This window comes from Urocitellus parryii, chromosome 1 (assembly GCF_045843805.1).
Source record: "Urocitellus parryii isolate mUroPar1 chromosome 1, mUroPar1.hap1, whole genome shotgun sequence".
Taxonomy (NCBI): Eukaryota; Metazoa; Chordata; class Mammalia; order Rodentia; family Sciuridae; genus Urocitellus; species Urocitellus parryii.
In genome coordinates this window covers 198718590-198790678 of record NC_135531.1, presented here as the reverse complement: position 1 = coordinate 198790678, position 72089 = coordinate 198718590, and positions in this window count along the sequence as shown.

The following is a 72089-nucleotide window of genomic DNA, read 5'->3' as shown; positions in this document are numbered from 1 at the left end:
TTCTGCTCACGAGGGACAAAATATGAACCCTAAAGGCACACCTCCTATGGCCTACTTCTTCCAGTCATACCCCACCTGCCTACGGTTAAACACGATTTATTCATATTAGTGGATTAATGCACTGATTAGGTTGTGGCTGCCCTAGCTCAATCATTTCACCTCTGAGATTCTTTGCATTGTCTCATATGTGAGCTCTTGTGGGATACCTCGTATCTAAATCTTAATCCCTATTTAATTGTCTATCTACCCAACATCTACCATCTATCAATTATGGAATATTTTAACTGTTACATATTAAGATATTGTCAGGATATATAGGCTGCCATATTCTGGAAAATTAAAGTTTTTATTAGCTATTTCATAAGTACATGTTTTTACTCTTTGGTTGATTCTTATTTAGCTGGATGTTTTATGATTTTGCATTCTAACTGATGACTCTTCTTTGCTGTGCTCACGAATCTACTATTATTTGAAAGCAAAGTATCAGTATTTTCACTCACCAGCCTCACTGCTACTTCCTTTAAGACTGTGTCCTGCCTACAACTTTCCCTCATGAAAAGTGATACAGTTAGAAGATTTTCACCAAACTCTACCTTTCAATGTCCCTGTTTCCAGATAAGAACTTTGGAAGGTTTTTACTTCCCCCTTTTACAAAACCCAAAATTCTAGGCTTGCTAAGACATTTTACTAGAATTTCCATTAGAATCTCACTACTGTTTCAAAAGCCTTTACTGAAGATATCTATTATACTTTCCAAGCCTGTCATTGTCCATTAGCATATTCACCGATGTACAGAGATATTAATCTTGCATGGTTTATTATTTTCCATTGTATCTTCTTAATATACTGTTTTAAAGTCTCTCTTTGGATTAATTTTTATTGGAACATTCTTATGGAAGATCCAAAAAACTCCACCAGAAAACTTCAAGAATTAATTAAGGAATTCAGCAAAGCAGCAGGATATAAAATCAATACCCATAAATCAAATGCATTTCTTTACATCAGTGATGAATCCACTGCAAGAGAAATTAGGAAAACTACCCCATTCACAATAGCCTCTAAAGCAAACAAACAAACAAAAAATAACTTGAGAATCAACTTAATAAAATAGGTGAATGACCTCTATGGTGAAAACTACAGAACACTAAAGAAAGAAATTGAAGAAGACCTTAGAAGATGGAAAGATCTCCCATGCTCTTGAATAGGCAGAATTATTATTGTCAAATGGCCATATTACCCAAACTGTTATACAGATTTAATGCAATTCCTAATAAAATCTCAATGACATTCTTCATAGATCTAGAAAAAGCAATCATGAAATTCATTTGGAAAAATAAGAGACTCAGAATAGCCAAAGAAATCGTTAGCAAGAAGAGTGAACCAAGGGGCCTCACAATACCAGACATTAAACTTCCCTACAGAGCAATAGTAACAAAAATGGCATGGTATTGGCACCAAAATAGACACATAGACCAATGGTTCAGAATAGAAGACACAGAGACAAACCTACCTAAATACAGTTATCTCATAATAGACAAAGACACCAAAAACATACTCTGGAGAAAAGATAGCATATTCCAGAAATTATGCTGGGAGAACTGGAAATCCATATGTTACAAAATGAAATTAAACCTCTATCTCTCACCTGCACAAAAATCAACTCAAAGTGGATCAAAGACTTAGGCACTAGAACAGAGATCCTGCATCTAACAGAAGAAAAAGTAGGACCAAATCTCCAGCATTTCAGCTTAGGATGGAGCATTCTTAATTATTTTTGTAGGGATTAGAGGTATGACTCAATAATAGAGCACATGTGTAGTGTGCTTGAGGCTCTGAACTCTATTTTAACAGCAAAGTGTACAAACATACATGTTTTTCACAAATTGTATACATGCCAGATTAGTTGTATTTTTATGTATTTTGGAATACTTTTTATTGTTGTTGTCCAAATTATAAAATACTATCTTAGCTAGTGATAGCATATTGAGACAATACTTTTTCTCTCTTTAATCCACTTTCTCTTAGGGCCATGTTAGAAATGAGATGTCAAATGTTAACTTATTTCTTTTATATGTAAGTTTATAATGTTCAAATGTCTCCTTATGGTCAGGAACATAAAATAGCATAATATTTGCATAATACCTAGGCAATCCTCCTCTGTACTTTAAATCATCTTTCAAGACTTGTAATAACTAATACAATGTAAATATTAGTAAATAGTTATAATTTGTGTTGTTTAGAAAATAATGACATGAAAAAAGTCTCTATTTTCAGTAGAGATAAAATCCTGTGAATATTTCAAGATATAATTGGTAGAATCCACAGATGTGGAACCCAAAGATACGGAGAACCAACTTGTACTTATCTTTTCTGTCACAATGGTCTTCTTTTTGTGAATCTGCTTAACATAAATCATGTCTTTCTAAGCACAAGTCTCTCTAGCACTCCCCCACCCCCTACAGGCTTGCTTGTTATCCAATTTATTCAAGGCTCTATATAGTTAATTAATTAGATCTATTTAATTTATTCATGTATGATGACACATAAAATATGTTAATTTTTACTTAATTAGAAGCTTATTAATTCATCATAATTTTTGATTTTTAAATTTTTATTTTGAAATAATTTCATTCTTATGGAAAATTTGCAAGAATGATGCAAAAAAATCTGTGCATGGGTCACCAAGATCCAGCAATTTTTAGCATCAATACATTTGCTTTTCTTTCTTATCCTTGTGTCTTATACATATTTAACTCAGGTCACAATTTTTTGTAACATTTCATTAGTAACATTGTGGCTTTCTCAATTTACTGCATTAAGAGGCATGTGAGGTCAATTTGTACTATATTGGTGGTTATAATTTTGATACCCAAAGCTTTCTGCATTATGCCAAAGGGATCTTCTTTAAGCTGGCTAGTATTACATTTTAGTCCTTAATTTTTACTACAACTTTAGTAAACTCAAAATGCAATATCAAAATTTTTGATAATCTTGCTTTTTAGTTTTGTAAATTTCTTTCCAGTGCTAAACAAAAATTTTATATTACATAAGTGAAGACAAAAGTCAAATAATAAAAATAATTGGAATATGTAATATACATTTGGGTTGATGTACCTTAAATTATAAAAACTATTAACATTCATGTTCACATAATACAACAAAATAATCCCATTTTATCATGTGTATTTGTTACTATGAAATTAACTTTTATATTAAGGTGTGTAGTCATGCTTTTTTGTTCACATTTTCCTTGTATATATATTCTTTTTCAACCATTTTTTTGTCATTTTCTTTTGGGTGCCTTTTAAAAGTCATACAGCTAGATAAATATCTACATACTACTTTATATTTACAGATAAAACCAATTGATCTACACTGAAATGTCAATCTGCTTTTTGAGAAGAAATTAACCATCTCATATTTAGTCAAATGTGGATGTATTTGGAAGAGAAATTTGAGTCTGGAACTTTGTAGTGACAATATGCAGAAGTGTCAATGATAGAGGTCTGTGTGGTCTGGGTGGCTTATCACAGAGATGTAGACATCAGAGGAACATTGGTGTATACCAGTGTGATCAGTGAGTGCCATATTCTGGACTCTAAAGGGGCATCCTAAAAATGTGGTAGTAGCTACTTCTAGTTGGCTGTCTCTGGGATTCCAAAACACAGTTTTCCATTATAGCTGCTCTTTGGGCACAAGTTTGGTCTGATTGAAACTTTCTCCAGTGCTTTCACATCAGTCCCATCAACACTCTAACTAACTGCTAAGTAAATAGAAAGATTTGTCTCCATATAAACCCAAAGTCTAAATGCTTTCCCTCGTGTTTAATCCCTCTCTCTTTCTCTCTCTTTTCATACAAATGTGTATGTGTGTTTTTATATAACACAAATGTATTTATATGTGTGTATACATGTGCAAATATACAAACACAGGAGCAAGATTACATGTTATTCCCTGAATATGGAGTTATCTATTCAGTTTTTTTAAATCAGAGACCCTAAATGATGCAACTGGGTCCTACCATCCACCATCAGGTGAAGCAGAAAGTTTGTATTTTGTGAATCAAAAACAATTTAATGTCTTCAAGTAATTAAGATAAATTTCTATCCTCCAATCCTAGACCACCTAGGGAAAAAATAAGGTTAAACTAACATCATAAATTTACACTCATACAGATAATTTCAATTGTCAGGACAGATGGAAAGCAAAATTTCTCTTCCATTTGAAAGTGAAAATGGTGTTAAAACTTTCTCAGGAGAAAATGTTAGGTAAGGAGGCAAAAGGAGAGAGACACAGAAAAGCTTGAGGATTGCTCATTTTACTGCCCCTAAACGTAAACCTTTTTCTACATAAAGATCCCATCGATAGTCTGTGTCAATAGTCTATGTAATGCTTGGCAGGAATAACAGAATAGTGTTGACTTTCAATGCAGTGAGATTTGATGGGAAATACAGAAAGTCTTTGGTAGAAGATAGTCTAGAACATTCAGTAAGTTTGTGGAAGTAGGAAATCAGGTTAGAAGGGATCACAAGTATTTTTGCCCTCTCTCTTCAGATATATGTATTATTGGAGCCAGAGAAGGCTCTTGTAGAATAAGAGTGTCAAGTCTGTGTCCCTGATACTTAAAAGAACAAGGTGACATCAGTTGAAACCCAGGTGAATTCTCAGGAACCTTAAAATTTATGTCAGCACATGTGAACTACATTTGGCTCTTAGTGAATTTAGCTTTAGAGCTTCAATTTGACTTTTTACTCTGGCATTAATTGAGGGAATAAAACAGGAACAGGCATGAATTTCACTTTTTTTTTGTTTGCTCTAACTTTAGTTTTATATATGTGGATTCCTTTAGTAACATAATAACCAACTTTAAAGTGAATAATTGTCATCCAAGGACAGAAGTACTTTCTATTCAGATTTACTTTTAAATCTAGGTACAATGCTAATCATTTGAATTTCATAATTCACACGCTTTCTTCATTGGAAAAATATATGAATAAAATCTGTAATCAACAAATTGCTTTTTAATTACCAGGTACAACTCAGCAATTAACTTCACTTTTCTTTAACTGTCATGAAAAAAATCATTAGACTATGTTTTAAAATGTATTTGTTGTTCTACCTGAAAGCAAGATGTGAAAATGTGAAACTAGAAGAGAAATGTATCTTAGATCTTTGTGTTTAGAATGTATGCAGAATATGGTCCTCTTTGCTTAGACTGCGTGGGAAGTAAACGTCAACATTTTGCTCCAACATGAGTGACCTTAGAAGAACTTTGGTTTATATCACTGCGTTTGCACTTCTCTTATGTTTACTATAATTTTTTTTTGCATCAATATTAGTTTTGTTCAGATTATGTGTGGCTTATTTCATTTCAATATGTAAGTTTCTCAACCCTTGTTAATAGTAAGTTATAAATAAATATATTATTGTTGCTCCCATATAAAATTCTCCCATCTCCCACTTTTGCTGGACCCTGGTTGCTTCTTTGTAATCTATTTACCTCTCTCTCTCTCTCTTTGATTCAGCATTGTTTTCTAGAGCATCTGCATAAGATATTTATTCTCAGGATCCTTCATCTGAGAAAGGTTTTAACAAACTCAGGTTTCTATTATGCTCCCTGTGTTGATCCAGAGCATCCTCAGCCTATTCAGCATAGCATGGTGGATTTATGGTTTGGATGCTTGTTGTGGTATAAAAGTGGGGGAGTAGTTCTAGAGTGTCAGCTTCTAGCTACGTTTACTGTGCAGTTTACATAGGACCTACTTCCAATAGAGCAAATGGCATATCCCCTGACTTATAACTTTTCAATTGTGTTTATTTTTTGTTGTATTTGTATTTCTTGGAAATATTCCTCTCATGGGAGATCTCTGGCTCTTCATTGTGCTTACAACAATGAACCTTTGTACTCACTGCTCTGACTCTAGGTAGATGAAAAAATAGGTTAATGTTTTACTAATACCAGTGCATAGACAGGCAGAACACTCTAAAAATCTGAATTAATAAAAGGACACTAATATAGAACACAAATATGGTCAGCAGAAAAAATATATGCGAGAGGAATAGTTTCTTAACTTCTTCTTACCCATAATTAAGATGAAGATCACAGAATTATCATTTTGTGTATTTTCCCAGAAAATATGGAGCCCTCACTCTGACCAAGAACTGCCTGTTCATTGTTTCCATCTCATTACACTCTCACTGCCTGTCCTGGGTTTAACTTTTATCATTTATGACTTCCTTTGGACAATCTACTAATTGCATCCCTGTCTCTGTATTTTTCATACAGTCTACATTCCATTTTATCCAGATTAATTTTCCTAAACCACAGATTAAATCAGGTTTTAAGTGTAAAAAATCTTTTGAAGTAGTATTCTGAAAAAGATGGCGTTTTTAACATGAGACACAGGGCTTCTTAGGATTTGGCCTGTGCCAAGCTGTAGGGTCTGATTTGGGGATCTTTGTCCTTATGGATGAATCCAGCTCTATTAAATTTACTATGAGAATGTGACTGTTCCTACTAGTTGAAATATTCTTTTCTCTCTGGATTGTCTTTTTTTTTTAAATCCATTTTAGTTTTAAATTTAACTCTAAGTTATTTCTTTTTATTCCAGTCAGACTTTTTTGTATCTTTTATAATGATTCTCACAATATTATATTTAACTACCTGTTTTTGTTCTGAGAGAAAAAAAATGTTCTATAACTCAAAAATCATGACCAAAGTATCCAGGAGATACAAGGGGATTTATCTACTCATTATGGACCAATCCTTTTTGCTATTGTTGAAGCAAGAAATCAATATCAAGATTAGCAGGAGGTGTCAAAGCCTTTGATGTGTTTAGTTAACTTGGGTAACTCTGATCATCATAGGTAAAGTAAATTTTACTCTATGACCACATTGGTTAATTTTTTTAAAATTTATTGATTGTCTTACTGGGGTTTGAACCCAGGGCTGCTCTTCTGCTGAGCTACAGCTATTTATTTATTTATTTATCTTTATGAAAGTATTTCACTAAGTTGCCCAGGCTGGCCTTGAATTTGAAATCCTCCTGCCTCAGCCTCCTGAGTCTCTGGGATCATAGGCATGTGCTACTGAGTCCACCTGCAATTTCTCATTGTAAAGGATAATCTATGTACTTCTCTTTATATCTCTTTCCAATATTCATAGAAGAGTGGAATTTAGAATTTGGAGATTGCTTCCCAGCCTATTCAAATGACCATAATTTCCATTCCAAGTAAGATACTCTTCAGTGTGTCACCTAGGCCCATACCACTTGCCATGGCTCACAGGAGTTAAGAGTGCACTGTATACATCCAGCCTCCCTGTGCCTCATCTCAGTTCTATTCACCAGCTATTCTTCATGACTTGTGGTTAGGATTATAGCGATTGCTGGTTTTATTAAAAGATATAATTTTCTTGTGAGTTTTCTAAAAATATTTCTTAGTTTTCTTTTGGTTTCAAGGGAAAAAAAGAAGTGTGGAAATGCTTTTAATGTGCCTATGTAATTTCAAGTTCCCCTTAAATCTTACTTTCACTTCCGCTGTGCTACTGAACCTACCTCCTCTCTGGCAAAGCTCTGACAACTTCCTAATCGACAATCCAAACAGCCTTCTTTGCTGACAGCTTCTGCAATGAAACATCTTGTTCTTATTACTTCTTTTATAGTGCACATCTCAGCTTAATCTCTATTCGCATTCTCTTCTGCTTCTCTTCTCCTCCAGTCTCACTCTTTATTCTCTTCCTTGAGTTGCCAATGAGAAATATATCTTTTCCTTTTTGTACTTCCAGCTCTTATTGTACTGCTCTTAATAGCTCTGGCACAGACCAGGTTCTTCCTTTCTCTATGTACATAATGACTGCTACTGTTTGAATGTCTGTGTCCCTTGAAAATTCCTATGTTGGAATTTAAGCCCCAAGGTGATGGTGTTAAAAGTGTAAGGACCTGGAAGGTAATTAGGACATGGGGACTTTGCTTTTATGAATGAGGCTTTAGCCTCCCTCCTCCTATCCTTTCTGCCCTGTGAGGTGTGAGGACAGATGACTCTTCCCTTTTCTTCAGGAGGATATAGCTAGGCACTGACTTGGATGCAGAGATCAAGCCTTTAACAGACACGGAATCTGTCAGCACCTTGAACTAAACTTCTCAGCTTCCAGACAGTGAGAAACATATTTCTTTCTTTTTTCTTTTTGTAATGAGGAGTGAACCCAGGGGCGCTTTAGCACTGAGTTACATCCTCGATTTCTTTATTATTATTATCATTTAATTTTTGAGACAGGGTATTGCTATGTTGCTGAGGCTGGCCTCAAACTTAAAATCCTCCTGCTTTAGTCTCCCATGTTGCTGAGGTTACAGGCACTGTGACGGAACGAGAAAGATATTTCTATTATTTATAAATTATTCAGTTTATGACAATTTGTCTGAGTAGCCTGAGCTGAGAAACAAATTTGTGCCAAGAAGTGGAGTTTCACCAAATATCCAAAAAGTGTGGCAGCAACTTTTGAATTAGAATATGGATAAAGGCTGAACCATAGAAGTCAATTCTGGTGAGGGCTCAGAAGAAAAGATACAGAGAAAGGCTTCATCTTCTTAAAGAACATGTTGGTGGTTGTAATCAGAATACTAACAGCAACATGGAGAGTGAAGGTCATTCTGATAAGATCTCAGGTGGAAAAGAGGAATATGTTTTTAGAAATGGGAGGGAAAACCATCCTTGTTATAAAGTGGCAAAGAATGTGGCTGAACTGGGTCTGTGTCCTAGAGCTTTGTGAAAGGTGAAATTTATGAGCAATGAAATTGGATATATGTCAGAAGAAATCTCCAAAGTGTTGAAGGTTCTGTGTGGCTTCCACCAACTGCTTATTGTAAATTGTGAAAAGAGAGAAATGAATTAAAGATGGAATTTATAATCAAAAGGGATGCAGAACTTAAAGATTTAGCAAATGTTCAGCTTGGCCAGATGATAAATAATAAAAAGTTGTGTTCATGAGAGAATATCAATGGTGCATTCAAATGAATATTTGATAAGGAGATTATTATGGATATATGGAAGGTGGGTACAATTTATCAAGAATACTAAAACCAAGGCAAATGGTCATCTTTGAGACTGCCATTGCCCACTCAGGCTTAGAGTACGGGGCCTTGAGGGAAGAATTGTTTTAAGGGATGGACTCAGAGTAATCATGAGACTTTGGGGTTCATTTTCTAGCAGTGCCTCAAGTCTCTGTTCCCTGTATTTGGATGTAGTGCTTGCTGGATATTTCAGCTATGGCTTAATTGGAGTGAGGCTCATCCCTTTGGGATGCAAGAGCCAAACATGGATGGCATCCATGTGGTGCTGACTGAGGGCAAGAGCTATGGAGGCATGGCTACCTCCAAGTGGATTTCAAAAGATGGGCCCTAGGTAGGGAAAAGCCACAATGGTAAGGTCACTGAGAGAGCCCCAACTTGGGAGGTATCTGTAGAGCCATGGGGGCAGGGCCACTCTTGAGATCTTATAATTGTAGGACCACCAGTGGGTTATAACAGCCTGAAAGAGCTGCAGATGCTCATCTCCAAACCATGAGAGCTTCTGTGAGGGAGGTGGCCAGCAAAAATGTGGGTGTGAGGCCCCTTAGGACATTAAAAGGCAACCTCTGCCCTAGTCCATGTGAAAGTCTGGAAATGGAGGAGCTAAATAAGATTACTCTCAAGCCCTAAGAGTTAATATTGTTTGCCTTGGTAGGTTTTGGTTTTAGTTAGCAATGGTTACCCATTTCTTCTTGCCTATTTTTCCCTTTTGGAATGTGAATGTCTGTCTTCTTCATGTCCTAAGACTGTATCAGTTAGGAAGCACCTAACTGAATTGACTTCAAAGTCTCACAGCTAGGGGGACATTTGCCTTGAGATGAATCATACTCTGAATCTCTTCTATATCTGATGGCGATGATATTTAGAAGACACTTTGGACATTGACTTTAAAGTTGACACAGGAATGAGTTAAGATTTCTGTAGCTATTGGGATGGGATGAATGTAATTTATGTGAGAAAATCATGAAGTTTGTGGAACCAGGAGCAGAATGTTTGTGCCCTTTTAAAATTCATATGTTGAACTTACCTCCTAAGGTGTTGGTTTTAGGAGGTGCTGTGCTGGAAGATGACTAAACCAAGGTATCATGAATTAATGCCCTAATAAAAGAGGCTCAGAGAACTGCTTTTCCACTTCCATCCTTTCCACTGATTGAGGACTCCTACCTGGTGACAGTCTATGAGGAATTAGTCATTTCCTCATTCATTCCCCTTTGGCCATGTAGGGACACAGTGTTTGTCCCTTTATCTCCAGAGAATACAGCAACAAGATGCCAATTCTGCCAACAAACAGCAGAATTTTCTACTGCATCTGCCAGCACATAGATCTTGGATTTTCCAGACATCAGAACTGTGAGAAGTAAATTTCTACTACTTATAAATTATTCAGCATAATGTATTTTGTTATAGCCACCTGAACTGACTGGACCCTTACCTTCCTCCCTAGAGTATTTGTTCCTTAAGTATGAGGTTTTTATCTTTCTTTACTCCCTTTAATATAGGAGGTAATCAAATATTTTCTGAATTCGTATTAAATTATTTAATCAATTAGTCAGATGTGGTGTCACACATGAGGCAGGAGGATCACAAGTTCAAGGCCATCCTGGGCAACTTAGTGACACCCTGCCTCAAAATAATAAAAAACAGACTGGGATGCAGCTCAGTGGTAGAGTACTCACCTAGCATGTGCATAGGCCCTGGGTGAAGCCCCAGTATCAAAAATTTTTTTAACTAATTATACTGCCTCTCTGACACTTCTATTTGTAAAGATCTTATATTGACCCATTATGTTGATTAATTAACTATAATAATTAACACCAATTGAAATCAGCATTATGACAATGAAAGAGGAAAATTAAGTCAGGCTCCCGATGAGCACCTGTACACCCAGCTACTCAAGAGCCTGACGAGACAGCATGGTTTGAGCTCAGCAGTCTGGGTTCAGCCTGGACAACATGGGGGGGAACTCTGACACAAAAACTAAATAAGTCAATAAGAAGATAAATAAAATTCAAACAAAATACCCAACAAACAAACCAGTTGTGAACTATGAGCCCGAATACCTACCCATTTATTTTTTAGACTTAGCATTTTCAGAAGTAAGCATGAGGTTCTAGAATGAACAGGCATAAATCAAGTAGAAAAAGGAGATATTCCATATAGAATATCTATGTTTATTTCTAAAATACTACTTTGAGTGTTCCCTAATATTCAAGGATTTAATTTTGGTCTTCAACTAGGAAAACATGTCAAAATGCAAACAACATATTTTCAGTCATTTTTCTGAACAGTTTATTTTAGGCTGTATTTTCACTACCACAGAATTTTGTAAGTGAAACATGACAGAGATATTCCATTTTAATTAAAGTCATGGAAAAATTCTCCAAGAAAACACATTTTTTTTTTTTGTGAAGCCATCACATTAATAAAAATGCCCAAGGTATTGAACTCTAGCTGTAGAAGCACTGTGAAAAGGAATGTGCTTCATCAGAGCTTTGTTTTTACACCCCATAGCCTACTCCTTCAAACTGAAGTCGTTCTCACTAGAGCAGTCATAAGGATGGCTAGAAACATACACAAGTACCCACACAGAATTAGCACTGATCTTTTCTACTGCATGCCCACTGTGGATAGGGATAGGGGGGAATCATGTTACAATTTTAGCTAAAAAGATTTTTATAAAAAGCCTTTTTTTCTTTGCAACGCAGCCTCTTAGCCTAACAGTTGACCAAAGTCTTTGCTTATTAAATGAGTCCTACTTATGATTTATTAGCTATGCCTCATATATCTATTACAATTTCTTCATGTTCTCTGTAACTTGATTATAATATGATTACAGTACAAAGCAATAAAAGGGCCATTTTTCATTATGATTGTGAGACCTGTGCCTATTGACATATGTTTAAGGAAGAGAGTGCTATCTAATAAGACTTTAAAAATCCTAATGCTGTATGAGCACATCTTATAATGCTCACCGAATTAAATAAGAATGTTTATTTCAGTTTGGAAAGTTCTAGTATGTGCATGATTTCTAAGTGCATAATACCTGGTAATCTACTTGATTAATATACTGAATTTATTGATGAATGTAATAAAGGTCCAGAGCTAATCTGAAAGTACCTAAGAAAAGTAGTCATTTTAAATTTACATTTGATATATTAGGTCTCCAGAGAAAAAGATTAGGTTTGAGTCATTCAAAGTATTTTGAAAATATATCCCCATTGAATTGCCAAGAGGCAATGACTATTCAGCTTGAGGAAGTGAGAAAAGATTCTAGAAAACAAGGCATTAGGCTGCTGTCTTCTCCCTTGCCTGTCAGTCAACGCTACAGGAGCTCACACAACACTGTTTGCTTTGTGCCTGGACATGGCCTTTTGGCCTTTCCACAGAACATTCCAGACATGGATTCTAAGGTAGGAAATGTTTTTGCCAACTTAGGTTGAGTGTACACAGTCCTGGGACAGTGTACACACATCTCAGACTAAGCTGATTTATATAAGTGAATGTAAAATGCTCTGCAGGACTCCTTGCTAGTAAGGATTTGAGAAATATTGATTGAGAGTGCCCAGAATGGTCGCTGGAGTGGGAATTTACCAAACGCTAGCAATTTACTTTAAGATAATTTCTTGAGAACTTCTGAAACATTTTCAATACCTAGGAAATTTATTTAGCAACTAAAAGGAAAACTCTTTTATAGGACAAAGTACCAGGCACTTAGAACATTTGAATTGACCCATTCTTTTTTCATACCTATCTCTGTTTGCCAATATCTATAATAAACATTTGAGAAAACATGTCTTGCCTCATAAATTTATGACTGATTCTATTTATTATCATGACATTACCAGGGCATTTTTCCCCCTCTAAGTTTGTTTTTCTCCACTTAAAAAAAAATCAGATACAACGTAGACTTTGTATTTCATAATGCCTCTTTTCAAAATAAGTTTGACATTCTGGGTGATAAATCATACAGGAGGTACAAGAGTAACGGTTATGAAGTGCTGCAGTTTTGAAAACATAAATGTATAGATTTAGTGGATACCATTGTGGACCCTTCCATCACCCCAGGTCAGGTGCTTGGTGCAGAAAGCAGGTCAGCTCTAAGGGCAGGTTCTCCATCCATGCAGATAGGAGTGCCAGGCTAATGTGAGTTCAAGAGCAAAGTAATGGTTTCTGGTTTCCCAGCTGCATTCTCCTCCATCTATCAGATAAAACTATAGAGTTTACGTCCCAAACTTCTGATGCCCAGTCTGAGGCTTCGATTGGGACTAAATACAGTATTGAACAAACCATTCAATTTAAATCTGAATATATATATATATATATATATATATATATATATGTAAATATATATATATTTATAATAACAAAATTACTTAGAAATTGAATAAATCACTGATATGAATGAAAACCTAACTTCATGTCATATGTTGTACTACGACTTTGTATTTATTATCTCATGAAATACAGGGGAAAAATAGTGTCAGAAAACTATTATTATTTCTACCTTACAAAGTAGGAAACTACATAAAGATAAAAATAGATTCAGTTAGCAGAAAAGTGACATTTAGGGAAACAATATTAAGACACAATATTTCAAATATTTAAGGAGTTCTTCAGGAAAAAGAAAAGACAAAAGAAAACAGGGCAAGGGATTAGAACTAGGGATTCACAAAGGGAAGCCTGAATAGCTGAAAATTTTTCAAGAAATGGACAAATACTTCAGAAATCAGAGAAGTGCACATTAAAAATAATGACAAGAATCTTCCATATTCAATCATGTTTATAAAGATTAAAAATTCAGGTAACAGCTAAAGCTGAAAGAAGTAGAAAAGGGGAAAATATACTGTGCACTTCAGTATAGGAAAAACATTATGGAGACTTTCTTTTTGCAAATTTATTGGAATAAAATAGGAACATACTCTGTGACCAAGCAACTCCATTACTGGGCATATATCTATATTGTTTTCTCAGATCAGATATTTTAACAGATGAACTAGACTCCACAGTGCATGTCCACTTGGAGCTTTCATTTAGAGAAAGCAGGCAAGCATTAGAGATCTCAAAGATATCTACAATAGGAGCTCCCCATGGACTTTATCTTTGCATGCTAGGACTGGGATGTGTCTCTCAAACTGCAAAGATCTATGCCAAGAATTTATCTATGAGAGGACTCCTCCAAAGCTCTCAATGACTCTCGAGTAGTCAGGCTTATGAAATTGGTTAGACAAATGGCCATCAGTAAAAAAACTAACCTTGGATTTTCAGGGTAGCCTTAAACAGTAAACAGAAATATCATAAATTTCACTGGCCTTGTTTTTGCTAAGAATCAAAAATCAGACATTCTAGGCATCCCCAAAGTTGATGATAGAGCTCTTTTTCCAACAGGAAATCAGCTCTAGCTTCACAAAATCCTGCTGAAACACTTCTACAGTTATACAGACCAATGTGGGCTGAACCCATCTTCAGATGCTTTTCATAGTAAGGATTTGCAACTATAGTCAAAGAAAATAAAGTGATATTTAAAAGGTGTGGTATACATATGATGGACACTATGTAATGGTGAAGATTATGTCTACCAACATAGACTTATGAAAAGTGAAATGTTCAGTAAAAAGCAGAAATCATTACTTTTTATGAAATGTAGTATATAGTAAATTTTATGAGCATAAAATCACACAGAAACATACATAATAAACATTGTTTAAAAACCCACATGGATATAAATATGGATAGTGAATTGTGAGGGATACAGATTATGAACAAAAGAATTGATGCTTATGGTGAGAGGGAATTGGAATTAGGCAAGGGCCAAAGAAAATAAAGTAGTGGTGTGTGTGTGTGTGTGTGAGAGAGAGAGAGAGAGAGAGAGAGAGAGAGAGAGAGAGAGAGAGAGAACAGTGAAGACTTTAGCATAATATGACAACTCTAACTTGCAACAAATAAATAAAGAAAAAAATCATAGTTTCAATAAAAACATAAGACAAACTTCCAAATTTCTGTGAATAAAAAAAATGAAAAAAAAATAGCTCAGCATGGTGGTGTACCACTGGAATCCTAGATACTTAGAAAGCTGAGGCTGGAGGATCATCAATTTGAGGATAGCTTGGCAGCCTAGCAAAACCCTATTTCAAAATAAAAAATTAAAAGGGCTGGGTAAAAGGAGTCTTATTAAGGAAGTTGGGGCCTAATCCCAAATGATGGAGATAAGGGCCTACTTTTTCTTCTATTAAACACAGGGTCTCTAGTTTTATTCCTAGGGCATCAATTATGAATACAAACAACAATAAGTGTTGGCAAGGATGTGGTTAAAAGGTACACTCATACATTGCTGGTGGGACTGCAAATTGCTGCAGCCAATATGGAAAGCAGTATGGAGCTTTCTTGGAAAATTGGGAATGGAACCACCATTTGACTCAGATATCCCTCTTCTTGGTCTATATCCAAAGGACTTAAAAACAGCATACTACAGGGACACAGCCACATCAATGTTTACAGCAACACAATTCACAATAGCTAAACTTTGGAACCAACTTAGATGTCCTTCAATAGATAAATGGATCAAAAAATGTGGCATATATACACAATGGAATGTTACTCAGCAATAAAAGAGAATAAAAAAAAGAAAAAAATTCATGGCATTCGCAGGTAAATGGATGGAGTTAGAGAAGATAATGCTAAGTGAAGTTAGCCAATCCCCCCCAAAAACAAATGCCAAATGTTTTCTCACATATAAGATGTCTCATTCATGGTGGGTTAGGGAGGGGGAGCGTGGAAGGAATAGATAGGGCGGAGGGTGGAAGAGGAAGGGACGGGGCATGGAGTTATTAATGATGATAGAATGTGATAGACATTATTATCCAAAGTACATATATGAGGACATGAATGGTGTGAATATATTTCGTATACAATTGGAGATATGAAAATTGTGCTCTATATGTGGAATAAGAATTGTAATGCATTCTGCTGTCATATATAAATACAAAAATATTTTTTAAAAAAAAGGTCTGTGGATGTAGCTCAGTGGTTGAGAACCCCTGGATTTGATCATTAGTACTATAAAAACAAAAACAAAAATAAACAGCAGCAGCAGTAGCATAGCAGTGAGTGGGGCCCTACAGGGCTCCTGATCTGGGTGAAAAGAACCAAAGTCTTCGTCTGCACTAATTCTCAGTCCAATTTTGCACAGCCTGGAATTACTGAATTTATAGTTCTTTTTCTTAGTGTCTCCATTTTTTATTATCAAGATTTTAGTTCATTTTCCTTGTACATTCATGTATTTTTGTTTTAGTATATATATTTTTTTATTTCTTAAATAATTTAAACATACTTCTATTACCATAATTTTATATGGAATGGAATTATCATCTAGGTGTTTCATCATGTGTTGGTCTTTCTTGGTGCTATGCAACTTAATAGAATTGAAAATTTGCTCTGTAGACATACTTTGAGAAAGAATTTCATGTGATTCTTAATATTCTTCCCCCTCTCCCAACCCTGTAATTGCCTGATTAAATTATACTTTTCCATTCATTGCTCTCTTTCTACAAAGCAGGAATCATAGTGTCAGACTCTGAGGGCCCATCTGATAAAGTATACCTTTTTTTTCCTCCTACAGGAACCAAAGTTTCTTCTTTTAACCTAGATGAAGAGCGTGAAGAGCTCAACAAACAGAATATCTGCTATATTTTACATTTTGACTTCCACAAACTTTGAACATCCTTTACTCCCTATATGGGGAGATAAAACTCACTTTTCTGTATTGGAGGGTCTCTTCTGCCCATAGTCATTTGATAGCTGAGAAATCTGTTCTAATTGCTTTGCTTGTTATTTTCTGGCTTTAAATCCATTCTTTACTATTTCCTTTGATGGGTTCAGAAAAATATGGTTTTGGATATTTGTGTATCAACAGATACTTTCTTTTCTTTGGCAGGTGGATGATTCTGGGCAGGGCATAGATTCTAGAATTGCTGTTCTTTTCTCTTGATTACTGTGTCACAACCTGAAGTTGTGCAGATATTTGTCTTATATAATGAAATCTCTTCAGGTGAATTTTGTCTTCTAAAATTTATTTTATAATTTCAGTGCTATAGATCAAATCTAGGACCTCCGTAGACCAGTCCTGCTGAGCCAAATCTCCAGCTCCAGAGTTCTTTCTTTAATTTAAAATTTTGATTTTTGTCTCAAAACATACTTAAACATATCTATAGATAAAATCACCATAAACCTGCTTTAAATGTTAGAAAGAAATTATATAAATTAAACAAAATCCTCTGAGCCATAGTTTATATGTAGATCTTATTAAATATCCCCCTTTTTTCCCTCTCAGTGTTATAAAGGAAAAGCTCTCTTAAAGTTTAATTAGATTTTATTTGATAAATAAATTGTGGGTTTTTTTTTTCTATTTTTGGAATTCAGACATTTTGCCAAAGCATTCCTGGATGTGTATGTGTACATATGATGAAAACATCTTCTCTATTTCTCCCAACATCTTTTATTTCATTAATATCCAGCTCCCATATTTTTCTTCATGGATATGTTTGTTCATCTCTTTATTTTTCTCATTTTAAGCTTCAGGATGCTGAGGCAGAACATTTGCCTAGCATGTATGTACGAGGTTCTGGTTCAATCCCTAGCACCATTAAAAAAAAAAATTCCTTTAAAGCTTTTAGGATAGTAATTTCTTTCTTAACAGTGACCATCGACTTCTTCAATTCTAGTACTTTTCAAATTTGAAACTTTTGTTGTTAGCACTTGAAAGCCTATTGTACAATTGAATCCATCTCAGTGTTCCTCTTTGTTTCTGTGGACATTGTCATCTTTTTTCCTCCAGATTTAATTTAAAGCTTAGATTCAAAATTCAGATGCAGATTCATATTCACTTACTCACTAGCCTCTGTCTGCCTGCTGGGTTGTTTGGGTGGATCTTCTGGTCTCTTGGTGCTGAGATCCGTTAAACCCACACTTGGCTTTATTTGCCTTTACACTGTCTATCAAACTATTGAGACAAGGAACAGGAGGTGCAGCAGTGTCCACAACTGCACAGTGGTCATATTCCAGCTGGCAGTCTGTCCACCTACCTCTGTTGAGGTTTCTTTACATTCTCTTTTATTTAAAAGATTAGTATTCTTCAAGACTTGAGTTACACTGTGCCAAAGATCTACTTCTCCGACTTGTCTTCCAAGGCCATTGTACTCCTGGGACTATGTACTCGCACAGATGCCAACTTCCTTCTCAACGGGCCATATATTTCTGCACAAGTTTTTTGCAGATTAACTCATAATTTAATTTTCACCCTAGGACTCTAGCTAAAATAAGACAAACTTTCTGCTGTATTTTGTCTTTGTTTCCCGATCCTAGTTTAGGGTTAGCTTTCAGTCTGGGCTGGTGTTCCATTTTTTTTAGTTTCAAGATTTCAAATGAAGAAACTTGAGCCTAAGTCACATTTTTTTTTTTTAGTTATACATGGCAATAGAATATATATTTGACATACACACATGAAGTAAAACTTCCCTTTCTTGTGGTTGTACATGATGTGGAGTTATACTGGTCATTTATTCATATAGGAACATAGGAAAGTTACGTCTTATTCATTCTATTGTCTTTTAAGTCACTTTGTTGTTGTTGTTGTTTATTTGTTTTATTGTGCTGGGTGTCAAACCCAGAGCCTCATATGCATACTAGGCAAGTACTCTACCACTGAGCCACACCTCCAGCCCTGATCACCATTTTGCTCAACTACTTCTGAGTTTTCTGTATGTAGAATGCTAACTTATAGAAAAGTTGCATTTTGTGGCTTACCCCTGCAGGGAGTGTATCAAACAGGTCTCTGTCTTGGAGGAGCAAAGGCCTATACTTTCACTGGGGTTGGTAGATTTGATGCATAGTAGTAGGGTAGGAAGTCCATTGCCAATGTCTAATTGCTCTCCAATTTCCTCAAAACTCAGCAGAGCCTGAGACATTAGCAATATACACAATAGCTTCATTCAAGAGAAGTGTTTGAGAATATGATTAGAACCTGGAGAAATGTATACTGTTCTCAGCAATATACATTCATGCATTACTCTTTTAGAATATTTTAAGTTATCACTTTTTCCTTGATATTTATAGAGTTCCATTCTTTTTTCCCCAACAATAACAATATGATCTGCATATTTTTCATGGAGGGGTACACTGTTGTCATTCAACTACTTCCTTCACTCATAATTGCAGAGAAAGCATTCATATATGAATTTTCAAATCTGTCTTTCTTCACTTGATGCAAAGGGATGTTAGTAAGTTTTCCATTACTGTAACAAATACTTGATATAAATACACTTATGAAGAGAAAAGGTTTATTTCAGTTCACCGTTTTGAAAATTTCAGTCCATGTTGACCAGTTCCATTATTAGAGCCTATGATGAGGGAGTCTCAAGTGGAGCAAGAGACTCACTTCATTGTGGTTGGGAAGTGAAAAGAGAGAAAGGAATCGGTTGGTTCATAAAATTTCCTTAAAGAAAATGCCCTAAAAACCTAACTTCCTCTCACTTAGCTCCACCTCTTAAAGATTCCATGACCTCTAAATAGCAAGCAAGTCTTTAGTACATGAGCCTTTGTGGGACAGTTATAATATAGACTACAACAGGGGTTATGGTTAAGCCACCAATATTCATTATAAAAAGAAATGTTTAAAATATAGCTTCCAAAATATGCTACCAAATATTTGTCAATTATCCTTTTCAGAAATAGTTCCACAAAAACATGAATACCACTCTATAGCACATTTCTGTAATTATGGATGCTTACTGCAGTCCCAATTTATGCCTTAACCTCTGAGACTAAAATAATCTTATTCTAGTATTACTGGCTTTATTCTTTAATCATAAAATTGCTCATGTAAATACGTATGATTTATGGTTATATTGACCATTAATTTTAAAGGAGGTCTTTTTGATGTTTGATAAATATACTATCCATGCCTTTCTGAATGTAATTATAGGCAGTACTATAGAAAACTCTGATTACTGGTTCATAACCTAAAATTGTTCAGCTATTTGCTTTATATGCTGCAGCATTATGAGAAGAATTTTATCTTACATCAAAAAGCATTATTTAAAAACTATTTGTCTTAGTAACTCACTTTGAGTTCTTTGTTCAATTTCAAATTTTGATTTTCCCCCCAGTGTTCAAAACATACTTAAATGCATCTATGGATAAAATCATAAATAAGCCTACCTAAACTGTTACCAGGAATGAAACTGCATATAGATACACAAAAGTCCTAGCTTTAGTTTATACAAATCTGTTACCTTAAAAGCCAGATTTGTTACAAACACTGTGGAATGTTTCATATAAACTCTTATTATTGGTAGAAAATGAGTTTTAAAATGTAGGAAAATAAAGCACAAACATAACCTCTTTGCATTCAATATAATATTTTCTCTTAAAAGAAAACAATTTACATTTAAAATACATAAGCATTGGATGCATATGCAAAGACATAACAGCACCTGCTTTGTACCCTGAAGAAAGGCATTGCATTGCAATTTCTTCTAATCTGTATTACAATCTATTATCTAGCTCCTTTATAAAAACAATTTTAGCAATGTTATTTTTAAAATTAAACTATTATAATACAGCCCAAGAAAATGATAGATCTTAAACTCAGTGTTCTGAGTATGGTCCTCTAGCTCTGAGAGAAACTGAGAAAACTAGAGAAATTAAATTTCCAAAGCAAAACATATTTGGCAGAATGGCAGCAATCTCAGCCTAACTTTTAAGGTGACATTTTTTTTTTTCTCCTAAACAATACTTTGTCAGGCTTCATTTAGAGAGTTATGAGGAATGGAGACAGACTGACCAGTGAGAGACACTTTTAAAGTGGTTTTAATTTTAAAGATCTTTTGTTCTTTGTGTCCTGAAGTGTGGCCGTTTTTCTATGCTAATCTCCACATTTCCAATTGCTGAACAAATGACCTTCTTTTACTTCAGGCTGTGTTGATGAAGGCTTGCCTTAAGTGAAATCTCACTCTTTCCAGAATACACCACAGTCCTTCATCATCCTATTTGCTAGTCAGTTCCAACATTTTACAATACTTTCCATACTTATTCCTGAAATTCCTTTTCTTAAATCTAGTTACAAAGTATTTACTGACACCCAAAAGAGAAAGATCTTTCCCTAAAACTTTTAGCCCTAGATTCCACATAACATTAATATTTAACATTGTTGATGTCACAATTTGCGTTTAGATATTTAATTATGTAATAAATATTGGTATGTTGGAATAAGTATATGAAGTATTGATGACAAAATTTCAATTCAGAGAATCACACCCCCCCCCCCTCAATTGAGATCTTCTAAAGGCAACATCTGTGTCACCTCCTTTGATGCCTGGCAAAACTCTAGTTGAAACACAGTATACCAGTATTGACACAGATTGCTCCTCCTAGTTGTCACACTATCTGTCATTCCCATTTGACAGGCAACCTCTGCATTTGCTCTTGCTATTTGTCTTTTATATGCACCATATTGTGAGTTTGGATGAAGAGCAGATTTGCTCAGCTTTGTAATCAATCACTTAAATTTCTCAAATTGAATATTGTCTCTAGGTATGGATAAGATGGTATAGTCTTAAATATTTGCTAATAAATATGCAAACTTTTGGAATTAAGTAGTTAAGTATTATGTTCCGAGCATCTTTACATGTTTCTAAGATTGGTAGAAAACCAACATGGCATATTAGCTTTCTTTCTTTTTTTTTTTAGATTGACACTATTTGTAATTTCTTTCAAGAGATATTTAAAATCTTCTCTATCATTTCAGAAATCTGAGGCTCAAAGGACAAGACCATATATGGGACATTCAAGTTTAAACAGCAAAACTAAAACTCCAGAAGTGATTAAAGAATTAACGAGAAAACATTAAGAGCTATTTGATGACATATAAGAATCATGCAACAAGAGGAAGAGGCGCAGGCAAAAATCCAGTGTGATTGCTGGAAAAATTCTGGACTGTGGTCCAGAATTTAATGGAGGAATTAAAGTAATAACAAAATCCACCACAGAGTTGTTCTAGTTCATTGAAACGTGGTGCTTGACTCTCATTATCGATATGGTTCAGCTAGTTACTACATGTTCTTTATTTCTCTTTGTATAATTCCTTCAAAACTGGTCTGAAGGTTTTGCTCTATATAGATTCCTGTTCTGGTTCGTTGCTGACTTTCCCTTGGTTTCATATTCTGTTAGTGTGAAAGCCACGGGCTCCCCAGAATTCTACCTTAAAGATAATGAATCCTGCCTCAGTGTGCTACGTGTCTCACTGTGCTAAGACTTCACATGGAGAAACACAAATGCAGTCAGTATGATAGGCAATAACTTCAATGCACTTTTTGTTTTAGAATTATCCCTTTTGCTCAATGACATGAGCCATATCCATGATACTAATCTTTCAATTGCGAAAAATATCCCTCCTCCTCTTTCTTCCCCGACTTGCACCCCACTGCCAACATGGACCCAGATGCCATGCATTCATGCTCTTTTTGTCTTCTCTGTCCCTGCTTTCCTCACATGGTTTCTCCTTACCACTCAGCACATCTGTACCCTGACCATCCTTCAGGAGTTGCTGGTCAGGCGACACTTGATACTGAGGACTTTTATTCTTGTCAATTATATCAGACACAGCCAAGCAGATGAAAATAGGACACACTCAGTCAACTTCATGGTGATTTATTTCTTTGCAGATGGTATCATAAAAGCAGAGACCATGCACATGAGCTAAAAGTATGATGTCTGCTCTACTGAGTCAGTTGGGCACTGCTCCTATCAGAATCCTGTCACTCATTAGGGCACCAAATGATTGGTATGAGGAGATGTCATTGTACTTGATGCAGACCTCAGATGTCAAAAAAAAGAGCTTCAGAACCACCATTGTTTTCCTTGAAAATGTGTCTAAAGCTGTCATTATGCGTCAGTTTAAGATATTTATGATGCTATTTATGTTTATAAATTGTACAATCAATTGATTTATGAGCAAGGTTAAATAAAGGGGATATCATAAAATAGGAAGTGTATTTCTTAGCATTGTCCCTCATTCTTCTCTGCCTCCCAGCTCAATTTACTCAGTGTTCACGTACCACTGGATTTTCTAGTTATGGGTGCATCTTGAGTGGTGGGAAGGAAATGTCTAACATGAATTACCACATTATTAGGATTGGTAGAATTTGAAACTCTCTGGTCACTGGAGAATATATGGAGACTTTTAAGATGTTGTTAAATTTAAAAACATTTCATCTATCCTCTTAGGTTAAGTACCTGTCAGCTTGTGAATTAAATTGCTTAACAGGATTAAAAAAAATGAAATGTAATTAATGTTTTACATGCTAGGAGTTAAAAGAAAGGAAGTGAAAAATAAAAAAAAAATATATATATATATATATATATATATAATCACGCATGCTCAGGATCTATTTTCTTTTTTCTTTTCTTTCCTTTTTTTTTTTTTTTTTTTTTGGTGCCAGGGATTAAACTAAGGGGCACTTGACCTCTGAGCCATATTCCCCAACCCTATTTTGTATTTTATTTAGAGACAGGGTCTCACTGAGTTGCTCAGTGCCTTGCTGTTGCTGAGGCTGGCTTTGAACTCATGATCCTCTTGCCTCAGCCTCCCAAGAGCCATTGGAATTACAGGCTTGTGTCACCACACCTGGCAGGATCAAAGGAAAGGAAGGGGGATTAGGCTTCAAGGGACAAGAAGTCTTGAAAAAATGGCAAGTATATGAGTGAAGATAATGGTTATTTTAGTAAAGACTATTTATGCAAACTCATCTCAATGTCAACTTTCTGTTCCAGTGTTGAGGGCTCTTCTTTTCCAATGCAGGGAAGAGGGAAAATTAAGAGAAGGGCAGAAGATTCTTCATGCATCTGTTGAGTATCACTTGTCTTCAGCTCAAAATAATCTTCCTTCCAGAGTGGCATATTTTAAGATGCCATTTTCTGATGCCATTTAATGGTTTACTATCATGACTCACTTGTTTCTATCATTTTAGGACTATTTATCATTTCCTAATTATTGCATGAAGGGACTGAGTCTTTCATAGGAGGGAATGATGATGCTATGTTATAAATAAGACCAAAATTTCTGAGAGAACAGAATAACAGAATTCATCAGTGGTTCATGAATGCAGTGTATTGTAATGAATAGTTAAGTAAAAATAGTGGAATTTAAAGATTTATGTTCAACTCCCATCTTCTAAACTTAGCATGAGCATTATTTAGGTTTCAAGATCTAAGTTAATTTTTTTTGATCTATGCATGATAGATAATATGCTAATATTATGAAGTTCAAAGATATTAGTGAATATAAAAGTTCCGAGAAATACTAAAACTTGACAAAATATTAGGTTTTACACTTCTGTATTCTTTCCCCTGATCAAATAATTTGACTCTGTGCATGATCTCTCTGTTGATGAATGACAGCACTCTGATCAGCATCCTGCTCTACAGATGTCACCAAGCTGCGCTGAGGTCTGCTCTGGGAGCTAACACGATGTGGAGAATAAAACATGGACTTTAAAGCCGGAACTCATGGAATTATATTAAGAATCTGCCTTTTTCTAGTTTATAGCCTTTGGCAAAAGACAACCTCTTCAAATCTCAGTTTCCTTATTTGTAACGATGCGCCAGGTCTACCTCCCTCACAGACCTGCTGGGAGGATTCCGTCAGATTATATGTGTATAGAGATGTGCCAAGGGAGGCTCAGGACATGAGTGCCTAGACACAGGAGGGTGTATATGCACGTATTCATGGGTTTTCCCTCCTGCCAAATCCCATATATCTCAATACAATTTTCTGTGAATATGGAGGGTGAAATACTTGTTTTGAGTGGAGAAGTATGTACCCAGAAAGGACTCACCTTTGAAATGTGAGCAACTTTAAATAGCTTTATTTTTAATTGATAGATGATAATTTTATATATTTATGGGCCACAATGTGATAGTTTAACATATGTTTACAATGTTGAATGATTTAATCTGACAAATTAGCAAATCTATAACATCACATTTTTAGCACTATTGTGGTAAAAGCATATACTATTTAGTTATTTAGACATATACGATATATTACTATTTATTATAGTCACCATTCTATGCAACAGATCACTAAATCTCATTTCCCTGTGTAACTGAAACATTGTATACTTGAACCAACATCACCCCTTTCTCCTCTGCCTCTCCCCATCCTCTAGTAACTACCACTGAGGTCAAAACATGTTTAGATTTCAAAATTGATATTGTGTGGTATTTAACTTTCTGTGATTCACTTAGTGTAATGTCTTCTGGATTCATGAATACTATTGCAAATGATAAGATTTCCCCTTTTAACAGCTGCATAGTATTCCATTGTGTTAATACAGAATGAATTTTTTTACTATAAGTTCCTTTGAACCCAAGAGTGTGTGATATTTTGATTTTGCCAATATGAAAGTGATCATGAAACAAAACATTACAACTTTATTGCATAGTAATTTATATCTCTGATCAGTGGTTAATGAATATTAAAGATTTTTATTTGATTTTTTTTTTTTTTTTACCTTTGGAGAAAGTAGAAAACAGAGAAGATGAATTGTGTTAAAGCAGTGCCTCATTACAATGTGTTTGCAGAATGGTAGTCAAATTGATGTAAGTTTGGCTTTGGATGAAATTTCTTTAAATTCAGCATATAATAGGAGAGTAGGGAAGAAGTAAATTTGTGAATGTAAGCCTGCTGTAATCATACTTATGACCTCTGGTTATGTTTCCTGTCCTTCTCAGTCCCCTCCCTAGACCATCACCCCAGCCAACACAAACAGCCAAGAAGATGTGCCCAAGTTGCTTCATATCTCTAGAGATACTTATATCATATGGGGGAGGTGAGAAACCATATTTTTGTTGAAGTGGGTAAACAGTTTTACTATCCCAGTACCATTCTATATTTATAAATCAATGGCAAAATGAGAAAACAAAAGAATTTCATTATTTTCCTGCATTTTTGGTGAAATATAGTGTTTCATGTGATCATGCCACATCAACAAATTCTCTCAAATCCACTGATTGCTTACTACACACACACACACACACACACACACACACATACACAAATACAGACATACACAAACACACACACAAACACACACACACACACACACTGTAAAGGTGATAGGTAAATAGTGTATGAACATGGAATTGTGAGTGGTGTATAAATGTAAACTTTCTAAAGTAAGCTTAGGATTTTTACCCAAAGCTATATAACATATTATATAATGTTTTGAATTTAGTTCTCTGGGAAAAATTATTTGAAATCAGTATGTGAATTTTGACCATATGTTTGTGTAATAATAGTCCCTAAATGTGGAAGATGGGGTAATCTTGCTATATAAGATTTTTTTTTCTTTTCAATTTTGGAAAAGTAAAGTTGTATGAACTAGTATACAAAAGTTCTCATACACTTTAGTAGAAATGCTGGTGCAATTTTGGAGAAGAAAAACAGATTAACAGGTCAAAATTAAATATCAATGCTAAACTGACTCAAAATGTTAAAAAGATGAATGAGTACAAATGTAAAGAAGAGCACAGCAGCATACTGAAGAAATCATGAAGAGAATTAGAGGTTGGTAAGAAACAAACTGTGATCGATACAAAAGAGCATTAGTAAAAATGGCATTTAAAAACTATTAAACTTTACAATGGAAAATATCACAGCAGCAGTTACACGCATATATAACCAAATTAATATTGATTAATAGTCATTAGGGTCAGCTAGATTTCCACACTTTATATTAGGGAAAGAAAGCGGGACAAATTTTTTCCTATACTTTCATTCATCCAGTAAAAATATATTTTGATGTTATCTCCAATTGTCAAAATATTGGTGCCAATGGGTCCTTATTTTTTAAATGATTTTTTACTGGAAACTTTATAAAAAATGGAAACTGTGTCTCTGGAAATTTCTCTTGAAATTTTCATCATTTAGACAATTAAATCTTGAGAGAAAAACTAGTTTGAGAATTGCTTTAATCTTCTACTTTATTTGCTTTGGTAGATAAAGGATACATTTACACATTACATAGTCATTAGGAAATTGTCAGGAAGCTCATAATCAGGGCTATTTTTGTGAGGTGGGGCAGGGGGAACCAGGGACTGATCTCAGGGGCACTTGACCACTGAGCCACATCCCCAGACTTATTTTGTATTTTATTTAGAGATAGCATTTCACTGAGTTGCTCAGCACCTCGCCTTTGCTGAGGCTGGCTTTGAACTCTCCATCCTCCTGCCTCAGCCTCTTTTGAGCCACTGGGATTATGTACAGGGCTACCATTAAATGGAAAGAACTAGTTGAAGAATTAGTAAAACCAAAGAACTTCATTGCGTAGATTTAGGGTTAATCTTGCACTAAAGGAGGTGGCTAAAAAGACATTAACAATATATTACACTTAATTGTGTTTGAATCGAAAATTATATTACCTCCTTGTGAGTCTGCCACTGGAAGCTCACAGACCCCAATTCCAACCCTCAGTGTAATTAATGATGACAGTTTTCCTATATCTACTTGCTGATGCCGTCTATTGCCTGTGATGTCTCACTAAGATAAATGACTTAGCCAATTGCGGATAAAAATGTTTTCCATCAGAAGTAGGCTGTGACACACAATGGCGAATAAGCTCAACCTGACTTTATGAATGGTAAAAATTTCCTTGCCAGAGTGTGCAATGGCAAATGTTATTGTTAATATTGATTTCTATCCATACAAGAGTAACAATGTCAACAAGATCAATTCTTCTAGTCACATCTGTTGTTGCAGGATAAAAAGTATCTATTTACTGCCAAAAGTGAATTTAATACAACATTGTGGCTTACATTTTAAATTTACTTTGGCACATCAGGTTTTAGTTTTTTTTTTAGGAGGAGTAAGAAGTGAAATATTGATGATTTTTACCCATTGTAATCATCCAGGGTTCATGTGCAATTTCACTTAGGATTGAAGTAAACTAAAATTTAGGGCTACTTCTTTAGAAATGAATACCCTTGACCTGAAATTACTGTCATTAAATTTTCTTCCATATCCAGAAGGGTTCAGTTTAGTTCTAAAGAAGTGAACACCTGAAAATGTGTCTGAAGACAAAAATAAATGACAAAATCAAAAGTTTTATATTTACAATGCACATGAGTAAAATTACAAAAAAAATGTGACTTTTAAAGCATAGCAGGCAAGATGTGTAGAACTGTGATAGTAAATCAATACTACTTTGCAGTTACATGTTCTCACTGAGAAATTTAACAGGGAAAAGAAAACCGTGTGTGATAAAGATATTTTTCCCCATGAGTGCTAGCCTATTTTGGTACATAGTTGGAATGTCTTCTAAAAGTATGAATTAACTGTGGTACATGCACCATGAAACTCTCCAGCAAATTACAATTGAACAAGAAACAAAAGCCAACAAAGTCCTACATGTTTAGCTTCTGATATTTTTATGACTCCAACTTACAGCCTGTTTCTCTTTTCTCAGTGATCTCCAGGCACACTGACCTTCTTTCCATTTCTCAAACGTGCCTCCTTTGCTAGTTCATTGTTTTATACTCGCTCCTCACTAACTGGCTAGAATGCTATTCTCTCTAATCATCTTACAGCACATGCAACTTCTTTATTCTGGGCCAACTGAAAAGTCATCTCCAATGCAGATCCTTCATGCATGCCTTGCCCACAGGTGAGATCCCCATTCTTCCCCATCCTATGTTTTCATTACATTTAGCATTCTCTAAAATGCTTCTGTTTGGACATTGTGCCCATGTATTTCCATGATGACAGAAAGATCACCTTTCAGTTTTAGAGAATGGATGAATTCTTTGACCATTTTCTTAACACATTTTAAAAATCCTTATGCTTGCTCATATAAATTACTCCCCTATTCTTTAGTCACATTATTTTCTTCTAATTTATTAAGAGATCCAAGTAATGGAAAGATCTTCAGAAGAAACTATATAAGATTTCTGTAATTGGAAGTTAAAGAAGACTAAATGGGGCCATTTGTCTTAATTTTGACTTTAAAAACACAAATACAAAGCATGGTTGGACACACTTTGAATCCTAACTACTTAGGAAATTCACCCTAGCACACATACCACATTGGTCATTTTCTTTACATATTCAATTGTTTTCATTACTATCATTTTCATGAAACTTTTATTACTACCACTATGTATGAAACTTTTCTTTTTTTACTATTTTTTTTAAAAAAAAACATTTACCCAGATTTTTCACTGTTCAGACAGAATGGAGACAATGGTACTATCCAAAAACAAGACTGACCTAGGAACCACATCATTGCTAGACACTGCAAACAGTGACTGAAAGGAACCCACGCTCATGCCATCTGTTGTGTTTTACACTGTTTCCTGTCTCTCTTTTACAAAGCATAGTGTTCTACAGTTAATGCTCTATTAAAAAAACATTATTATTTCCATAATACTAGACTTTTGGCTTCAGAACACAGATTTATATATCAGCAATTTTTTAAAGATGTTGGGTGTAGTGGTACACTCTTTTAGCTCCCCATAATTGGGAGACTGAGATGGGTGGGTCACTAGATCCACAAGTTCTAGACCAACCTAGGCAACTTAGCAAGATCCTGTCTCAAACAAACTAACAAACAAAAATTACCAAAGGGGGGAAAAAAGGCTCAGGGTGCAGCTCAGTGTTAGAGCACATGTTTAACATGTGTAAAGCCATAGGTTCAATCTCTAGCACTAAGGAAGAAAAAAATATGTATTTGTTTTTATACAGAATGTCAACCATAAATAAAAATGATTTTGGAATCATTGAGTTCCTTTATAAAAGTTTACAATGTCTCTATTTTTTCAACCTTTTCTCTATGGGAACTGAAATGTTTGTTAAACTATACCAAGCAATTCAGATGGAGAAACTAAACATACAGATTTGCAACATAAAAATGTGTATACTTGGGCTGGGGATGTGGCTCAAGCAGTATTGTGTTCGCCTGGCGTGCGTGCGGCCCGGGTTCGATTTTCAGCACCACATACAAACAAAGATGTTGTGTCTGCAGAGAACTAAAAAATAAATATTTAAAAAATTCTCTCTCTCTCTCTCTCTCTCTCTCTCTCTCTCTCTCAAAAAAAATGTGTACACTTCGTTGATTCAGGTCTTTACTGACATTGTTCTGGCTTTTGCTTGGAGGAGAAGGCAAGAGGAAACAGATGGTAGAACTACTTATTTCTCCGGAAGACTCAGAATGAATGAAATTACATTAAACTATATTATTCTGTAGAAATAAAGAGTTCTTATTGAAAATACATGGGAAAAGGTGGCCTCGTGGCAAGATCTGAGAATTCTGACTTTTGTTTGTTGTGATGGGAGGATAATTCTCTCTAGGTCTCATCATAATTGAACATAGAAGAGATTGCTCCTCTGCTCTTTGATGGTGACAGCTCAGCTGCCATTGACATTTGAATACATGCTGTCAGCTTGAGTGCTAGACTATTAAGGAATCCATGGGTATAAGCCTGGGACAGTGGGCACTGAAATGAACCATGTACATTAATTGTTGTAAATAACCACTAATTGCATATCGCCTGTTTCTGTGTGGACTTTCAGTTCAATGTGTTAGAAGTTGCAATTCATTCACAATACTTCAGAGAGGGGTTTCTGGGAGGATCTATTTCACTCATGTCAAAAGGATAAAGTGGAAGCTTTGCTTTCCCCATCACCATGGCCCTCCTCCCAGCTGCCTTTAGGTTCATAACTGCAGTGGTCCAAAGGATTGGGAGGAGGCTGGAAAGGGAGCAGGAAGGCCAGGCACTCATGCACATGGAGACAACAGCCACACTAAGAAGCAAAAGAGTAAAACTGTTAATGTTCATCAAATGCTTATTCTGTTCTAACAGCTAGTAGTGTATCAACTCATTCATTTCAACCAACTCTCTGAAACAGTATAATCAATAATGTGTGATTCATAACCACAATAAAGGAGGGAAGAGAACCTCCAATAATGGGACTGTAGCTCAGTGTCATAATTTTGATAGTAACAGAAACATGTCTAAGATAATTTTCAATAGCTCATAAAGAGCGTATGTGCCTGAGACATTCTGTATGTTGAGGTTTCTCTGGAAGAGCTGGTGGGCAGGGGAAAATGAAATACCAAATTCTGGACAAAAAACTTCTGAACATCTTGAGGATGGGTGAGTTTGTCAAATTGGATTAGAGCATTAATTTTATAAAGGGCTAAGAATTTCTGAGAACTTTTTGTCTTAGTTGCTAGATATTTTGCACTTACCAATCTCCCAAGAGCTTCTTTGTGAACTTTCTGGAAGAATATCAACTAACACCAAAACTATAACTTTAACTATTATTTTCACCCAGAAAAAGTTATTGTTTAGCTCTCAGATCTTTCCTGGGGAGCTGACCAAGTCACTCTGAGTACAAGAAGGGATGCTTGGGGGATGGAAATTCTGGTATTCCATCTTTTGATCTTTACCCCATAGGGAAACCAAGAAATTGCAAGGCAAAGCTGCATTTTCAACACTACCCACCCACTTTAGCAGGCCTAGGGAAAAAAGGAGGTGATTTCATACTGAAACCCAAGTGTCAAAATTAGGCTATGTCACTTATTTCTCATGAAATATTTCTAGAGAAAAGAAAGGAAATGAAGGATAGAGTGACAAAGAGACTCCAGTGTGTATGGCCATGCCTGTCTAGACTAGACAGCTGCCCTAGGATGCAATATAGTCAGAGGGATGATTCTGACTGTCTTTAATATTGACATCAATTGCTATCATCAAATGGATTTGACAGTGATATACTGATTATTAAGGTAGCTTTGTAAGTAGAATCATCTAAGCTTTAGTGATTTTTGGTACATGTTCATAAATCCACCTATTTATTTTCATTTTCTTGGCATTTTATCAGGGGAAAAAATATGTGCTTATTTTCTGCATGCGCTGAACTAGTTTAACCCCTTCGTAAGTAAATGCAAAATAAAAGCATTTGCTGCAGGAAGATATACATATCAATCACCAGGCACTGAAATGGATAATCTCAAGGGCCTTCTAAGGTTATAAGGGTGAGACTTAATGGAGCAGACAATTCATAAACATTCCAGAATAAAATATGAAATGTGATGCTCATGTTGACAAGTGTGTTGTGAAGCTTTTTGTTTGAACTCAGTTCTCCAAACAAACAATATTTCAGGAAATTTAATGGCATACACTACACATACATTAGGAATAATACCACCAAGGGCCTTCTCATTGTTCATGTTTGAGCTTCAATGTAAATTTTTCTTGGCTTGCTAATTGTTCTTCTCTGCTTCTGCATGCATCTTGGCCCAGTGTACGAAAAGTAAAACCTACTGAAGGGCCTGCTCTCAAAGTTTCCCTGGAGATGCCCTCAGCATCTTTCTGCACCACAGCATGGAGTAGTCTGAAGTATATTCATTATTTTTCCTTTCTTTGTTTCCTTTGTTATCATATTCTGTGCTTATACTATTACTATGTAAAGAAAATAGATATTTAGAAAATAGTTAACCTAAACATCTTAGTGGTGCTAAACCTATAGAATATAGAATTGAATAATTAGGTTGCTACCCCCACAAACATCTCAATCCTCTTACTTCAAAATAAAAATTTAAAACAAAAAAAGAAGAAAAAAATTAAAAAGGATATGCATATAATGGTTAATAGTTTAAAATATCATGTTTTATTTTTTCCACAATTAAGCCCAAAATCATTGTCATAGGACCCTGGAAGTCTATTTCTATTGGATTCCTGAGCATCAGAGAGGAGTGTCTCTGCTGTATTGATATTTTCTGTCTAGTGTCCCTGAGGGGAAGGGCCATTGTTCTTTAGCCAAAAAGATAAACCATGAGTTTCTGGATCTTATAATCTTCTCTCTTCTTAGAAGTTTTAATTTTCTCTTGATGGTTGAATACACATTCCTCTGATTTGATTACTAACTTTTTGAAACAAGAGACTTATTACATCTTATACTTCAGAATACACAATAAAACAATAAGAATTTCTACAAGTAAATAAAAAATCATGTACTAATTGCTGATTCAACCTAATCGAACATCATATGTGTCATAAAAATTATAAAAGAGTGTTTTTTATCTGTGTAATTTTATTTGTACAGCTTGGACAAATAGCTCACATTTTAAATGCCTTCAAATATGTTTTTCAATCAATCAATCAATATTTACTGAAAGGATTCTGTGTTCTCAGTACAGCACAGGATGAATTATAATGGGTTTGAGCAAATCCTTGAAATCTACTTTTATCCCAGTTCTAGAGAAAACATTTCTTTTCCTATTTTTATTCCAATCTCCAGATGACTGTGATTTTATATCAAACGTGAGTTTTTTCCTAACATTGTTTGAAATAATCACCTACTATTGTGCCATTTTTAAGACTAAAAAAAGCAAAATATTCAATAACATCTGAAAAGAAGGATGATAAGTGCTTTGTCTTCAAACACATTTATATATATGATATTTATTTAGTGCTAAGTATGATTATATATGTTGTATTTATTTATTACCCAAATTAAACATGTTAATATACTATATAATTTCCTAAATTTCTTTATATGTGTATATATATAGTATACTTACATGTTTTATATAATATATAGTATGATACTAAGTAAAAAATAATACTATATATATATATACACACACACACACACACACACACACATATAAATAAATTTAGGAAGTTATATAATATACTTTTATGTTTGATTTGTTTACTAAGTAAATCTTAAGTAACACTTTAATGATAATATGATATGTAAAGTTATTTTGTTGTTCTAGATAGATGGTGGTCTTGTTATTTTGTGTCAAATTCCTGGGCTCTGGTGATCCTCCTGCCTAGCCTCCTGAGTGCCTGGTACTCCAGACACATGGCCATATAATATGTAATTTAGTTCTAAGTATTCAGCAATTGGCTGTTAATTAGTAATATTATAAAAGTCAATAGATACATCAATGGAACAGAGAATGATTTTAGAAGCAGATCCAGGTGTGGGTGTGAGCATGTACATGTGTGTGTTTTTACTGAGTTCTTATCTATACATGTGTTCACATATTTATTCATATTTTTAAAAATTGACAACTTAAAGCCAGAAGAATAAAGATTAGACTACAATATTTCGTGATATTTGCCTGACATTTAGGAAGTATTAACTTATATTTCTTACTTTACCACATAAGACAAAATAAACCTAGATATATTTAACATATATTAGGAATAAAATTTTTAGATGATTTAAAAAAAAATAAGTGTATCTTAGGGTTTGCAAGTCCTTTCTAAGTATGATATAAGAGGAACAATGAAGAAGCAAAATAGATTTAACTGTGTAAAACTTAACATTTTACTAGGGCAAAAAAATTAAAATATTTTAAAGCTATGTACAACCTATGTAATAAAGATGCATTAATTTTACTGCAAAATAAATATGTGAAATACTTTGGAGACAGTTTATAGTTGAGAACAAAAGACTCTTCATTTTACAAAACAGTTGAGCACAAAGGACCTGATTAAATGTTAATTTTCTTCATGTGCATAAAAGGAAATGGGAAGACACAAAGCAAATTTGGATTAAGTACTAATAAAAATACAATCATTTTATGTTTTTAATCTTTCATTTGGGATTGACAATCAAACTTTACAAAAATATATGAAAATATGGTTTGAGTAAAAAATAATGTGCTTATAAATAGTAAAGTGTTTGGGGTACACAAAAAGCTCCTAAAAGCTGAAATTCATTTAATAAATATAGAAATGATGTTCAACTTCTCTTTTAATCAAAATGAGGTGTAATTTTTCACCAGACTCATAAAAATGTTGACAAGCAACAAAATCTGATATTGGAGAAGATGTGACACAACACTGGCATTCTTCCATGATACCGGTTATTCATAAATTGAAACATTCCGTCTTAGACTATTTTGACAATTAGAATAATAAGCCATAATAATGCACATACTCTTTAAGTCAGAAATTTTACTTTCTGGTAGTCTACTTTTTAAAAAATAATCATAGAAATTTAAAAATGTCATTTTCAAAGGCTCAAGAACACCTTTAGCCATGGTAGTTAAATCGTAGAATCAACCTGAAATATTCTATCACGCAGGCAGGTTTAAATGTGGCTTCTACATATGGCTCTGTCAATGCCTATTTATTGATTTAGAAACTGGTCTGAAATATATTAAGTGAAACTAAGACAACACTTTGTGGAGAATTGTCTTAAGCCTGAATTACTGCTCATTTAGAAGATTAATGACACCGTGAATGCAAATCTCTGTCATTAGAACACCATAGAATGCGGCTTGCATCCATAGCTTCCTTCAATTTTCTTATCTTCCTCCAAGGTACTTTAACACTTTCAGTGGTCTCTGCATGTAGATTGACATTGCAGGTGTTGTATTTGTATTTTTACCTTCTCTGCAATGGTAAATTGTACTCATTTTCCTTCACTTGCACGGGTTTTTGTGCATGACTTTGCCCATGATTTATTATATTAGGATATACAATGAAAGAAGAACAAAACAAAACAGAGTTCAGAAATAGTGAGTAACAAAGGAGAAAGAAATTATATAATATGGCCAAGGAATACCTTCCTGAGAAGGTCAATCATGGGAGGGAGGACTAATGCAGTCATTCATAGAGGACAGGCAGAGGAGAAAGTATAGCACACGTGGCCACAAGGCAGAAAAGGACTTACCTTTGAAGATGTGAACAGAAGGACTTGTAGTTAGATTACAGTGAAAACAGTGGGACTGTGGCTGTGGATGAACTAGTGTGTAATAGGAGAGGGTAACATTTCAGAACCCTTTTTTAGGCTAGATATATGAATTTGTTTAAAGTGTAGCTGGAAGGCATTGAAAGAGTATAAGAAACAGGGGTGTTTACAGGGGTTGCTCTGGTTACCTTAGGCCTAATCACAATGTACCTGAAAGCAATGATTAAATATGAAAAACATGATTAAATATGAAAAACAATGATTTCATATCAACAGCTGATAGAAGAAATTAGAGAGCAGCAGAGACAGGCAGGATGTGAGGCTCCCCCCACCTTTTTTAACCTAAAGAAGACAGAAGGGTGCTAAACTGGTATTTTACCTGTTTTTCTGATTCCATATTCCAGTATACAGTTCTTGGGAGTCCATTTCAAACAGAAAACAGACAAGTTTACAAGGATGAGCTTGGTATTTGGAAAATGGGTAGGACTTGAAGGGGGAAAAAAAAATCTAATGAGAAAGAACTGCTGATAAGTTAGTACAAAACCTGCATGCAACTTTCTCTCAAATAGTAACTGATTCTTGAATTCAATGACTTAAATACCTGCATCTGGGTTTTCCAATTGGATAAGTCCTTGAGCTATGCCATTACAGTATGATTCTAAGAAACCCAGCAGTAAAAGTAGCTAAAAGCCAAGCAGGTGAGCAGAAATTGCCGAGTTAGTGTTGAAGAGGCAGATGTTGGCATGGATCCCTTTCAGAGAGGAAGGGCCTTGTTAAACTGCATGTGTTTCCAGATGAGACCTGAGGATGGTCATGATCTAACAATAAGGATCTGTGGTAGGAGCACAGCATAAAGATGATAGTCTAGTAGTAGAGACAAAATAAAAAAGAAAAACACCTGCTAGACTATAGACTTAATAGAGAAGAGTGACTCAGAAAGTGTGTATATGTGGGGGATAAGTCATTGGGCTCAGTTCAATGGAGCTCCAAATTTGATTTTTCTATGGGTAAGAATATTTAAGATTCATAAAGAAAATATATAATGTTTTAGACTCTCTTTGAAGGTTGCATTCTGAACCTTTACTTGGAATGAAACTTTTCGCTTGAAGAATTTCCTTAAAGAAATAGCCTGTTGATTCTAGGGAATTTGCTTCATATGATTTGAGATTATATATATAATCTTTTATATATATACCAGGGATTGAACTCAGGGGTGCTTAATCACTGAGCCACATCCCCAGCACACACACACAAACACACACACACACACACACTCTCTCTCTCTCTCTCTCTCTCTCTCTCTCTCTCTCTCTCTCTCTCTCTCTCTCTTATTTTGTGTTTTATTTAAAGTCAGGGTCTTTCTGAGTTGCTTAGGGCCTAAGTTGCTGAGGCTGGATTTGCACTCACAATCCTCCTGCCTCAGCCTCCCAAACCACTGGGATTACAGGCATGTGCCACTGTGCCAGGCTACTATTTTCTATATTTGAGTTATGAATTAGGATTCTCCAGAAAAACAATATCTGCCACAGTCTGGCTGGGCACAAATCATGAGCCACTTGAAGATTCAAGCAGGAAGGAACTTTATTTTTAGAACCCACACCTCATGCTGTCCACAGGAACTCTGCAAGCACTCAGCTGGAACTCAACCCTGGAACTCCACCCACATGAACTCTCTAGGAACTCCTGGAGAGCTCAAAAATAGCGGGCACCGAGGCAGCAGGAACCACTCCTTCTGGCAAAATGCCAGGCACCATCTTGACCTGGCCGTGGCTCTCAACAAATATCAATAGAATGTATGTGCATTTTCTCTTTCTCAGTCTCCATTTCTCTCTCTTTTATCTTAGATAGATATTTATTATAAGGAAATTGGCTCACATGATTTTGGAGACTGACAAATCCAACATCTACAGTGTAGGCAGGCAGCCTGGAGACCCAAAAGAGCCAGCAATGCAGTTCCAGTTCAAAGACTGCTAGGCTAGAGACTCAAAGTCCATGGTGTAGATAAATTTTAAAGGCAGTCTACTAAAGAGTTGCTTCTTGGATGGGGATGCCTGTCTTCATTCTTTTCAGGCCATCAAATGATTGGATGAGGTCCAGTCATGTGCTAGAGGGTAATGTGCTTCACTAACAGTTTATCAATTTAAATATTAATCTCATCCCAAAACACCTCCATGTTGATAGATGTATTGTCCATCGATAGGTATAATTTGTATAATATGCATATACACTAAGTACTCAGTTGAATGAGTTTTGACAAATACATGCTCCTATTTAGGCACCATTACAGTGCAGAACATTTTTCTCACATCAGAACGTTTGCTCATGCAGTGTGCATGCAATCTCTCTCCATGTCAGTTAAACATTGATATGATTTCTGTTATAATTTTTCTCTGCTCTCTGTAATTATGCTAACAGATTTGAATACCTGGCATTTTTTTGCATGGCATTTCTGTGAGATTCATTTATGCTGTTGTGTCCTGTGATCATAATTATTTTTCTAATTTTCTGTTAAATAAATATCCACTATTTGTTTACTAATTTGCATTTTTGTTTCCAGTATGATAAAGTTGCCATATGCACTATTATTCAAGTATTTGGGAAAATGTAAGTTTTGTTTTTTCCTAGGAGTGAATTTGCTTCATCATTAAGTAGGTATATTTTAACTCTATAGTTAATATTTTAAGAGTATGGCTAATTTGTGGTTTTCTAAGTTTCTTTTTCACTAGAAATATGTATAATTTTAAGTGGGTCTACATGTTTACCACCATTTAGTATTGCCATTCTTTTACATTTTGGTCATTCTAGCAAAGTAATTACTTACAGTTCTTACTTATAATTCTATAAGGACAATACAGGATACATTTTATGTATTAATTGGCAAGTAGCATGTTCTTTGGGAAGTGCTGACCAAATCTCTTGCCCATTTTTATTGTGCTTGATTTTTTTAATTATTTAGTTTTAAGGGTTTTTAAAAAGACATATTCTGGTATAAGTTGTTTGTTAGATATATGCATGGCAAGTATCATCTCTAAATCTGTGGCTTAGCCTTTCACTTCTTTTAATGATTCCTTCCTATGATAACACACCATTATGTGGTGAAATCTTATCATTTTGAAATTGTTAAAATTTTCTTTTTACTGTAAGAAATACTTGCTTTATCTTAATAAGATAAATATATTCTTCCTTTGCTCTAGAAATTTTATATTTTTGTCTATTATTCAACCTTGAAATATTTTTCCAAAGCTTTATTGAAGTTTAATTGGTGTACATTAAACTATGCATAAAGTGCAGAATTTGAAAAATTTTGACTTTATCTCCAAGAAGCCATCACCACAATCAAGATAATGAACACACACATTAATACATATTTTTTGGTCACTGAAGAATTTGTCATAAATGGCACTGATGAAATTGTGCAAGAAGTCAGTTGTGGCATCCCTAAGAAGATCCAAGGGTCTCTGTTTAATGGAAGTTGTGTTATTACATTTCTTATGGTTATAAGCACACACTTTTCAATATATAATAGATGTGCATTTTTTTCCACCAGTAGCATGTGTACTTTCAAGTTTATTCTGTCTCTTATCCCAAGTTTTTAAATGAGGCTTAAAGTTTTCATCTATCCTACTTGAAAAACTACTCATCAGTTAGGGCTGCAGATTATTGTGAGGACCAGTGTGCTTTTCAAATCCTCCATTACTGTTTCTCTTTTGAATTGTGGTAAAATAACCATAAAATTTAGAATTCGAATCATTTTAAATGTGTGATTTATTGGCATCAAGCACATTTGCATTGATGATCAACCATTATTTTCTATCCATCTCTAGATGTTTTCATCACCCCATACTGAAACTGTACCTGTTAATCATTCTCAAGTTTCCCCGTTTCCCAATCACTGATAGTCATTGTTCCACTTCCGTCTCAATGAATTTGTTCATGAAATAACTTTTTATGCATCCTGTGTAATAGAAGGGAATACTTATTTCCCCCACATGAATACTAAGTTACTCTGGCCTCTTAATCTTTTATTTTTAAACAGGGTCTTGGTGAGTGGCCAAGGGTAGCCTTGAATGTGTGATTCTCCTGCCTCAGCCTCCCAAGTCACTGGGTATGCTGGCACCTTCTAGCTTACCAATTTTTATTAAAAAAAAAAAAAAAAAAAGCTTATTTTGGGATCATTGGTTTGGATGGTACTGAACCTGTAGATTAATTTGAGGAGAACTAGGAGCTTAAAATTATTGAGATATCCAATCTGCAAATAAGGAAAATGTTCCTATTTATCTAGCTCTTCTCTAGGGTCTCCCTTTTTATGGTCTTCTGAACAGACATTATAAATACCTCTGTCCATTCCTCATTTTTGTTATACAGTGTTTTATAAATGTAAAAAACAAACAAAACCCCCCAAAACCTTCTGTCTTTAATGCCTTATTTCTAGACAAACATTAATTTTCAAATATGGCTTCTTTAAACTCAAGTTAAGCATAGTTCTAGGACTGGAAAACCATACTGTTTTATGGTCAGCTTTTTCACTGTTGTGACCAAAAGACCTGACAAGAGCAATAAGAGGAGGAGAAGCTTATTTGGGGGCTCATGGTTTCAGAGATCTTAGTTCCCTAGTTGGCCAACTCCATTCCTCTGGGCTCCTGGCAGAGGAAAGTGGCTAAGCACATGATAATCAAGAATCAGAGAGAGAAAGAGAGGGGGAAGGGGAGGGAGGGAGGGAGAGAAAGTTCTCCTGACAAGGAAAAAATATAACCTCCCAAGTGCATACCCCTATGAACTCACCTCCTCCATCTACACCCTATGTGTCTATAGTTATCATCAAGTTAATTACTATCACGTTATTAAATGCATTGATTAGGCTAAATGTTTTACAACCCAATCATTACACCTTTAAACTCCTTTGCATTGTTTCACACATGAGCTTTTGGTGGACACCACATGTCTAAGCCATGACACCACACCACATATATGCCTCATTTAGCATACTTGGAACAACTATTTTATATGTCTTTAACAAACATGCAGGAAAGGATAGAGAGGTTAAGTTGTCTTTCTAGAGTTTTACATTTAAACCATTAACAGGGTCAAAAAAGGACTCGGACCTGTTGACTCCTAGCCCAAGATTTTCATGGAGGAGAGTTTATAAAATATTATTTTAAGCAATATTAATATGGTTTCCAACTGAGATGTGATGTTTTCTGGTAGATGGAAAAGACTGAAATCCTTTCGATTTTACTTGCATAGACATGCATTCCCTTTTATAAATATTCATAATATTTAAAGGTCCTTTTGACACGAGGTTCCCGGTTAAATACAGAAATGCGTTTACAGGCCCATTATCACTGGGAGTGCTATCATCACTGACATCTCGTGTTCAAGAGGACATTTTCATACTCTTGTATAGGAGCTGTGAAAATAAACTTCAATTAACTCTGTAGTACTCAACTTTATTCATGCTTCTGTTTCTAAAACTTTCTATCAAAAATAAGAAATTTTAAAGTATTTTGCACAATAAATCAGCAATTTGTTTATTGAATGAATCACAGTATTTGAGAAACAATGGAGAAACAAAAGAAGCTTTGTCTCTCCATTCCCATACAGATTTAATAGGGGTAAAATCTTCAAACCCTGATTCTAGGTAGGTGTTATGATTTAAGTGTGGTGTCCCCAGAAAGCTCACATGTGAAATAATGTAAGAAGGGTTGGAGAAGAAATGATTGAGTTCTAGCCTTAACCTAATCAGTGACTCAATTCCTGATGGGATTAACTGAGTGGTGGCTGGAGGCAGGTGGGGTGTGGCTGGAGGAAGTGATCCATTGCTGGCGTGGCTATCGGGTATATATTTTGTATCTGGAGAGTGGAGTCTCTCTCTGTCTCTCTGCTTCCTAATCTTTAAGTGAAATGCTTCCCTCTGCCATACTCTTCTGCCAGGATGGAACTGGTTGTATATGGACTGAGACCTCTGAAACCCAGAGCCACTAAGTAAACTTTTCCTCCTTTACAATTGTTCTGGTTAGGTCCTTTAGTCACAACATGATAAAGGTGACTAAAGCAGTAGGTCCGAGATGTTTTCTACACAAACAAATAAAAAAATAGTTTAAAAGTTACTTCAAATTAACACAAAGTAAAAACATGTCAATTCAACTTAGTAGTCCAATTCTATATAAAACTGAGAACTTTGAGCTAACTTTAACATGAGATCTTTTCCATCATGCCTGGCTGAGATCTATTTCAGCTGAAACACCTGCAATAGGGAAGAGCTAGTGTTTGCTTTCCCATGTGGCCCTTTACATCTCTTTCTGAACTGGCCAAAACGTGGTTTCTGATGCTGGGGGAGGATTTCAGGGAGAGAAAGAAGAGAAAGATGCCTGTGGAGAAGAGAAAAGGAAAGCAGGGAAATTTGTATTTGCTGCTCTTATAAGCTGGCACTTTATTTCCTGAGACATACAGACATTTAAAACTGCTTTTCTTCTTCTGAGTAATTTGTGTCTTATTCTAAGACCCCTGAATACAAAAATCACTGTGTCAAGCCACACTTACCGTGGATGACTGCATCTCCATGAAGACTAATGCACAGTTCTAAACATGCATCTCTATTCCATTTCTCTTGGATCCACTGCATTAACTTGTAGGAAACCCTCTTCTGGGGGATCAAAGTTGATCTCACAATAGTTTTCCTTCATGTGCATGGTCTACAATTGATTCTCAGGACATACTCATCTACCCTTACCCAGAAGACTCTGATAAGACACACCACTGATGCTAATGCAGCCATTTCTCCATTCATTCAGTCTTGGTAAGGGGAAGTGCTTATTTCACAGGCTCCAGGCAATAAAAGACATGAATGAATGAATGAATTTTGTAAAATTTTACAAAATTCATTCCAGATTTCCTCTTAATCCAATTGTACTCCCTCCCTCTCAATCAAGGAGTCCCCACTAATCAAATTATAGGGGCACATGTTACAATCTGTAAGTGAACTCTTTTTAGTAAACTATTTCCATTTCCATTTTACATTCTCACCAGCATTATATGAAAGCATTGCTTCTCTCAGACTTTATGTAGTCATTCTAATAGATACATAGTGATATTCTAATGTGATTTTCATGTAATGACTAATGATGATGAGCATCTTTCTTGTATTTCTATACCATTAATATATCATTCCAGTGAAATGTTCAAATCTTTGCATAGTTTCTTAAGCAAGTTTTTGGATTTCTTATTGTCATGTTTTGATTGTTCAATATCTATATTATGAAATACACTTTCCATATGCTTTTCAAATCTGTGCCATATTTGTTATGTTAATTTCTTTTCATTTTCTTAACAACTTCAAGGAGCAGAATATTTTAATCTTTCATTAAAGATTGTTTGGTGATATCATATTTGTTAAATCTCCTAAATTTTTGTTACATAGATTTTTCTCCTAGAAGTTTTATCTTTTAAAAAAGTCACATATATTACTATGGCTTGGTAACTCATTTTCTTTTTTTTTCTCCTTTTATAATCTTCTAATATATGTTTTATATATAGTATACAGAGTTTGTTAGTTGTACTTAACAGGAGATATCAGGGAAAGCACATTTTCCGTCTTTCTTGATGTGGAAAATCACAATTATTTTCAAGATAAAATATTAAAAAACATAATGAATTAGTTATGATTTTGGATATTTACAACCCTCTTTGTGTAGATGCAGTGTTCCATATGGTTTTGTTTTCTGGTTTGTTTTTTCCACTTGAAAGATGCCCTTCAATATTGCTTGCAATACAGGTGTACTGATGATAAATTATTTTAGCTTTGATCATCTAAAAATAACTTTATTTGCTTATAAAATACATTTGCTCTTAGAATAGAATTCTTGGTGGGTGTTTTGTTTTCCAGTATTGTAGGGATATTGAGGAATTGTTTTCTTACTTTTATTTTATCTGATTCAAAATTTGCTACCACTATCATAATGTTTGTTCCCCTACATGAAATGTGTCATTTTTCTGAGACTACATTAATTTTATATAGGAGAACAGGAATTTACAGGAGAAGTATTGGTAACTTAAACAGTTTTTGGAAAAATAGGAGGGAACCAAGAGAAGCTAATAGAGGAACCAATTGTGCTGGATTTTACTGCTGTTAGAATTATTATTGCTGAATATAGAACAGCACCATGTCAATAATTCCTTATCCTTCCTGTCTCTTTGCATCATTTTCTAGAGATGCAAAGCTTTTTCTCTTTTGCAATACTGAGGATGAAACTTTGGGGCTTTATCCATGGGCAATAATTCTGCCACTGAGCTACATCCCAGACATTTAAAGAATCACTATTTTTTTTTTACAAGTGCATTATACTTTTCTATAAGAGTGAGGTTCATTTTGACATAATCATACATGAATGAAATTTAATTGGCTCAATTTCAGTACCCAGTGATTCCTCTTTCCTTCTCTTCCTTCCTACCCAATTCCACTTTATATACTCTGCTATACTAATATATTTATTTGTACATTTTTTTAAAAATTGATGCTTTTTAGATTTACATAAACATGGAACACACCATTAGTGAATGTGGTATTTTCACATGGGTACATAGTAAAACTTTACAAAATTCATTCCAGAGTTCCTCTTAATCCAATTGTACTCCCTCCCTCTCAATCTACTTCTTCTACTCCACTGATCTTTCTTATTTTTATATCTACCACTTTCCCCCCTTACTTTGCTTAGCTTCCACATTTGAGAGAAAACATTCAACTCTTTACTTTCTGTGTCTGGCTCAGTTCACTTAGGATAATATCCTCTAGTTCCATCCATTTACCAGCAAATGCAATAATTTTATGCTTCTTTATGGCTGAGTAAAACTCCATGAAGATATATCCATTCATCTATTGGCAGAAACCCTATCTATTGGCAATTCCCTAACTTGGTTATTGTGAATTTCACTGCCATAAACATTAATGTGCTTGTATCACTATAACTTGCTGATTTTTGTTATTTTGTAAAAGTACCAGGCAGCGGGATAGCTCAGTCACATGATAACACTATTCCTAATCTCTTGACAAATATCCATAATACTTTCCATAGTGATTATTCTAATATTAAGTCCAACTAAAATGCTTGAGAGTAGCATGGTATTGGCACTCCCCAAAGATATGAAGACCAATGGAATAGAAGATGCAGAGACAAGCCTACATGGATACAGTCATCTGACACTTGACAAAGGTTCCAAAAATCAATGGTGCTAGGAAAACTGTGTAACCATATGTAGAAGAATGAAATATTACCCCTGTTTCTCACCCTGCACAAAAGTCTACTCAAAGCAGATCAAAGACCCAAGAATTAGACCAGATACTCTGCAACTGCTAGAAAAAAAATGTATGTATATTAATCCAACATATTGACAAGTGCAAGAAATAAAACCAAGAATCAATAAATGAGATGGCATCGGATTAGGAAAATTCTGTACAGCAAAGGAAATAATTAAGAGCAATCAGGGAAAGCCTATAGAATGCGAGAAGATCTTCACCATCTGCTTTTCTGACAGGGGATTGATATCAAGAATATATAAAAAACTCAAAAGACTTTATACACACATAAATAAATGGGCAGAAGAAGTAAACAGACACTTCTGAAAAGAAGAAATATAAATGACAAATAAATACATGGGAAAAAATCAACATCCCTGCCAATCAGGGAAATACAAATCAAAACTACCTTGATATCTTATGTCACTCCAGTCAAAATCACAATTCTTAAGAATCTACTAATAAATAGAGATGAGATGTGGGGGAAAATGCACTCATACATTGTTGGGAAGACTGTAAATTAACGCAACCACTCAGTATGGAGATTCCTCAAAAAACTGGTAATGGAAACACATATGACACAACTCTCTCACTCATCAGTATATATCCAAAAGATGTAGAATTCACATACTGTAAGGATGCAGCCATATCAATGTTTATAGCAGCACAATTCACAAGATATAAAGCCAGACGAGGTACCTTTCAATAGGTGAATGGATATGAAAAATGTGATGTATAGATATATATGATTATATGTATATATAATACATAAATGCAATTATATATGTTATATGTATACATATAACATACATACATATATGAAATAGAGTATTACTTAGCCATAAGGAATGGAATTGTGACATTTGCCTGTAAATGGATGGAACTGGAGAACATTATGCTAAGTGAAATAAGCCAGACCCAGAAAGTTACAGGCAGGTTGAATGTTTTCCAAAATAAGGGTGGAGTGTGTGAATTCCATTAAAATAGAAGAGAGCTCAGAGGAATAGAGGTAGGAGATAGGGAGTGGGGAATGGATAGGAAAAGGAAAGAACAGAGGAATGAATCTGACTTAATTTTCCTATGTGCATATATAAACATAGCACAGTGAATCTTACCTTCATGTATACCACAAGGCACTTATATATATAAAAAAAACCTTAAAGAAACAGAAGAAATATCAGTATAGTAGAGGAAAAGTAAGATGGGGAGGGAGAAAGGAATTGGAAAAGGAAAAGACTGGGGACTGAATTAAAGCAAATCACATCTCATTCTTGTATAATTACATCTAAATGAATCATATTGTATATAACTAAAGCTGCCTAATAAAAACAAAATAAAATTCAAATAAAAAGATAAAAATGTTATCTCTGAGTAACACTATTAAGATCTGAAAAGGTTATACATTTATTGAGAGAGAGAAGAGAATATTTACCTTTGTTAAGTAATTGTAGAATTTTCTTTGTCTATTGATATTCTGGTGAAGGCAATCTTAGACTTTGAAATGAGGTTAAATTTGGAAAATTCTGAACATGAAGTAAGCATTCTTTAATGTTTCTTCTGCATTAGATTCAATAGTATGAACAGCAAATATATAAAAACTGGGTTTTTATAAAATTAAAAATTTTGACCAATTCTCTAACTGTGCTTATGTACATATTCAAAAACAAAATATACTAATAACCTAATAGTTATTGATAAAAGTTCAAAGACCAATTTATGTAAATGTCAACATGTTAATACATGCTTTTACTAACTGCTTTTAGCAAAATTATTTATTTTATGGTGAAATATATACCACAAACACAACGGCATATAAAGTTATTTATAATGATTTCATATATGGCTGATACAAATATCTAAATCTAAGGAAAAAGATTAAATGTTAACTTTTTCATAGATTACTTAGAAATAGATTAAAAATTTTGCTAATATCTAAAACATATTTTAAATGTAAGCAAGAGGTACAGTCATGAAAAGCAAAAACTTTCTAAGAGTTTATGATAGAAATATACAATGATAGCAATTCAAAAGACTACAGGGTAATTTAAGTTTCAGTAAGTATGATATAAAAATTACTTCTAAATTCATCTTAAATCCATCACCAAATTGTTCCATGTCATAGAGTATATGACATTAATGTTTCTCTTAAACTATGTCAGAATGTGATAGAAAACAACAAAAACCAGAGAATAAAAGAAAGATCAAATCTAATCGCTTTAGTCCTTGCCCTATCCTTTAAGCTGAAGAAACCTATTTCCCTAGACATCGTATGTAAGTGGCATTACGCCCAAATTAGTATATCTATCTTATAAATGTGTGCCTTTGAAAATATATGTAAGTTGAGGGACAGAATTTTCTCATTACATTCATATATAGTGCCAAGAATTTTTACTCAAAGCTTGTTCCAAATCCCTAATTTATTCATTCCTTAAATTAGTCAGCTTTCAATCTCTATGACAAAATACATGAGATAAGCCAACTTAAAGGAAAAGCAACTTATTTGCTCAATTTCAGAGTTTTCAGCCCATGCTAAGTTGGCTGGATGGCTTTTGGCCCTATAACAAAGCAAAACATCATTGTGGGGAGCACAAGGTAGAACAGAGCTGGTCACCTCATAGGAACCAGAAAGCAGAGAGAGCTTGCTTTTATAACAAAACCCTTCCCTGAAAACCTATTATGCTATCAACCTAAAAATGGATTAACCCATTTATGAGGTCAGCGCCTTTATGATCCAGTCACCTCCCAAAGACACCGCCATTGAACATGGCTGCCCTGGGGACCAAGCCTTACATAGGTTTGGGCGGCGGGTGGAACCCACAATATTCCTCAAATGCTTATTAGAAACTACTTATATCAGGCACTTTCTAGGGAGCAAAATTACAGCACTAAAGTAACTTGACCAGTCTTTTGCTGTCATAGAAATTATACTCCTGAGAGAGAGAGAAGGACCATAGAATATCAAGAGCAATGTAACTTGTGAATAGAACTCATGCTATGATCACAGAACGAGGTCATATGCAAGAGCAGGTAACAAGGAGTGGCTTGGATGTTACCTTATATGTGACAGAAAAATGACCTTGATTCAGTTTTTTTTTTTTTCCTTGACACTAAGGAATAAACCCAGTGGTGCTTAATCACTGGGCCAATTCTCCATCCTTTTTTTTTTTTTTTTTTTTAAATAGGGTAAAGTTGCTTAGGGCCTCACTAAGTTGATGAGGCTGGCCTTAAACTGGCAATTCTCCTGCCTCAGCCTCTCAAGTAGCTGGGATTACAGGAATGTGCCACTGTGCTTGGCAACTCAGTTTTTATCTAATTGAAATTATTTTTTTATTTATCTATCATCAAAGAGATGATCAGACATATTTTGTTTTTGTATATTTTCTAAAAAGACAATATTACCTCTGGTCCCTGAGGAGATAGTGTTGCTGACTTAAGCTCTTAGATATTTAATTCAAAAGTTATAATTTTGAACTACATCACTGTATCTTTGGTAAAATGATTACTAACACATTATTGCCAAGTGGATTAATGCTTTTTAAGGAGCTATTACCAAAAACAAACAAACAAACAACAACAAGAAAGAAAATACAAAAAAAAAAGAAAATCAATGAAAAATTTGGGAGATGAAGTGAATTTACACACTACTTGGACTAGATAATTTATTTTTTAACAAATTGAATAAATTATTTCTATTTCTTTTGCATTAGTAGCCTATGAAATAAAACTAAATTTTATTGCCATTTGATAACTTCTAGTAAGTTAGCAGCACAGCTAGACATCTTGATTACCACTCAATGTGCATCCTATGCTTCATAGTTTCTAGAGTTGACTATATCTTGAGGCTAAAAACCATCGATGTAAGTCATATGCTCTACTCTATTGGCTCTAAGATACTATTCACTCTAAGATGCAACGTTACTTCTACAAAGATGCTTGTAGTTAAAATATTGTTCAATATTTAGTATCATTTAGGTTTGTGTTTTGAATTTTTTGTGGAACCAATCTGGAAAGAAGTATTCTCAACAACAACAACAAACTAGAAATGGAACCACCATTTGACTGGTTATATCACTGCTTGGTATATATTCAAAGGAGTTAAAATCAGCCTACTATATGGTTCAGCCACATCAATGTTTATAGCATCTCAATTCAAAATAACTAAGCTATGGAACCAACCTAGGTGGCCTTCAGTAGATGAATGGATAAAGAAAATGTGGTATATATACACAATGGAGTATTAATCAGCCATAAAAAAAGAATGACTTTATGAATTTAAGAATGCTGGTAAATGGATGGATCTGGAGACTATCATGTAAGTAAAATTCACCAATCTTCAAAAACTAAGGTTGAATGTTTTCTCTGGATGCTGTCTCACAACATATATTATATAATATATATATATTATATATATAATATGTGTTTTATATATATGATATATGTGTGTACATATATCATATAAAGGATAATAAAAATAACTTATTTTTATTTACATGACTTGCTCATGTAAATTTTACACAGACTAAATATTATGAATAACTTTTAAATTTAGTTATGATATTAAAATAAAAAATATGGGTGATCCAGCATTTCATAAAATTTTTATACAAAAGAATCTCAAGATAACTTTGCAATAATCAACATTTAGATGACTTTTAAATATCACATCAGGAATTTTTCTAAACAATGTCTGATTCAATTTCTTGCTGCTGGTTTCTAAGAGTCTGAAAGGATGCTTCAATATTATCTCTGGACTCTTTCTGAACCACTTGCTGTCTTGTGAAAGGTTGTGAGCTAGCATTTTGATGGTCGCCCATGCTTAAGTTATATCAACTATGTCACAATTGTTCCCTGGCTGATGGCCACTGTGAGATATAGCTGAATAGTACTCACATCAAATTTGAATATTTTAAGTGAAAACCAGACTGGTATCTTATAATTGATGAGAGAACATAACAGAATCACAACAATATTTAAGTGTTACCAGCATAACAGGAGGCTTTTACATCTTATCATTTATAAGTTAAAGCTTATTTTATAAAATAAAAATGTATAAGTTTAAAAAGTGTTAAATTTCAAAATGCAATAATATGTTAGCTTTATAAAAATATTCATTTTTAGGATCCAAATAAAATTCCCACATATCCTAGCTTTTCTTTTTATTCCATAAAATATTGTAGATATTGATGCTTATCTTTAAAATTTCAAATTGTATATTTACCCTCTTATGATATTCTCTGTAGTATAATTTCCTTGCAAAATCCACTACTTCTCTATGTTTTATTTTCCCCAAGGTTTGTAAAAGCTTTACAAAATAAAATCTTACACAATTGCTGGTCTAGCCAACCACAGTGAAATCTCAAATGAGTTTCCCTGGCTAAGAAAGTTTTAACTTGTTTAATCCTTGAACTTTTGAAGCAATAAACGATAATGAAGTGGACTAGGGTATGTGGAAAGTAAGCTGAAGGTGACTGTATTTACTAAGAATGCTTCTTTGTGCTTCAACTAGGGAAGATGTATGTGAAAAGCCATCACCACAGCTGCAACCCAAGGTCAGACGCAAAGTTCCTCTTTTGCTACTTTCTCTTTCCTGCTTAATAAGTCTTGCTAAATAAATACCCTTGGAAGGTACGGTTGAAGTGTGTTGCAAATGAGGAAATCAATTCCACTTGGGGATCTTTAAGGATCGTTTTAACATGGCTCTGAAAATTTTACTCAGAGAGGAATAAGAAATGAAAGAATTTATTATACTCACAGGTCGGAGAGACAGGAGAAGCAGCAAGCCAGGCAAGGGGCCATATGTGAGAAGTGATCTGGGAACCAGTTCAACCAAGCTGGTGGAGGGGAGAGAAGAATGATCTGAGTCCGTGGGCTGAGTTCTTTTATTGGAGTTGAGGGTGGGGGGAGGACACAGCAAAAGTGTGAGGGAATTTCATTGGTGCATTTGAATGTTACTAGGTCACAGTTGGAGAGGGCAAGAAGGGGAACTTGTGGCCACCACCAGCCTTATCACACTAATGCACCTGAGTATCTGAGAGGAGTGCTGACTATATATTTATGAGGATGTTGAGGCTTCAGAAAAATATGAACTTAAAAAATTATAATACTTGTTCCCCTTTTTTGAGTTAAGTAATAGATTAATTACACTATAACTTAGTGACATATTTCTTCCACCATATTCTTGAAGTTTGAAAGCAGGTTAATGCTGACACATAGATCTCCCTAGAAAATATCATGTGATAAGCTGGCTGACAGTTGCAAAGATAATAAGAAAAAGACCCTCTGCTTCATTATGAATCAAATTCATGATTATGCCTCTGCATTGATAAAGGCACTATCTTGTAAAGAAAGAAATACTAACTACATTCAAAAACAATGATTAATCAGCATTTCTAATTTACAATGAGACATAGAACAGTCATGCATTAAGCAATAACTAACTCAGCCTTAATGTGTTCCACATAGCTGCTTTCCATCTACCCCAACCTGCTCCTCCTACAGCCTTACCCTTCTCAATTTTTATTGATTTTCATCATTTAAACCCATCTTCTTAGATTCATCTTTGACATTTCTGTTTCTCTGCACCTGCACAGCCATCCTACAGCATGTGGACTCTGCCTTTGAAACACATCTGGATTTTGAACTTTTCTTATATTCCTGTTACCACACTGGTCCCAATCCTCTCTTACCTGGATTGCTGTAGTCATCTTCAGAGTTTGCACCATTTCTATACTACTTGCTCTGTTTTATTGTATTATTGACACAACACTGAGAAAGATCTTAATAAAATATCCTTTGCTTAACACTCATGAAAAGCTTTCCATGCAACTCAGAAAATGATTTAAAACCTATTACACTCATGATTCTGTGTCCAGCTTTCATTCCCAATTACTACCTCAAATTTTATACACTTCTTTTGGTTTATTTTTCCATGGTGTTTACTACCATCTAACATTTTTACATACTATACTACAATAAAAGGTTCCTAGGGTACAACTGTGGTCTGTTTTTTGTTTGTTTTCTTGTTTTCATTGTCACATTTCTATTATATAGAACAATGACTGGTCAACAGTAGACATCCAATACTTAGGGAATAAATGAAATTTATTCAGTTAAGCTAAGCATAAAATTTTTGGCAGCAGCTATCTAAAGTATAAGATGCTGCATGAACATAGGCTAAGCAGAAGAGCAATTATTTTTATGTTCCATCTTATAATAACACAGTACAACCATTTCCATAAAGAATCATTATGTACTTCATTTAGAGTTGAAGTTGAGTGTGTGATTGATGCTTTTACTTCCCTGAAAGCATTTCCTTGATTTTGTTTACTTCTATTTTTATTTTTCAAATTTTTACTACACAAGTAACATGTTACTGCATTGGTCTTTCAAAATATTGAGAACAATTGAAGCTTAAAACCATTTTGACCACCCTCTTGCCCTCTTCCTATTCTTGCTTGAGTCTGATGTGTATTCTTCTAGCAAACATTTGAAATTTGTTTACATTTAAATGCCTGAGCAGATAATATATAAAAATTAGATGCGAATTTTTATTTTTCATAAATAAGACCATGATGTGCCTGTCATTTGGAATTTACTTTTTCACTTATGCATGTTTTCAATTGTCTATGATAACTTGTACAGGTCTAGTTTATTCCTTATAGCTGTTATATATTATTCTGTAAATGAACCAACTAGATTTAAAAGTATTTCTATTGTTGGAATTTTTTTGTTGTTTTAGTTTTTAACATCAGGCCAGCTTCATAAAATGCCTTGTGTCCATATACATATGTGCATTTACTTATTTTTTCTATCTTAGATACTTCATTAGGATTATTTATTCAAAGTATATTTTCAATGTTAATGGATACAGTATTGTCAATTTTTTTATTTACTCATATCAGCAATGATCAAGAGCACTGTTTCCTCACAATTAATAAATATATTTTTGGCATATTTATCTTATTTTTTTAAAGTTTCAAACCTGATGGATAATCAAGGAATATATTATTATTTTTATAAATTTGAATTTCTATGAGGGCCAAAGATAAATAATACATATATATATATATCATTTGAATTTCATCTCCAACAAAGTACTTACTCATTCTTTGCTTAGTTTTTATTGCTTGTGGTATTTTTATGTTCATATTTTATTAATAATATATAAAGTGTTTCATCATCTCCATTACATCTTTAAGAATATTTTCAGTCCTTTTAATCTAAATATTTAAATGTCAAATTTGTCAGTCCTTTCTTTGACACATGCATATGTGATAAAACCATTTTATAATGAAAAGAAATGATGATACAAAAGTCAGGACAGTGATGAATTCATGTGTGATTTTATATAACCACAGTATTTTTGTGGTTTTGTTTATTCAGGCGTAGTTTGTCAGTTGAAGCATATTTTGTATGTATTAAATATTTCAAATTTTTAAAAACTCACTGTCTTCACATCCTCAATTAGAATTTTTTTTTCTTTCAGTTTTTCAGGCTGGTCTGCTTTCTGTCAAGTGCATCACTAAGCTATGTCCAGATTTTGTTTTCATTTTTCTCCTGCTCTGGCCTGATACACATTCTTCTCTCTGTGTTGTCCTCTGCAGGAATCCACTCAAGAAAACATTTTATTTGCCTCTATCATTCACAGAACAAATATATTTATCTCACTTCTGAGATTTATTTTATGAACTGGTAATTGAGAGAGGATGTGGAGAACGAAAGACAGTAAATTGCTTTGAAAAGATCTGAACAAAACCCTAAGTTATTTTGTGACTTACAAGTATTTAATGCAGGAGAAAAAAAAATCAGTTCTTCCTACATTTAGAAGGTTTGCATTTTCCTCTCTGCACAATGAGTCCTTTTTCTCCTATTTCTGTTTCATCAGCCTATTTTCTGCCTGGGAACTCTATGTGTGTCTGCTCTGCCCTGGGTCACTTAAAAAAGAGTTTTTTTCCCCCCTTAGGCAAAAGAAATGTTCTCCAATTGTAGTCTTTTTAAGGACAAAGGACACATCTTGTAGTTTTCTTTGATGAATGTCTGGGACAGCATTATGGTGGTGAGGATTTTCTTTGATTCCCACTGCATCAGAGTAAATAGTGGTTATTAAATCAGCATAAATTTCTTTTTCTCTTTCTGTGGTAATGTACCCAAATACCAAGATCTCTATTTTCCTGGAAGGTATTAGGAACAAGTCATGTTTTTAAATCTGATTGCTGCCTTCATGAATTTAATATGAACATAGACAGAGACAAGACTTTATGAACATCAAATAGCTTTATCCAATATTTATTAAACATATTGTGTTAGGATTTCCATGGAAATCAAACTGCCATAAAAACTATATTTATTCTATTTTAAAGTACTAAACTCAATATAAGAAAAATTCAAACACTCTACTGGTTATGGGGAACCTTATAAACAAAATGGTTTTCTATGTCTTTAAAATAAATTAAAAGCATGGATTTCATGTGTTCCAACTTATGACTTACTCAAATAGGAAAAATGGATTTCTTAACAAATAATTCCCATTAATAGAAATATACAGTCTTAGATGGAATGACCTAGGCATAATTAATATCCTTAATGGAACCATAGGTGAGGATCCTAGGAAATGTACTGAAGAGGTTGATCATTTCTTTCTTTTTTATTTTTCGTAGTATTTGTTTTTGTTTTTAGTAGTACTGAGAATTGAACCCAGATTTTCACACATAATAGGCAAGTGCTCTACCACTGAGCTATATCCTCAGACTTATTTTTTAAAATTTTATTTTGAGGCAAGTTCTTGCTCAGTTTCCCAGGCTGTTCTCAAATTTGTGAAGATCCTGCCTCAGCCTCCGGAGTAGCTGGCATTATAGGTGTGTGCCACCATGCTCGCTTAATTGTTTCTTTTCTATTGCTCATTTTCTTTGTTTCCATTAAAGAAATCCCCCAACATTCATTCTCTGCCCTTCCACATGGTTCACAAAGATGAACAAGTTTTACTCTATCAACCAAGTTTCCTACCTACATGTATTTTCGTTACTATTGGAAATATGTGAGGGAGGAGTTGCTCTCAAAGTGTAGTGTGCATCAGAATCATCTGGAAGGTTTGTTAAGACATAGACTTCTGATCATCATTCCAGAAGTTCTGATTCATTAGGTTTGTTTCTGAATCTGAGAATTTGCATCTTTGGCACGTAATAAGGATAGGAAATCACTGACTTAGAGAAATTCTGAGCTTAAGTAAGGTCAAAATTCCCCTTACAAGAAATCTGGAATTGGGAAATATTACCAGTCATCTTGGTATCATATCTGTGAATCTGGGACTGAAGTGACTATAATGGGGTTATGTGGAAGTAAAGAAAAAAAGTGATTTTGCATAGAAATAAATACATCAGATAGTCACTAAGCAAGATAAGGTTCATGAAGAATATAGCTCCTGTAAGAAAAAAATGAAGAGAGTAGTTGTTTTGATAATTTCTAATTTTCCAGTTTCAATCATTTAATACATCTGAATACAATTCTTATTGTTGGTGTTGGAAAGTTACCTATTTGCAACTTTCTAATAAATGCTGAATTGTTTGCCTTCAACTATTCTATAAGGCACAGCAATTAATTTAACAAAATTACTGCTGAATGAAATAAAGCTTTTTCTATGGGCTAGTCTTCTATAAAAACAATTGTGTTACACATATATATTAATATCACTGACTTAGTCTCTATTAGTATTTACCATAACTGTGACAGAAAACCAAATATATTTACTGATCATGGGGTCTCTAATGGAAAAGTACATTGTGTTGTTGATTTGTTTGTATTTTAGAGTATTAGTTCACCTCTAGAATGAGTTTAGGGAACTTTATTTGTTTACTTTTGCATTCCTCCACCCAAATTGAAATAATGATGAAGAATGAACAAATGAACAAATAACTAATTAAAAAAACTATTCTAGGAAAATGTAATACTTGTTTTGAGAGTTATTATTTTTTTAAGAGTGTTGGATATGTATAGTCATTGCTTTCTATGGATGCAGGTTTTCAAAAACTAATGACATTTTTATTTTTCAAGGTCGTAAATGAAATCACCAGATGTTATTTATCAGGTCACAACAGAGGGGAATGGTCATGTCAGGGAGTTATACAGATATTGATCTTAGAGATTATCCATGTCAACAACTATGCAGAGAGAAGTCAATAGAGTAGGAAAAGTGAAGATATGGTAGAACACTATGATATTAGCAGCTTTATCTGTATATTAATCTATTGCAAAATCTGAATGACAAATGACAGTTTTTATTGTGATTCTCACAGATTGTGGGTTTGCAACTCAGCTTCATGTTACAGGTCCCCATGAGTGCTGGGGCACTGTGCTCCAGGCATATTTGCTCTGAGGACTAATGGAAATATGAGTTCATCAAGCAAGTGATCAGAAGCTCCACAAAAGGTTGACAAAAATAGGTGATGCCCCCTGCAGTCTAGGCCTACAGCTTAATGCTGTTACGTGCCTCACATCCTATTACAGGGCCATCCTCCATTTCTACAGAGAAGAGAAATATATTCCTTTATAGAGATTGGGAGGGGGATTCATTTTTTATTCAACTATATTCTACTTCATTTCAAGCACCAATGAGAAACAAACAAGTTGCTGAAACTACTCAAAATCTTATGGCAAATACAAAAATTTGTTATTTCATAGACTAAACAGAAGTGGAACTCAGATTATTTTGCATAGTGTTGTTTGGTGATATAGCTCCCATTCTCATGTTGAAGAATTTAACATGTATAGGACCCTATTGGTTAGAGTTCAGTTAGTGAAAAGATCGACTGTAATAACTTAGAGGAAATAAGGATAATGTGCTAAATAAGTAAAGAACAAAAGAGTAAAAGGATGGTATATCTTACAGAAGAAAAAATGATGGAACATCTATAGAAGTAAGATATGATAATCAATGATTGAAAGTTGCAAAATCCTTCGGGTGGAGTCTCCTATAGGGAATTCTTACATAGGTGGTCACGTTTGAGCCACCAGTTTTGCATTTGATCAAAATAGGACTGACACTGAAAATGTAGGTGCCTTTGCCAGATGGTTCAAGAAGAGTATTGCACACACTGTCTGCATCCCTAACAACTGGAAACAGCCACCACACTGAAGAAGTCAGAAAAAGAAAGTTTCTCCCTTCTTCCTACTTTCTGATTTCCTCCTAATGATAAGAACTCATCAAAAAAACATCTATTGGGCTGGGGATGTGGCTCAAGCGGTATTGCGCTCGCCTGGCATGCACAGGGCACTGGGTTCGATCCTCAGCACCACATAAAAATAAAATAAAGATGTTGTGTCCACCAAAAACTAAAAAAATAAATATTTAAAAATTCTCTCACTCTTTCTCTCTCTCTTAAAAAAAAATCTATTTTAGGAAACTTAGGGGATAAAATGGGATGACTCCAAGACTCCTAGAACACTTACAAAGTCAGGAATCATATAGTTTAAGGGTCAACAGCAAATAGATAAAGGATCCACACAAAGGATTGTTGGTTTAGGGTGGGATAAAGACAGATTTCTGCAAGAGGACTTCAGGAATGGAGAGGAAAGTGACACTATAGATAGGAGGAGACAGCTTCTGTTGCCCTACCAGCTAGTGGGACAAGGTTTGATCTCTGGTAAAAAAAATAAATGGGCTCAAGCTGAAGGCTGAAATAATTTGTTCATGAACCGAGCTCTAAGACCTCAGGAATGAGCCATGGTGCTTCAGGATCAATGCAATACTGTGCATGAAATACAGCACTTGCAGACTTCAAGGACTGGAAATGAGTCTCAGGACAGACTTGGCTTATTGCCTGGGAAACAATGCCAGAGTTGATAAAATTGTACTCGAATAGTCATGATACATGCTAGATACCACTGACCTTCATGTTCTTCACAATAACAGATTGGGAAAACAGAGATTTTAGAAGGGATTAATTTCTTGTTTAAACTAATGAAGGTTTAAATTCAACAGGGATTAATGTTTAATGTCACATTGTGTTGTTACAGCCTGATGAAATCTGAGACACTTTATAAAACTGCAATCTAATAAATGGTTTGGAACTAGTACACCTGAACTAAGCTTTATTTCTTGGGACGCACACAAAGAAACACATTTCTGCTGGATTACATATGCATACACATACACATCTTGCAAATAACTTCAACAAAATCTTTCATAAAACAACACATAATCCTCATCATGTAATGTACTGTGGTATTTTTTTATTTTATCTACTCTACACTGTTTCACTTCTTAAAAGTATGCCACTTGTGGCCCATTTAATTGATTTTGTGACCATTAAATGAGGCACAAAAATGATATCTTATCGAAAAGATACTGATCTTAACTTTCACCTTAGGGGTAAGAAAACTGAGACTGAGTTTGATCCGTAAATCTCTACAAACTTCCTAACATTTTTGTGAACAGTTGCATCTGTTGTTTTCAAACACAATATCCTTTAAAAGTGACTTAGGAACAGCTGCATTTTATTCAATAGCACCAGGTTCCTCAAGTAATCTCTTAGGGAATTCCTCACAATGAGTATGTATTTGAATCACATTCTATAATGGGTTTAACTTAATCCCCAAGGTAATTGTTAGACCTTTAAAGACAGACTAATGTCCAATATTCTTTTTACTTACAGTAATAGCAGATTCTAAGTTTTTTGTTTGATTGTTTAATTAGGTTTGCTTTTTTACCAGGTTGGGAATTGAACCAAGAGTCTCATGGATGATAAGCAAACACTCTACCACTGAGCTCCTTTCACAGTCCTGATGTTATGTTTTGATGTGACATGGTCCCCACCCCACAAGCTCTTGTTTTAGAAAATGCAAGCAGGATTGAAGGTGGAATGATTTGGTTATGAGAACTTGAACCCAACTGGTGAATTAATTCCCTGGTAGGGATTAACTGAGTGGTAACTGTAAGCAGGTAGGGTATGTCTGGAGGAGGTAGGTCACTGGGGGGAGTGCCTTTGGGGTACATATTTGGAGTGCTGAGCTTAGACTGACTCTCTCTCTCTCTCTCTCTCTCTCCTTCCTGGTATGATGTTTGAGAGAGAGAGAATTTTTAATATTTATTTTTTAGTTCTCTGCGGACACAACATCTTTGTTTGTATGTGGTGCTGAGGATCGAATCCGGGCCACACGCACGCCAAGGGAGCACTGCTACTGCTTGAGCCACATCCCCAGCCCCCCTGGTGTGATGTTTTGAGCTGCTTCTCTCTGCCACACTATTCCACCCTGATGTTCAGTTTCACCTTGAGCCCTGAGAAATGGAGTCAGTGTCTATGTACTCAAGCATCTAAAACTGTGAGCCCCCAAATAAACTTTTCTTCCTAGAAAACTGTTGCTGTCAGCTCTTTTGGTCGCAGCAGTGAAAAAAACAGGCTAAAACACCTTGTAACAGCACAACTCTAACTAAAAAAAATTCTAGTCTTAATAAAGGTATTGATACAGAATGAATTATAGTTTTTAAATTCTTATGCATCTGAGTACTAACCAATACTTCCAAAAATGTAGATCATTTTGTTTTCTCAGTACCAGGGAACTGCTAATATTTCATTCCTGTCTCCAATATAGACTGCTGATACAGTGACTTGAAATATTCTGGCTTTGAAGTCTATGACTATTAACAAAAGCTTTTTTATATTTATAAGAATAGAGTTTGGAATAGACAAGGCTTCACACTGTATGACCAGCTGACAGTTTTCTCGGATCTAGAGAGTGCTGGCATACCTGAACAGCCTAATAGTTATCCAAGTTTCATGTTTTGATAAAGTGTTTGGATTCCATGAAGAAAACAAACAGGCAGGCTTATTTTATATGAAAAGGGAAGAAAACAATCTCCACAGAGACCTTCAGTTCTGCCTTTCTATCAAATAAAAATTTTATAGCTTTGGCATAAACCCTTGAAAAGCTGGAATTTTAATAGAAATGCCAATGTAGTTTTAAATATAGTACCCCTGGGCTATGCTTGCATTACAGGGAAATTCAATGTCCCTAATAGCAACTGACTATTGGAAATATCGATGGTGGGGTTCCGTTCAATGTTTGGGTATTTGACAATTTTTCTGTGGTTACAAAATATATTTGTTACCATTTTTATTTGTAAAGTAGTGAATAATTTTTAAAATTGCTATAATCAGTTTATGCCTATATACTTAAAACTACCACTTATGCAAGTCTAAGTTTTAAAGTGCATCAATATGGTGAAATATATTTATTGCCCTTGAAGTGTTATATTTCATATGCTGTGAGCCAGATATATTAAACAGTATACTGCACTCTGAGAAGAACACTTGGTGGCAAGAAGTAAATGTGGCATTCACTATCTGTAAGGTATTGACAGGTCAATAGTCAATTTAGTTCTTAGTATTTTCTCAGCAAAATGTGAGCAATAAAGACATTCTTTAATGGTTATTGTGAAAGTTGAGTGAGATATAGGTGAGAAGTGATTTTTGTGTGTGAAGTAACTTAATGATGTAAAAATATATTTGACATTATATCCTGATTTAAAAATATATTATCATTCCAAATTTAGTTATTATACTGTATTGTAAAGCATAAGGAATATTAAAAAATATAAGGATCATTAATACGCTTATAGATAGTAGCCATCAGTTTACTATCTATATAAAATTCTCTCTATATTTCCTTTTTCATTCTTGACATATGTTAAAATAGTACAGCAATTTAAATTGAGAAAGTCATTTTTTGCTATTAAAATACTACCTTTGTAAATCAGTATGTGTGTGTGTACAAATATCTACAAGTATACATATATAAATGTTTCTTGAGAAAAATACTTGAAATAGATACATTGCCACATTGGTGAAGTTATTTACAGTCACTTGCCCAGTATAATTTCATGACAACTTTTGATTTTGCAATTGGTAAATTATAAGCAAATTTACCAACTTAAAAATCTTTGATAATAATTTTAGTTGAAAACTAATTTTATCTTTCAATAAGTATATTTGACTTATTAGAATAGTTAAATATTTTAACATAACTATTTGGCATCCCATTAATGTTTTTTCCTTCATATTGTTATCATGGAATTAGGCTCTTTTTAACAAATTCATATGATTAGTGTTTTTATTTAAAACTTTGGGAGAATAACACTTCTTCATGAAGATATTTTTATTGTTAAATGAGATTACATAAACTAGATTTTGGAGAAAATTATATCAGAATGTCAAAAGTATCCAAGCTAATAAGAAGTAGTGGAAGCTTAATTACCATGCTCACAGTCGATTTCTTTAATAGAGCTTTACAAAAGCAAATTACAAAAACACAGTCCTTTATATTACTTCCAAGATGATCTATATAGTTTTCCCATGTTTCTCTCTGGGAAGTTAATTCAACCAATAAATATTTATTAATAACATACTATATATAGTCACTTTGTAAGAGCTGAGCTATACAGGAGTACGTGTATCCAATAATTTTATAATATATGCTCATGATATATATCATTCTAGCTATATCAAAAGTCAATTGTTAAATGTTCTTCTGTGCATGAATATGTGAACTAGAAATTATACCAAAAATATTGCAACTGCTAGAAGAAAACACAGGGTCAGCACTCTAACATACTGACATTGGCATTATCTTTCTTAGCAAGTCACAAAAATCTCATGTAATAAAACCAAGAATCAATAAATGAATGGCATAAAATTAAGTTTCTGCATAACAAAGGAAGCAAGAGCATGGAGAAAGAGGCATAGAATCTTTGCCAGCTGCTCTCCTGTCAAGGAAATAATATTCAAAACTTATAAAGAATTCCAAAACTTGCTATCAAAAAGAAGGAGGAGAAGTGGGGGTGGGGGTGGGGGGAGAAGAAAAAAGCAAGCAACCCAAACAATATAAAAACAAATGGCAAAGGACCTAAAACACACATTCTTAAAGGAGAAATACAAATGGCAGACAAATATATGAACAAATGTTGAACATTTTTAGCAATCAGGAAAATGTAAATCATAATTATATTGAGATTTCCTCTCACTGCAGTTAGAATGGCAATCATCAAGAATATGTATAAAAATTTCTGGCAAGGACAATAATTACACATATACATTGTTGTTGGGAATGGGACTGCAAATTAGTTCAACCACTTTTGAAAGCAGTATGGAGAACCATCAAAAGACTGGGAACCATCATAGGTCCCAGCTACTCCACTCCTTGATATTTGTCCTAAAGAGCTAAAATCAGCATACCATAATGATGTATGCATACCAACATCCATAGCAGCACAATTCACAATAGCCAAGCTATGAACCAGCCTAGGTGCTAGTCAAAAGGTGAATTGATAAAGAAAATGTGGTATGTATGCACAATGGAGTTCACTCTGCCATAAAGAATGAAATTTTGTCATTTGCTGGTAAATGAATGGAACAAAAATATACCATGCTAAGTGAAGCAAGCTGGGTTCAGAAAATCAAGGGTCAAATATTTTGTTTCATATGCAGAAAGTAAAGACAGTGAGGGGGGAGAGGAGATATAAAGAAATTTAAGGGAAGATGTTTTACAAAAATAAAATGGAGACCAATAAAATAGAAAAAGGGAATTTAGTGGAGAGGAGTATGGGGAAGCACTGGGGAACAAAATCTACCAAATTATTCTAAGTCCTTGTATGATTATATCACAATAAATTTTATTTTTATATATAGTTATAATGTACCAATTAAAATATTAATCATAACAATAATAATAGGTGATCAATAGAGTAGATTAAACAGATAACAGAGGGAAAAGGAGAGCAAAAGTCAATATACTGGGTAATATGATCAATGGGCTTATGTTATGTCCATGTATAAATATAGTATAATGAATTTCACCATTATGTATAATTTTAATGGGCCAATTAAAATAAATAAAAAAGAAGCTAATGCTTGCCACAGGGACAATATGATAGATGCCTGGAAAGAATGTTAGAAATTGAGAAGGCCACAGCCATCAGGTTAGAAAAAGAACAAATACCTGTCAAGCCCTTCCATTTGTGAAGAAATTCCCAGAGTACCTAGCTCATCTAGGACAACCAAACTGGCAAGACACTCAGAGGCCACTGCTCTAATAGGCACACACACAGCTTGTATTGTGGTAGGCCCTGGCATCATTCACGTGATGCTGGTTTTGTAGACATGCAGAAATTCAAGAGTTAAGTGATCATGGAGGCTTCTACCAGGATTTCAAAGAGAAGCTTGGGAGGTCAGTTCAGTGTATGTCATGGTTGAGATCTCTGCAAGCAGCCTCTGAGGGGGTAATATGTGAAGCTGTGAGAGTAAAGTCAAGGCTGCACTTGAGACCCCAAGAAACTTGAGATGCCAGGGATATGGAGTATATATCCTGCAAAGTTGCAGGCATCATGCAAGCCAGTCTAGATCCTAGGGGTGGGATTGACCAAGCTCTTGGGTGCCTACATCTGACCACAATGTACCTCAGAGGCCTGACATTGAGATGTAGAATTTAATGTTTGCTTTCCTGGGTTTGATCCAATCTCTCCTTGCTATTTTTCTGTTGTCTCTTTTTGGGAACGGCATTATATACCCTGTGTCTGTAACTTGTGTTTGGATTTTTACAGGGGCTTACATCTGAGTTTTTTCTTGTTTTAGAGTATATGTTGGACTTTTGAGGAATGGTAGAATTGTTAAAACCTTTGAGACTCTTGGAGATGAATTAAACACATTTTACATTATGGTATGGACATGAAACCTTTGGGTCTGGGGGAGAATGCTATAGTTGAGGTGTTCAGTGTACCCCAAAAGCTGGGTCCCTAGCTTGGCATTAATGGAAGATGGTATAAAACAAGAGTTGGTGCCTAGTGATGGGAAGTTAGGTCTTTGAGAGAATGTCATTGAAAGACTGAAAGTGGTGTTTGGACTCCAACACCTTCTTCCTTCTCTCTCTCTCACTTCTTAATCGTGATGTGAATGGCTGTTCCACCATGCAGTATTGCCATTACAATCTGGCACTCTCACCAAGATATGAAAGCATTGAATCTACTCAAACATAAACTGAAATCTCTAAAACCATGAGCCAAAATAAGCGTTTCTTTTATAAGTGTTTGTTATAGTGATACTAATCTGATTAATACACAAGTGCAATGGACTGAATTTAAAAAAAAATCAAAGGGTTATATATTATATTATTCCACTTGAACAATAATTTATAAATCATAAAACATAGTGTAGGAAACATATAAGTGCTGAACAAGAGGAGGGATGCCTATACGAGTGTTGCAAAGGGAGTGTTGTTTGGAGTGAGAGATTATAGTGTCCTCTTTGTTGTGGCAGATGTGGATCTATACATTTGAAAAAAAAATTATATAGAAAAATACTCACAAACATAGTGCTTATAAAACCTAGTGAAGTCTGAATAAAATCTTCAATTTATTAAATAGAGTTTTGTTAATGTCAGTTTCCTGGTTTTAGTAACTCTACCATGGTTATATTAAATGCTAGGATTGTGAACAACAGAGTAAAGGATACCCAAGGACATTTTATTTACAACATCTATGAAAATATATTTTAAAAAGTAAATAACTGAATAATTCATTATTATTATTCCCTGTAGTTGCACAGCCTTCAAGACTGTAAAAAATTATGATGACTAATATATAGTCAATTTCAACAAGGAAGGAACGATGCACAATATTTCACCACTCTATCTTCACAATGTAGCCTGTTTCCTAGAATATAGAAAGCACTCAATAAATGCTGCTGGTTGAATAAATTAACACAAAACATTCTGTTGAGTGGGTGTATCCGAAATAAATAAGCTACTGCATATTATTTGAAGTTTAGATGGTTTCTATCTTTGTCTATAAACGTAACCACAGACAATATCTTAATTTCCACAGTTGTCCTCATACCTAGTATTGTTTTTATACATTTTCCTCAAGAATCATTTCTAAGGCATGAGATAACTAGGTAAAACAATAAAAATTTATTTGGAGCTTAAAGTTGATGAATTGTTTTCTAAAATTCTTGTTTCAGTTTACTTTTTAAAATATAATTTACTATAGCATTTTATTGCAGCTGATTCATCCCCTACTTCATGCTTGAAATCACACTTTCTATCTGAGCCTTGCTTTATATCTTCTACTCAAACACTCCTTTAATCCCCCAAGCCTGAGTCTAATTTCAGTACTGCTCTTTGTGATAAGGATGAAATAAGGAGCTCAATTATAAAGATTGCATTGCTAGATGCATAGGTGGGTGCATGTGTGTGTCACATATGGGGAACTAATTAGATGGAGATAACTGTGAAATTCCTTTACAAAGTGCACCTTAGAAAGGTTTTGTTTGAACTCTATGTTAGCCAATTTAATTTTGTGTCCAAGCACCTAGTTTTGCCAACAATGCCAAGTTCAATCAAAATATCCTGAATACAACTTCAAGATGAATATTATTAACACTATTAATTGACACATGAAAGCATTTTATTTTTTAAGGTAATTCACTAAACAGGTGTATTCAAGAATAGCATTGTTCTTTGATCATTTTTTCTACATTGTCTATCTTCTGAAACTAAATTGTTGTATAACATTCAATGAATCCTCCTTGACAAAACAAATGAACAGATACACAAACAAACAAAAATCAGCTCTATTAAAGAGTTGTCTTAATAATTCTATCAATTTTAGAAAGAAACTGATGTATATTTTTAAATATTGATTTTAAAACCAGCTTATAATTTAAAAAATAGAGCAATGTATAGTTTCTTTTAAAATGAAGTTTAGTTGAACATGATTTTGATCTAAATCAGAGAAACCTTTAATTATTGAGAATTTCTAAAATTGAGGAAAAAAATTACTGGAAATAGTATTTAGTTTTTCTGAGTCATGACCTTCTACTATCTGAGGTGATCTTTTTTGACCAGGACATTTAAATTAGCAGTTTAAAGTGATAGATGAGCACAGGAAAATGAATTCCATAGTAACATGCTAATCTAGAAAGCCTTTAAGAATTAAAGTTGATTCCAGTAACATTGTGTAAAAATCTACCTTTAAAAAATTTATTACTTTCTTTAAGTGGGATTTTATTTAAAAAATAAAATATGTATGTAGTGCTCTTAAAAATCTACAGAAGACATTATTTCTGGTTTGTGTTAGAAAGATATTTAATGAACACTTGACTATTTGGATATCAGTGACAGAATACTTGAAAATTAAGCTAATTAACTTAAAGCACCAGATTTTGTGCTGGTCTGTGTGGGCAGGATATGCCCACTCATTAAGAATAATGTCCCTATGAATTTGCTAACTGCAATCCTGATGTGGTCTAAATATTTAATATTATAAATTGAGATTAAGATTCACAGAAGGTAACTATAGGAATGAGCAATTATGTGCTCATAGTCATAACTGGATATTGTAGATAAATTCATTTTGTCTTCTTTTGAAATGCAAGGGATCAAACCTATAGCTATATGCCCAGTAGTCAAACATTCCACCACTGACATATAATCCCAGACCTCAAGGTAGATATTTCTTGCCATGCTCTGTGTTTCTAACTGTGTCAATTGGTCTCTTGAAATGCACTTTTTTTTTTTTTTAGTGCAAAGAAATGCTGGGGTTAGTGAGTAGAAAAACTTAAATAAATCAATATTAAATTATTAAATAATCATCACTATTGTTAATATAATTATTAAAATAATATGTAAACTTTGTTATATTTGGTGGCATCACTTAGTTGTCATTTTCCTGTATGTAATATGACATACAGATGAATTCTTAACAGGATGACTCTACTGGTTGAAAAGTGTAACTGGGACACATAAATGCATGTTAGCACATAAGAGAGTCTAAATTGAGCATCATTGGGTAGTTTTTTCCTTATCAGCTTTTTGCATCCTCAAATTGGGGGAGTGGGGGAAGGCCTGAAGGCTTAAAGGCATTGTGTTGCCTTATGAATTGAAGTTTAATGCAACTCAGGATCAACATGTCTCTCTGCCAAGTTATATTTAGTCTGTTTGGGGTTAATAGTTTCATCTTTTTAGATAAATGGGATTATAAGAGATTTAAATTGCTCCTGTCCTATGTAAAATATGAATAATAATACTTATAACCTGACAACTTTAGAGAGATATAATGAGGAGGATTGATGAGGTACTTGCAAAGAGTTCCAAGCTTCTTGGAACAAAAGGTTCACATTTTTGGTAATATAAAAATAGTTCACTGTCAGTTATGGCATAAAAAATGTTACTGTTACTGTATTATAATATTAAACTCTATGTTCTTCTGATCTGAGACTTTTGCATATTTTTTCTCATAAGAATTCAATATTATTTTACAAACATTCCCAGTTGCTGCACTCTGAAACTATGTGCTAGTCACTATTTTATAGACAAACTTGTATTATGATATGCACTTTGTAGTGATTGCTGTTAGAAGGAAGCACAAATAAACATAGTTAAGCTTTTCTTAAATAGTAAAAGGATTTTTTTCTGATTTATATAAGGAGAAAGCAGATTTGATTGATATAGCATTTGATATAGCCATGTCTATTAAAAAATGATTTGACGTGGATTTGACACAGCATTGTCTTCAGATAATACTTGATTTAGAGACTCAGTGATATTCCTAAAGAAGAGGCCACTTCTGACCCTCCACTGAGTTATGATGGTAATATCCTAGGACTCTTTCTCTTCATGACAGGAAGATGGCTACCAGTAGCTAGCAGGATTCTATGCTTTCATCTCGACCTTGGCCTCAGAAATTCTTGAAAAATCCCAGAAATGGAATTTGGCTGGATCATCTTGGGACACACACATGTATCCCCAGACCCACCACTGTGGCACATAGACTGTTGTTTAGCTTAGTCCAGACCCTGTGTCTTCTCATGACAAAATGACCATTTTCTCCAAATGAAAGTAAGAACCTGTTGTGAAGACTAAGTGGAAATTTGGAAGTGAGAAAAAAATATACATCTATATCTAAATCTATAGATATACATCTAGACTCAGATCTAAATATATCACTTATGGTTTTGATGTGTGAGAAAATGGAAGAAGGTTTGGAGGAGAAATGATTGGGTTATAAGAGTCTTAACCCAACCAGGGAATTAATCCCCCATAGGGATTAACTATCAGAGTGGGAACTGAAAACAGGTAGGGTGTGGCTGGAGGAGTTGGGTGCCTGGGGGCATGACTCTCTCTCTCTCTCTCTCTCTCTCTCTCTCTCTCTCTCTCTCTCTCTCTCTCTCTCTCCTTTCTAATCATCATGTAAGCTGCTTCCTTCTGCCACATTTTTCTACCATTGATGTCCTGATTCACCTCAAGTCTCAAAGAATGGAATCAGCTGCCTATGAACTTAGACCTCTGAATCTTTGAGCCCTAAGATAATTTTTTCCTCCTTTTCAATTGTTCTGGTCGGGTCTGTTAGTCATAGCAATGAAAACCTGAATAAAACAATCACCTTAAAAAGTATCTATCTGATTAGAGTTATCTTATTTTCTTTGTGTGTGAATATATGTATAATAATATTATACAATATACACTATATACATACTATATATAATATAATAATGTAATATGTATTTTATATATTTTTTTTCTGAGTTCCCCTTCCAATGAATTTCTGAGAAAATTTCTTATACATTCCAACAAGCAGTCCTGATTTTCATTTCCCACTTTACCCTGGAACTGGCTCTGCTCTATTTATCCTTGTTCTACCTATTTGGTATACTGCTGTTTTTTCTTCTTAAGCCATGGAATTCAGTGCTCCTCTGCCCAGAATGCTTTTTTCTCAGATTCTTATATGATTGTTATCTTCTTAAAAATTGTTCTTTAGGAGAAGCATAATTCTTTTGGCCATCTTATTTAAATGATGCCCTCATCACACTTTGTATTAACTTATTATTTTAATAGCACTCATTATTATTTGAAATAATTTATATATGCTTTTTAAAATTATGGATTATATATTTCACTGACTTCTTCACACTGGGATGTTAGCTTTATGAAATACATTCTCTCATTTGTAGAGCATTTTGCTCACCATTCTATTCCTTGCATCTAGAATGATAGCTTGGATATAGTAGGTGTGACAAATATTTGAAGAATGAGCAAACAGGTTGTCTCTGAATGTAATTTTTTTCTCTCTTGTCTTTTGTCTCAATTAAGTCATAAATTTTCCACTAAACTTCCACCAAGGAAGTTGAAAATTTAAAGCATGATAGAAGTAAAACTTAGTGTGTAATTGATAACTGGTACTAGGTAAGTCAATCTCAGAGCTCAAAAGTACCGTTTAAACTAGATCTTGCTATGAGGAGGTTTCAAATGAACAGCTCCTGTCCAATTTTCAGTGTATGTTTGTGTGGTATTAGTTCATTTCCCTTCCTCCTAATCCTTCTGCTAATGGAGCATTTTGAGCATGACAATCCTCCTATCCAGACTAGGGCAAAGAACATCTCTCTTTTCTTCCTATTTAAAACCCATAGAATTCACTTTCTGTTTCCAGTTTGACATCTTCCCAGTATGATTTTCATGAGTACTTTCACTTCCCCTAAGGAAAATCCTTCTCAAACCACAAAAGTGTAATCCAGCTTAATGCCTTCCAAATAACAATTCTATTGGAACACAATAGTCCTACATCAGCTCCTTTCCTGACGGACCAATTCTTTATCTTCAATAATAATATTGTGAGACATCAACAATCTAATCCAACATACAATATTTAGACAAGCCCAATTTGTTTCCAGTGGAAAATGAAAAAAAAATTGAGTTTTTCTTTTTCAAACTCAAGTTAATTATGCATTTATATCTCTCCTCAAGTCCTTGGAGGTCTCTATTGCTGATATCTTGTGGCCATTGTTTTCACAAGAATTTCCCCCAAGGGCTTGCTATAATTTTCAGACACAGCACATTCTAAATCCACACTTGGAAATTCCTCTAAGGGAAGCACAATCTGCAGATGTGAAACTCTACTTGCACCATAGCCAGCCTCTCTATATTATCTTACAAAGCAATTGCATTCCTTGGAGTCACATCGCTGCCTTACGTCTTCAAAATTAAAAAGCACTTTCTCAGGCCATGTTTTTTTCTGTGACAATAAAATAGCTTCCCTGAAAGTAAAAAAGTCTAACAATTGGAAGGCAGAAAATTTTCCTGACTGTTTTAAGAGAGGTTGTTTAATGGAGTTTTTATCTGTTTGCTCCACTACCCTCTCAACTTTGTCTATGCCAGCCTTAGAGTTCAGAGGAATTAGCATCAAGTTTGAATTGAAGTCTAAATGAAAGTATCCAATACTCCTTTCTCCACAGACGACTCCACTAGTCAAAGGTTTACTTTCAGTTTGTATGCTTTTCCAAAGATAGCTGACTTTTTTTTTTCCTTCTAAGCTATGCTTACATTTTAACTAGCTAGTTACACCACCTCAATGAAACCCCAAGTACAAAATAGGTCCAAGCAAAAGTGTTAGTGAATATCTTTGCAAAAACTCAGGAATATGTTCTACTATTCTACAAAAGGGGAAATCACATCACAATTTATCTCTAGTTGCCTTCTACTGCATAGGTTCAGAATATTGAGAAGTGTGCAATGGAGAAATAGGACTGTAAGCATTTCATCATAGGAATAAAGATTAGTTCATACATGTGGACATAACTTTGGAAACTGACTAGTCTATGGTGAAGGAGTTAAGCCAAAAATCAAGAATTACTATTCATTGAACTCAGTTTCTCTAGAAGGAATTCAGATATCTTTCCATATGCAAATTATGAGCACAAGTCTCCTCTAGGGATTACAGAATTGTTAGTGCTAGGCCTGATATAAGTCTGTTTAAACATGGGGGCAGATTTAAGAGTAGTTTTTCCTTAGACTTTTAATGATAAAAGCCAGATACTTGAACTTGGAATTTGCTAACCTTTAGGGCTAAAGGTCTTGAAAGAGAAGAGCCTGTGTTAATGGCTTAATGGAGAATAGTGGAGACATCTGACAAAGGACATTCATTTTAGTAGCACTTTAATGAAGTGAGAATTTGGCAGGAGGAGCTGCGAGGCTGACAAGTCAAAGGTTGGGGTGGTAATGGACTGGATGTCTCTTGAATTATTGGAACTTCACTCTGGATGATTTAGTAAAAGATATACTTAAGGCCATTATGAAGAGAGCACTCAAAAGTGTCATTATCTCAATCCCCTCAACTCCACTACTTCAATATGTACTTTTAGAAATAGTCACTTCCTCTCACTTATAGCTTTTCCCTTTACTACTTGCATAGACTATTACTATATTACCTTCCAAATTAGTATGCCACCTCCCATTGTTCCTTGCCATGATCCATCTTCAAATTCCACACAGATTTATGTTTCTAAAACAGAATTGCTTAAAATCATATATGGCTGATGAGAAGGCAAATTACCTCCACTTTAAGGGACAACTATGAGATAATATTTAATCAAAATTAAAAATCCACACATTACTTAACCAAGTAATTCCATTTTTAAGACTTTATAGCTATACTTATCTATGAAAAAATAATGTACAAAAATATCCTTTCCTGGGAAATAGAGATTGAAAGGATTTAAATGATAGCAATCAGTAAAGGACTAGGTAAATAAACTCTGGTTAATGCATGCAAGGGAATTAAGAAAATTATGAAAAAGAAAACATCTGTATTATAAAATGTACTTTCTGTTAAATGTATTTACATTGGGGTAAAATAAAGTGTAGAACAATGTATGGATAAAAGATTTATAGAAACAGTGAAGGAATACACAAAAAGTGTTCATAGCCATTATCTCCCAGATGGATTTAGGAGGAACAAGTTAGTGGGAGACTAACACTGATAACTTTTCACTTGTTCATAGGTTTGAACTTAGTAGTATAATTCCTATTAAAGCACAATTACTAAAATTATGCAATAACTTTCTGTTTTCCCTTGGATAATCTTCAAAATCCTGTGTGTGTGTATAAATATATAACATATATGAATGTATATGTATATGATTAATATATATGTGTATAT